The sequence below is a fragment of the Poecilia reticulata genome, chromosome 14 (genome assembly GCF_904066995.2).
Source record: "Poecilia reticulata chromosome 14, P_reticulata-male-v2, whole genome shotgun sequence".
Classification (NCBI taxonomy): Eukaryota; Metazoa; Chordata; class Actinopteri; order Cyprinodontiformes; family Poeciliidae; genus Poecilia; species Poecilia reticulata.
Window position 1 is genome coordinate 19,159,103 of NC_088843.1, and position 70,693 is coordinate 19,229,795.

General features: G+C 40.4%; 5 protein-coding genes across 8 annotated transcripts in view; 4 read left to right on the top strand and 1 right to left on the bottom strand.

Annotated features, from left to right (window-relative positions):
- The first annotated feature begins 2,719 nt into the window (after positions 1-2,719).
- On the top strand, positions 2,720-10,176 carry micu2 (mitochondrial calcium uptake 2). Its single transcript, XM_008428330.3, has 12 exons — positions 2,720-2,996; positions 3,410-3,545; positions 4,320-4,351; positions 4,450-4,525; positions 4,690-4,737; positions 5,589-5,671; positions 7,335-7,388; positions 7,473-7,570; positions 7,952-8,123; positions 8,198-8,306; positions 8,400-8,557; positions 9,352-10,176. Exons 1-12 carry the CDS (start codon positions 2,796-2,798, stop codon positions 9,451-9,453), a joined length of 1,269 nt encoding a protein of 422 aa, XP_008426552.1. The 5' UTR covers positions 2,720-2,795; the 3' UTR covers positions 9,454-10,176.
- A 49-nt stretch (positions 10,177-10,225) lies between these two features.
- On the bottom strand, positions 10,226-17,262 carry LOC103476184 (interferon regulatory factor 2-binding protein 1-like). 2 transcript variants are annotated; one of them, XM_008428327.3, is made up of 2 exons: positions 15,197-17,262; positions 10,226-11,067 (listed from the first exon to the last, which is right to left on the bottom strand). In XM_008428327.3, exon 1 carries the CDS (start codon positions 17,008-17,010, stop codon positions 15,241-15,243), a length of 1,770 nt encoding a protein of 589 aa, XP_008426549.1. In that variant the 5' UTR covers positions 17,011-17,262; the 3' UTR covers positions 10,226-11,067; positions 15,197-15,240. The 2 variants fall into 2 exon arrangements, with proteins under 2 accessions (XP_008426549.1, XP_008426551.1); XM_008428329.3 differs by lacking the exon at positions 10,226-11,067 and adding an exon at positions 12,431-12,655.
- A 9,053-nt stretch (positions 17,263-26,315) lies between these two features.
- On the top strand, positions 26,316-38,268 carry hnrnpl (heterogeneous nuclear ribonucleoprotein L). 2 transcript variants are annotated; one of them, XM_008428331.3, is made up of 14 exons: positions 26,316-26,439; positions 28,131-28,249; positions 28,622-28,859; positions 29,669-29,754; positions 29,885-29,981; positions 30,464-30,536; positions 35,440-35,475; positions 35,761-35,829; positions 35,926-36,176; positions 36,616-36,737; positions 36,832-37,033; positions 37,137-37,194; positions 37,764-37,859; positions 37,941-38,268. In XM_008428331.3, exons 1-14 carry the CDS (start codon positions 26,356-26,358, stop codon positions 37,997-37,999), a joined length of 1,590 nt encoding a protein of 529 aa, XP_008426553.1. In that variant the 5' UTR covers positions 26,316-26,355; the 3' UTR covers positions 38,000-38,268. The 2 variants fall into 2 exon arrangements, with proteins under 2 accessions (XP_008426553.1, XP_008426554.1); XM_008428332.3 differs by lacking the exon at positions 35,440-35,475.
- A 1,505-nt stretch (positions 38,269-39,773) lies between these two features.
- Positions 39,774-47,312, top strand: kptn (kaptin (actin binding protein)). The gene is made up of 12 exons (XM_008428333.3): positions 39,774-40,393; positions 40,476-40,558; positions 41,250-41,334; positions 41,416-41,470; positions 41,636-41,714; positions 42,128-42,201; positions 42,941-43,047; positions 44,148-44,252; positions 44,330-44,393; positions 44,478-44,613; positions 46,300-46,473; positions 46,865-47,312. Exons 1-12 carry the CDS (start codon positions 40,192-40,194, stop codon positions 47,021-47,023), a joined length of 1,323 nt encoding a protein of 440 aa, XP_008426555.2. The 5' UTR covers positions 39,774-40,191; the 3' UTR covers positions 47,024-47,312.
- A 2,579-nt stretch (positions 47,313-49,891) lies between these two features.
- The window catches only part of nova1 (NOVA alternative splicing regulator 1), a 32,718-nt gene continuing 11,916 nt past the window's right edge, over positions 49,892-70,693 (top strand). Inside the window, exons 1-2 of one of the 2 annotated variants that reach the window (XM_008428335.3) lie at positions 49,892-50,391; positions 58,832-58,975. In XM_008428335.3, coding sequence (XP_008426557.1) covers positions 50,199-50,391; positions 58,832-58,975 — 337 coding nt within the window. In that variant the 5' untranslated portion in view covers positions 49,892-50,198. Of the gene's footprint in view, positions 50,392-55,140; positions 56,384-58,831; positions 58,976-70,693 lie in introns of those variants that run through there. The other variant, XM_008428336.3, reaches the window with a different exon arrangement.

The following is a 70,693-nucleotide window of genomic DNA, read 5'->3' on the forward strand; positions in this document are numbered from 1 at the left end:
AGATCACCAATTCGGAATTCATGCTGTGCCGCAGAAACAAAACGCGAAGATCCATGTAAATAATTCATGTGAATAAAAATAAAGGTTCATGCTCTAAAGTGAGGCTCCACGAAGCAGCAGCAGTGATGCAGGGTCCTCCACTGAACAGAAACATGCATCTGCAGCCCAAATGCTCAACAATCTAAGCCGAGTCCTGGGAATGTGTATTTTACATTTTTTGAATGGATCTTTGGATTTAGACCCAAACATTTGTGTATGGAAGGAATAAAATCATTAAATAATGTTTTCCTCATTACAACCAGTTTGCAGTAAAACATCATTAAAACCGATTAGAGGCTGACAGATTTGAGACGGACCAGGAGGTTCACTACAGTAGACTGATTTAGATCAGAACATTAGTGTTAAAATGACCCAGTCAAACCCCAGACCTGAATCTAATTGGGTATCTGTGAAGATGCTCTCAAGCTTGAGCTACTTCGTAAAGAGGAATGGTTAAAATAAGAATTTACATCTGCAAAGCTGGAAGAGAGAAACGATAAAAGACTTTCAGCTGCAGCAGAAGGTGATTCTACGAAGTATCGTCTCATTGGGAATACAAATTCAAACCCAGCTTTTGTTTGTGTTTGTAAAATGTCTCCATGGTGAATTTTCTTTCCCTTTTACAATTCTACACTACTTTGAGTTGGGGGGGGGGGAAGAAAATACAGTGAGGTTTGCGGTTGTGATGCGACAAAACATGAAAAAAGGTTTTACGGGTGTGGGTAATTTTTCAAAGCACTGTCTCGGCCAATTCAATCTTCTTCGGTCTTCTGAACTGTAACGCGTAACAGCCTTGGTGGAGAATGACAGCTTTCTTTTCTCCACATGCATATCTCGGAGTCCACAGCCGATGCTGCCGGAGCAGAGTTTGACAGAGATCAGTCCCTTGGACACCATGTACCGAGAAGGAGCCTGCTGTGATATATGAGACAGGAGGATGACGCAGAACACAATGACAGATGCTGCAAGACAAGGTTTCATGTGTGTTGAAGTTCTGTTCCCTTCGCCATCTTTATTTTCCCAATGTAGTGGATCTGCTTCTGCTGACTCGTTTGGAAATCGAATCGTTTTGATCCACGGTTCCTATCAAAGAAATGTTTTTTTTTTTGTTTTTTTTTTTATCAACCAAACATTGAACAACTACCTGTAAAAGCAAGCAATTACAGCGACATCTCTGGAACCCTTTGACTGACATTGACTGGTGAGAACTGTGAACCCAACAAGAGCTGGGGAAAAAAAAAAAGCTGTAACATTTAGATGTTAAAATACCTCTGGTAAATGTAAAGTAAATACCCCTTTTCAGTGTCGACAGTAGTCATAAGTTCCATATAATTTCCAGTAATATAATTGATCCTACACACAAGTTTTGAATAGCTTTTGGAAAGGTTTTAGAGTTGCACCGATCATAATTTTGCAGCCATTGTCCTATCTCCGATTTTTCCAAAAACTTTGACGTGGTGTAACAAACTCTGATCAGTTACCTTTACAGTTTAGAAACCATAAAACTATATAAGAAAAATCGTTTTCAATGTGTGTGTTCCTGTTTTCCTGCTCTGACTCTGTGCTCTAAAACAGACTTTGACCATTGTAAAACCAAATTAAAACGATTAGCTGTTTTTAGCATTTCAGGTTAACATTTAGCATGGCTAGAGCCTTGCTAAAATGACAGTCTTTGTGTGTATAACATTAAGAATGAGAAACAGCCTGTGTAAAATCGTAAACGACACAAAACATCTCCAAACCAATCCTGTTCCATGACAGATATAAGTTGAAAGCTTACAACAAAAGCAGCAGCTTCAAGCCTTCTTGTTATCTCTTGAAGCAAGTCTCACTTTGATGCAGTTTGAAAGGCCAAATGTACGACAAAACATAGTTAGAGTTTGTTGTTGAAAATTAATTGTAACAATACCAAAGTGCTATGCAGACATCTAGGTAAAATTTTATAGATATTGGGGTTAGAAGTTCATCTAGAATTGATTTTAGACATTTAGACTGCCTTGTAGTCAGGTTGCATCTTAAATTCAGGTCACCTTCTGTAATGAGCAAATAAAAAAAAAGTTCAAGACTAACTATAGGTATTTTTCATGTGAAAACTATCATGTTCTTGTTGGCTTGTCTTTTTGCTATGGCGTGTCCTGTCCGTTGTTTCAGTCACCCCACGTAGAGAAGCTGGTTGCCTACAAGTTCCTTGGCAGTTCTGCTCTACGCAACCAAAACCTCAAAATCGTCTTTGAATTGTGAGAGTGAACTTTCAAAATAAGGACTACATGTGCTGTCAAAGCAGACAAGACACAACAATGACAGGGACAGGGGTCATTTTTCACACAGCAGTCATACTGGTAAAATGGTACACAGCATCATAATTAAGAGAAATAAAGACTTTCAAACATCCCTCTGTGTGTAATCACTCACTACATTCATGTAGTTATAAAGTTCCTGAATAAATAGATTTTTCAATAATATTCAGACTTTTTTTGGGACTGCACTAAACTTTTGTAACATTATAAAATTAGAGCTAATCGCCATAAACAAGCGCTGGAGCCTTATTTAGCTAAAAAAGAAACATTTCCTAAGTCATAAGCTACTTTGAGAACTATCCCTAAAAAAACAAAGAACTTAACTTTCTGGTATGCATCATGCAAGTTGTTTACTTTGGTGACGCCAAAATGGGCGTTCCGTGACTCGGTCGCTAACTCACAGAGCAGCTACGGAAGCCGTTGTGTTGCGCGAAAAGGCAGCCAGTGAGCTTCCTGAAAATGGCCAGCTGGGGAAAGTTCACCGCCGTCTTTAGGAATGTGGCCAGGAGCTCTCGGGTTTTAAAGAGTTCGACAACATTCCGTGCAGTTGGTTCCGGTGTTTTGGGCTCTGTCGTTGGAACCGGGGGTCTCTGTTATTACTACTATCACCAGCCTAACGTCAGGACTTTACCCTTCACTGTTCTTGCAGAGGAAGAAAAAGTGAGTACACACCCCGTGGAGATTTATTTTTTATTGAAGATCTTTCGCCTCTTTATTCGTTTTCCGGTCTGAACAATTACCGCAAACTGCGAAAAAGAAGTAGACATAACTTTTTAAGAAGGCGTAAACACTAACGTATGTTACCTGGCGCCCTCTAGTGGCGCATACAGGGCGTTTAGTACATAGAGAGTAAAAAAAAAAAGTCTTCATTTGTAGAGTTTATGGGCAGAATATCAGTGTAAGTTTGAAATGGAACATACTTTGGTAAAAGTTTATCTTAAATTTACTCATAGCTAGATGTTCCTTTATCGTTTAGGTAAAAACCGTGTGCCTGGTTGGTGCCACAGAGGAAATGTTTAGTGTTTAGATCAGTATGACAGAAATTTTCAGATCATTTTTGCCCCTTTGTACAGTTGCAGGAACCTGCAGCTCCTCAGCTGTCAGCCAGAAAGATCCGTTTCATCCAGTTTGCCTCCGTGATGTACGATATGGAGCCCTACATGACCCCGAGGGACTTCCTGTTCTCTGTCATGCTGGAACAAGTAGATCGTAAGCAGCACACACACACACACACACACACACACACACCTTGTAATATCCCTGCTCCCTATGTGCTCGCAAACAGCACTTCAAATCACTTAACCTGAGTAACAACAATCCTACCCTATTTAAATGATTGTCCTGTTTGCTCCAGTAAATAACATAAGAGTTACGTTCAGTTTTCTCCTCAATCCAAAACTCTGTTTAATCTGTTTGAATCTCTTTCAGGATAATTACTCTTTCAAAATGTAGTTTGCTGTTAGCGTTTCAAAAACAAACCGCATGTAATTGGAGAGCAGATGGGATTTCCACGCTGACAAATAAATTAGCTTCATAATCAGTGATCATAAATATTGTGTTACCATTGTTCAACTTGGATAAAAAAATAAAAAATAAAATTATTCTTAATCTATAGAGTATTATCGCATTATCATGTGTGTTTTCACACAACATTCTAATGATTATTTTAGCTATCTACTAATCTATCAATTATTCTGACGATTAATCTATTAATTGGATTTTTTTTTAATTAAACATTCTGCACAACTTTCATTTGCCCACTTTAGCCTTTTTACACGAAATTAGAAATATGCTAAAAGATGAAAAGCAGATCATAACATTTCTTTTTTAAAATAAGAAAATAAACATCATTTGTAGCAAAAGATGCACCTGTAGTGAAAGAAACACTTCTAACAGCAACATGTGAAAAGCAATTTTTTATTTTTTATTTTTTATTTTTTTGCTTAGCATCAATGCTCTGTTTGGTCTTTTTTTCTTTTTTAGGAAAGCTCCAAAAGAGAATCTTAACAACTCAGGTATGTTTACAGCTTCACTGTGTGAAAACTGTACATGCAGGGCACAGTGCCGGGGGTTTTGTGGTGACGGTATCTGTTTCCTGCTGCGCTCTTGGCAGGACGTGAACAAGATGTTGGCGGCTGCCGCTAAAGCTCGTCCCGGCAGCGATCTGTTCAGAAACCTAGGAGACAACGGTGAGCTCTCCGGCCGTCTGCCGCCTATCTGAATGTTTCTGCTGTGTGAGCCTGAGCTGTTCATATCCCCATTTCTATGGTGATGTTCACTTTCTTTTTTTTTCTGTCGGCTAGATTCTGTTTGACTAAAGGCTGTAAAGTGTATTTGTGTGTGTACCTTGCAGGTTTAATATCCTACACAGAGTATCTCTTCCTGCTGACCATCTTGACCAGTAAGTTGACTTTGCTGTGTTCATGATCTTGTGGTTTTATTTGAAGCTGGACAATCTCTCAGCAGCTTTGCTTCCATTGACCTTATAATTGTGCATATTGGACTTTGGGGACATAAATTATCTAATGGGAACACTCCAGTTAAAAATAATAATATTGTTTTTGCTAAAAAATGTTTTACACTTTGGATGAGGTGGTTTTCTCGACAGTATCAAAATTTATTTACTGTATTTCGCAAACCTGCTATTGAAACACATTTTTTTGCATCACATGAAATACAACGGGTCTACTGAGGGTCAGTAGACCCTCTGTCCTGTTGACAGAGTTTCAGAAAGAACAATAGTTTTTAAAGAGACAGAGGGACAATTTCAAACATTAAATTACAAAGTCACATTTCTTTAAAGTCATATTTGATATCTGTAGCATTTTTATAACAACTGAAGTTAGTCAAATAATGTCAATTTTCATCTGGAAAATAAAAATAAAAAACTCAGAAATTTTGAGATCGATCTCAGACATTTTCTAGAAAGAAATTTGGAAATGTCTGAGTTTCAAAAATCCAAAGTTTTTTTCCTAGAAAATATATCTTAAAATTTCCAAGTTTTCTCCAGCAAATTTTCTGACTTTTCATACTCTGAACTTTCCAGGTTTTTTCTATAAAATTTCTGAGCATCATTTCAAAATTTGTAATTTTTTTTCTGGCAAATCTTTTTTACATTTGGAGCTCAGAAATTTTTTTTTTTTTTTTTTTTCTTCAGAGGAACTTTACTCCTCTCTATTTTCCATCCACAGTGGACCCGATATGCTGTCGTAGGTAATAAATTCCTGAACGAGATGACTGTCTCTCTTGCAGAGCCGCGGACCGGGTTTCACATAGCTTTCCAAATGCTTGACGTGGACGGCAACGAGCAAGTGGACAAAAAAGAGTTTCTTACGGTAAGACTTTGCTTGGATAAAGAAAAGATCAAACATACGACTTCTTTTTTTTTTAGACGGCGAACTCTGTAATCACTTTACGTAACAATATCAGTATTTCAATATTTCAAATCTTTGTGTGCTCTCAAATGTGAAAATGTTGCCTCTTTAATGCTGCCGAGATCTCTGCCGAGGCTGCCGCAGCTGTAAGTATGAGCCGGGCTCCATGTGAAGGTGAGGCAGAGCTGCATTCCTGTCGCTCGACTGCCCTTCATCTGCCTTGTGTTTGACGCAGAAAGCTTTTCGGTTTTATTTGTTTGAAGCCACCTGACGTGTTTTTGGTTCCAAGCAGACTTCTCTCCCGTCTGCTGCTCAGCTTAGGCCTCAGCTACCTTTTGTCTCGTTGGAAGGCATGTTGGCCTGTGTTGCAACCCGTGTTTCATGTTCCGACGTGGCGCAGAAAGAACAAAACATCCAGCAAGAAGCAGCAGTGCATGGATTTTGACGTCGGTCTGCTTTGACCGCTACTTTTTGCTTTTGCTTTGACTTTTTTTTTTTTTTTAGTTAAATGCAGCGAATCTGTGTTTTGTTGATTCTGAGAGTGGAAAGAAGGATGTAGAGCTCATATTAGCTCCCTGAGGAGAGGGAGAAATCTAGTGCCTTACAAAAGCATTCTCATTCCATGAACTTTTTCACAATGTGGGTCTATAATACGACTATAAGTTTCAATATATTTTAGGGGGGGGTTTGCGATAGATTTTCTAAGTTGGAATTAGAAAATAAATTTGCTCAATAGAAACACGCTCATTTAAAGAAAAACAAACTAATGTTTTTCCCAAAAAAAAGTGTTTTTTGAGCTGTTTTAAAATTAGTGCCTTTGGCAAAACTGAGATGGAAACTGTTTCCCGTCACACAGCTCGTAGTGCGATTGCTACCGCTGGCAAAAAGATGAAGACGACAACTGAGAATAGTTGGAGGATGACAGCATTTATTAAGGACTCACCGCGTGAACAAACGTATTCACGTTTGTGATTTTTAATTGCGTTTCTCATTTAATGGAAACACCGCAATTGCGAAATTGTGTTTTCTTTTTGACTCAAGTGGACTATCGACAAAGTTTTTGCGCACATTTGTAATAGAAACACTGCTAATGTGGCATTTAACTCTGAAGTGGAAGAAAAACGACGCATGTTTTCAACATAGAGTCACAGTTCAAGAAACCTGAAGGAGGGAAATTTCGGTTAGAAACTTCATAATCCATTCTGTTTATGGTTCTGTGTGTGGTTTTTATTTGCTTTTTACTTATTGTTTTTGCTTGTGTTTTATTTTGGATATTCAACATAATTTCCAGTTCCAGTGTTACGTGTTCCTAAATAAAGTAAATGTTATTGGTATTTGAGAGAGCAAACTTGTATTATTATGCCAGTATCGATGTAACACATTGACGTTTGTGGCTTCTGTGTGGCAAAAGTGTTAAAATTCGGAGGGGTGTGAATACTTTTGCGAGAAAGTCTTGCTAGAGAGATTTAGCAAGTACAAAATTCTGTGTTCAGTGAATGTTGATAATGAGCTGGATGAAATGTGAGTGTGTGTGAACACATGAAGTTTCTATGGTTTCAAGGTCATGAAAAAACTGAATTGAATTGAATGAATGAAAAGACAATGTTTTCATTTTCTGCCAAAGCTCAAGAACATCATCGGCAAAAGTAAACTGAAACCTCAGAAGGACGTGGCAGAGGTGTGTGTGCACATCTTATTAGTTTTTTTTTTGTGCATCGTTATCGGTTTCTATAGTAACAGGATAATTCATGGGTGGTTCCAGAAAGCGTCAGAGGAAGGGGCGGCTGTAAACACGTCACTTCAGGCGTACTTCTTTGGAAAGAGAGGAGACAACAAGCTGAAGTACCAGGAGTTCCACAGGTAGGAGAACCAGGATCTCGTCAAGTCACCTGACATTTTGGATGGAGATGGTGGTGGCACAAAACTCCTTGCAGTTATTTCTAAAGTTGCGCCACAAAGTAAGTGATCTTGATTTCAAAAACTCACAAAACAATGGCAAAATCCCAGAGGGACGGTTTCTTGATTACATGAAGATCACTAGAAAATCTAGTGATCTTCATGTTGGTTGGTTGTTTGTTTTTTTTTTCACTATCACCAGCTCTATTCCTCTTACAAATCTAAAAATCCTTAACTTGCATAGCAGAACTCGCTGCATGTTTGGAGCTACGGTACGGTTCCCCTCCAGTTGGGCCTCGGGGTCTCGGCCCGTCGCAGCTCCTGTTAACGATCTCTGTTGTTCAGATTCATGGAGGACCTGCAGGCTGAGGTCCAGGAGATGGAGTTCCTGCAGTTCTCCAGAGGCATGGGCACCATGAGAAGGGAAGACTTTGCCGAGTGGCTGCTGCACTACACCAACGAAGAAGACAACGAGGTCTATTGGGAGAACATGAGGAGGAAGATCCCTGCCGGTCAGGTACGGAAACTTGTTCCTCCGTCAGGACGAGACTCGCGTGGATCAACAGTCAACAGGCACGTTTCCCCTTCCAGAGCATCACGTTCGAGGAGTTCAAAGCCTTCTGCCTGTTCACCAACAACCTGGAGGACTTCGCCTTCTCAATGAAGATGGTCACCGAGGCCAACCGTCCTGTGGGGATGGGTAAGGCCTCGCCGTTGGGTTGAGATGAGCAGGTGCGTCTGCTAAACGGTTCATCCAGCACATGAGAGCGTCCTCCTCGTTCTTTTGATACAGCCCAGTTTAAGCGAGCCGTGAAGATCGCCACGGGCCACGAGCTGTCGGAGAACGTTCTGGACACGGTGTTCAAACTCTTCGACATTGACGGAGACAACTGCCTGAGTCACAAGGAGTTCATGGGAGTAATGACGGACAGAGTGCTGCGGGGACTGAAGGTGAACTTCCACTTTCATTTCCATTTTTATTATACTACGTAGCTTTTTATCGGCGGTTCTGATTAGTGCGGTTTTCTGGTAGATCAACCAAACTTTAAAAAACCTCACCTTTTTTTCTGTAAAAGTCACTAAGTTAGCACCGTTGGATTCACTATTGGTAACCACACATGTCAAATCCTGCCAAGGTTATTCCACCAGAATACAGCCTCATAACGATCAATTTAACATTTTTATCCTCCCTCTTTGATAAGGAATTGATACAAACCTGTTAGTTCTCTGCCAGGTGTAGCATTTTGCATCTTGTACAGAAATATCACCACAACTTTATGTTCTACTGAGTCGGTTGGTTGCACTTGATTCTATTCATTGATATGATGGGTTACATGACTGAATATAAATACATCCCACACTTTTCAGATTTTTTCCCCTCACTTCACATCTATACACTATTTTGTGTGCGTCTGTCACCCAGTAAAATGAGGAATTCCATTATATTTGAGTTAACTGGTGATGTTTGATGCTTTATTATTTTGCTCTTGGATATTTGTGAAGTTTCTTGCTGTTAGAGGAATTACAAATAGGACTTTGACTGGAATGATGCCATTGTGAAACTGTGCCATAATCCAAATGAAATGTTTTTTGTATGTCTGCAACTTTTATGGTTTAAATGGTATTGGATTTTTATTCCAGGATATATCGGTACAGAATAATTAAAAATAAGTAGTTGAGAGGCTACACATTCAGCTTCACCTCCTCCCTCTGGCTCACGGTGAACTCTTGTCTCCTGACTGCAGGTGCAGCAACAGACCGGCATCTCTGGCTACTGGAAGTGTGTGAAGAGAGAGACCCTGAAAGGGGCCAAGGAGGCCCTGGGAGACGCCGGCTGCCCCATCTGACATGTTTACACGTCCACCACTGCATACGGTTATGCTTTATATTACTGAACAAATGGTGTGAGTGAGATTCTACATCTATGCACATAAAAATATAGGATAATACCACTGCCTTATCTGAATCTATGGAAGCTCATTTCTGTCATGAAATAGAAAAAAAATAAAAGCCCAAGAATAAAAAATCAATGACAAGAAGTCAGTTTTGACTTTCAAATTCATAATTATGAGGTATATAAACACAATTCTGAGTAGAGCAAGCCTCTGTAGAGAAACAGCATGACTAACGATATCATAATCTGAACGTCTTATTTTGAAAGTTGAAATTCTAACTTTGACTCAATTATGAAGTTGAAAGTCAAAATTCTGACTTCTCTTGACTTCCTGTTGGGCTTTTATATTTCTTTCACGGCAGGAATGAGTTTCCGTACAAAATGCATTCACACTCCAGCTAAGTGTAGGGTTTTGTCATTTACAAGCATTTTACATAGGAACTAGCTGATAATTTTTGCATCCAGGATACATACATATATATATTTGTACTTAATCAGGTTTAAAGTTTCCAATCACTTTGTTTTCCTTGTAACTCAGAATGTATTAAACACGGCTGAAATGTCTATATTTGAACTGAGTGCATGTTTACAGTGCCACTAGGAGCTTTTTAATGTCTGGTGTGGAGATTTTCATGTTTATTGTCAACATTTAAATAAAAGTTTCCCCACAAATCCACCTGGAGTCTTAATCCTTTGAAATCAGCAGCAAAGGAGTAAAGCAGCTGTGACTATTTAGTCCTTTATTGTAGAATTGACCTGTTCAGATCACATAAGTGTGGGTTAACCATTCGATGTGATGCTAATTATCTTACCATACATAGAATTCAAAAAGTAAATAAACAAAACAAGCATACATCTGTGATAGATGGACTAATTAGTGACTGATGCCAAAGGTTATCAGTGAATACAGCATACACAGCTACAATAAAATTACACTGAGCATGAAGCCATCTTTGGTCTTCTTATCACTATAAACAAATACATAGAAATTTGTATTGTATCAAAAATAGAAATTACATAGCCATATTGAAAGGAAGTTCACATTTGAAACATACAACAGAAGAATACCTACGAGACATAATGTGGGATTACATTTTGGGTTTTTTTGCACTCCTTGGCTTTAAGGACCAAATGGGGTTTTGTGTTCAACATTCGATTTTTTTTTCTCTCTCTAAAGAAGTGCATTACTTTAGCCAAGTCAATCAATAACGCTGTCCTGCATCGGCTTAATACACAATGCAACATTTAGAACAAACCAAGAAGGGGAAAAAAAAAAACTGAAAAAAACAAAACAAAACAAAAAAACACAAATCAGATTGTCAGACATATGTGTGTGCTTTCTGTCCTGGGCTGTTTGAGCCACATGGAGCGAGGAAGAACGGCTGATCTTAGCCTCCGCCTCTTCCTCACTTGTGACTTTTCTTGTCTTTGCTAACTGATCCCGGTGTAGTTTGTCCTCCTGGAGCTTTGGACTTTCTCTGCTTATGGAGGCACGCTTGATGAAATGCAGCCGAAGTGGACCTCTGCTTGAGATAAAAAGGGAAGTGCTTTCAAAGTGTTTGATCCCCTGGAGAGAAAAGAAGAACAGATGGAAAACTTAAAATGAAGAAAACAAAACAGGCTGTCTAGTTTCACACAGGTTGGTTTCAGTAGAGGCAGAGTTCTCCATGCTGCTATTGTACGAATACTTCATTTCACTATGAATTCCTGGCAGCCATTCTTATGATGAAACAAAGATAAATGAAAGCCAGCATAGATAGAGACAGCGGAAGAAGAAAGGTTATAGACAGATGAAGGAATGTATGGACAAATTTTTATGTTTTTGGTTTTCAACGTGTGGAGCTCTGTATTGTCCGAATGTGAAGGGGAGGCCCAACAGACTGACTTACACAAGTGGCGCGTTACAGCTTTTGCCATGACGCTCCACTTGATACATAAATATAAAACTTTTAGAATTTTTTCAAATGTAATGGACACAGAGAGGAAAAAGAAAAACGAGACGAAATGGTGGAAGTGGGAAGGTTTTAAAAGGAGATTGGAGTAGAGGAGAGAAACGAGTAAATTAAAAGTCAACAAGTCTGCCTCTAAACCTGCAAAAGGAGAAAAACAAAAACAAGAGAAACCACAACAACTAATAATTTGGTTTTTATTACGCATGCACACTATAAAGGCACTAATATTGATATCAGTCAATATTTGACTTTTTTTTTTTTTGACATATTGGTATCGATCAGATAAGTAAAAGTGAGCTGAAACTGACAGCTGACATTTCCATGTTTTTTTCTTGAGGGTGAGTGGATAATGTGACAATGATGCAGGATGTGGGTAGTTTAACTGAAGCAGTGAAGGCAGTAGACAAAGGTATTGATAGAATATTTAAATGATTGGACAAGAAACATCAGTAAATTAAAATGAACTCAATTTACATTCCAATTAATATTTTTTGAAGGGAATTTTGTTTACACTTTATAATCCATTTTGTTTATGGTTTTGTGTGCTTCTCATTTCTGTTTTATTTATTGTTTTTGTGTACAATATCTTCCAGTTCTAGTGTTACATGTTTTTTTTTATAGTTAAAAGTTATTGGTTTTTGTCTGGGCAAATTTGCATTATTATGTCATCAGTATATTTCTCGTCAATAATAATAAAACAATAATATCTCTTATCGGAATAATTACAGGGGCAATTTACCATCCAGCTAAATTTGCTATAGTGGCACATCTAACCCTGAATAAATGATCAAAGTAAAAACTAGTCATGAACCATCTTTATATTTGAATGGATGCATATTTCTCCAAGTGTCCAAACAAATCAGTGATACAATTTTAATTTGTGATGCTTAAAATCAAAACTAAATGCCACTAAAATCAATTAATTCATTGGTTCAAGCCATTTTTTTTTTTTAACGATTCCAGAAGTAAAAACTGGCGAAAGAGAATCCCATATCATTTATTTATTTATATTATTTATTTCCAGATAGCCGCTCTGTCTTTAAAGATGGAGCGACTGTTCAGCCGCTGGACTGCATGAGGCGCTTAGAAAGCCGTTTTCCACCTGGTCTTTGAATGCACCACAGCAAAGCTCTTCAGGATGTTCTCAATGCAGAAGTTTACACAAAGTCAGGAAGAGACGGCGGTATTCCTGATATCGGGATGCTGTTCAAAAATGGAAAAAAAAAAAAAAAAAAACTTCCAATGAAACAATCAGGGAAAAAAAAAAAATCAGTGCTGAAAGAAAACAGTCTTCCTCTACAACGCCATCTACTGGAATGTATTTTAATTTTTAAAACTGGAAAAATTTAAAATACTTAGTCTTTTTTTGACTAAATGTTTGGGCCATTTATATGTTCTGATAAATGCTCTGTTCAAAATTGTCAGAGTGTGAAATGTCTCATTTCAATATAATTCTCGTAATGACGAACAGTTTATTACTTTCAACTATTTTATTTTTGCATGTGTAATTATATGTTAAGCATTATCATTTATAGTAATAAATGTATAAATGATTTATCAATGTCATGATAAATTATTATTGATGTTTGAAGCCCCAAAACTGTCTATATTGTAAGGATTGTTAGTTTTACTACTTTCTCCATTTGTTCAATGAGTGTGTCAATAAATAATACATTAGAAAATATGATTAAAAGCGGTTACTGTGTGCAGTCGAGTACTTCAAATCACCCTTTTATGACGCTCTTGTCCAAAGAAAGCATATTACAAATGAATATGTTTTTCAAGAGCAGGATGCGAGTTTGTGTTGCTATGCAGGTTTTGTCACAGAGCAAACATGAACACTTTTTTATGTTTTGTTTTAAAGTTAAAAGCAAAAAAACCAACCATGTTTGCTGTTTATATTAGTATAATTCAAGGCAATGTGTTTTTTGTGTTTTAATGTGAAATAAAAAATTTTTTTCCTTGAATATGAACCGTATAATTCAGAGGGTCCACCAGACCCTGGAGCGGTGGCTGTGAAACCAAAATATGAACAACTTACAAGGGTTAAACCTTCCTGAATGTGAAAACTTGGGAAACTGAGAATATCTAGACATGTTTGGTTTGACACCACAAAGCATTTTCTTTCAAGCTTCTGCTCACAGTCTTTGATATTGGCTTCATGGGCATTTTCCCAGGGTGGCATCAGAAATGGGGGCGTGGGACCCAAAAACTAGAACATAAAATATATCTCATTAGGCCTGTCGCGATAAACGATAAATCAATTAATCGCACGATAAATAAAACCTATCGAGCTCATTTTAATTATCGGCTTTATTGTCTCTTCCTGCCGTTTTTTCTTTCTGTTGAGGACACTGAATGAAAAAGGCTCAACTCCACTGACCCTCCCTTCCTATTTCCTTAGTGTAATGCCCACCGCACATTACAAGAGTTGTCGGCCCATTTTCAAACCCTGAGACACCACCATTAGCCGACAGAAATCCTAGGTATAACGGTTCGATCGGGTTCGTTGTGCCGTGTGGTGTCCAGCCACATGGGCACAAAATAATGGCTACAAGTCCAGTTAATTAATTTTAATATCAGGCGTTAATCAATGCTTTACTAGAATCTACCTGTGACGCATGTGGCTAGAGTCAGCGTAAAGTCCTGACTGAATGAAAATCAATATAACTTATTTATGTCACGTTAACGAAGAACAGCTGAAAACCTACCAGGTTTATCAACTGAGGTAGTAATTTGGCTCCAACTCCTCCCCTTGTCATTTCTATATTCTTTGCACAAAAATCTTAAATCGGCTAACGATCTAAGATTATCTTAAGGGAAAAATAGGGGCAAAAAAATCGTGCAGTGTGAACTACTGCATTAGGTTGTCGGATGTGCCCGTCTTTATTTAGATCTAGTGATTACTGAAGGGAAATATAGTATACAGACTATTATCTGCAGTCTTTTGGTTGAATGCAGTATTTATTTCCACTTTGGCTTCATGTTTAGTTTTTATTAAAGTATGTTTTTTGTTAATGGAGACTGAGAATATATTTTATTTTTGTTTTTGGTTGTCAGTTCCAGTGTTATGTGTTCTTTTCAAAATAAAGTGCATCTATCTTTGGCAGGAAATCGCATGCATTATTACGTCATTTCCATTAAATCAGTGTCAAAAGGTCTTGAAACAATATTATAGTTTATCACAATAATTTTTTAGACAATCACTCAGCAAAATTTGTTATTGTGACAGGCCTATCTCATCTGTCAGTTTTCCCCATAATGTGTTTGCTACTACTTGTATTCATGTGTAGTGGAGTAAGTTTCCTTTAGTTGCTGTTGATTACTGAGAGAATACATAGCCTATTTCCTGCTGTGATATAATTTCTTGTATTTTAATTGATTGGAATGCAGCAGAAGGAGGCGGATGCCCAGGGCGCCATTCCTGCGGCCTCTCCACAACAGCTTGCACATTTATTTTTCAAGCTTACAAAGTTAAGCATAGTAATAAATCGTGATTAATCACCACTCTAAAGTATGATTAATCTGATTAAATTTAATTGACAGCACTGATATTTTTAAATAATAACCATAAAGTCATAATTTTTGCATTTCAGGCTAAAACAAAATCTAATTAGGTATGTTATATTTCATTTTTACTTTTTGTCTAAATATCTAAGCTTCCCATCCCTAACTGGCTTCAACCTCATAACTTAGTGGTTTGAGACCAGACTGATGTGACACAGGGTTCCCTGTCCATCTTACCATTCACCATGACAGGTCGGAGACGTCGGGAGGTCAGCAAGGGGTCACTCCTCCTTCTTTACAGTCACGTCTCCATCTCCGGCCAGGATGGTGGAGATCTCGCCCTGCATGAAGGCCCAAGGCACGTTGGATCCGGCCAGGGGGCAGCGCTCCCCGCTCGGGCAGTACACCTCCCCTCCCTGGCCCTGGCTGCGGATGAACGCTCGGGTGCAGGGGAAGCAGAACTTGTGGTGTGGGACGGAGGGACACTGGACAAAGTGTGTGTCCTCCAGGCGCTCTCTGCAGAGCGTGCAGCAGAGCAGGGTGCCCTGCGTGCTGCTCGTGCTCTCCCCGGTGTTGGCGTTGCCGCTTGGCCCCACCGAGCTCATGCCCTGGCCCATGGCTGCCTGGGAGGCCGAGGTGGAGGCGGTGGACGGGCTGCTGCTGGTGGAGCGACCGGCTGCCGAGGAGTGGGCTGTGGACATGCCTGGGCTGTCTCTGGGCATCTGGCTGGAGCTTAGGCTGTCTGTGACGCCCATCAGGGCCGAGATGGGCGACGGCTGGCTGTGGAGGCGCGGCGGCCCTTCTTGAGGGGCCGCCATGCCGGGCAGAGGCTCCGTGTAGGCACTCCGGACCCAGGACTCCCTGGCCGAGTGGTCGGGTCTCCCGTCGCTCTCTCCGTTTTCCGAGCCGGGAGAAGCTTTGCGGCGTCTGGTCGTGCTCTTCGCTGGACCCGGGCGGCCTGTCGCTGCCAACGACAGCACCGGGTCTGGCTGGGGCAGGACCTCTGGGATGGGCGGCTCCTTGAACATCCTCACGCTGTCGTTCAGGAGCTCGGACAGCCCACGCCAGTCCCCGGTACCCTGCCGCTTCTCGTACTCCACGTATCGCAGGCCGGAATTCACAGCTTTGCCTGCATCTTTCGCTGAATCCCGGAACATCTGCCGGACCAGGTCCGGGATCCCTGAGAAGATGATCCCGGAGCCCACGGGATACTCAACGAAGACCTTCAGCTCAAACTCTGGAGTTGTGCTGGCGTCGAAAGCCAGGACGCGGCCCTGGAGGTTGTGGTCTTTCCTGAAGCGGACGTTGAAGGGGATGGAATTGCTCAGGGCCACCAGCACGTCTCGCACCACTTTGGGTCGGTTCGGCCAGCCTTCCACCCGGTTTCTAGCCACTTCGTTCAGTTCGGCCATCACCTCATTGTTCCTCCACACTGCTGGATCTATACCCACAAGGGCAGAGGTGCTGGCGCCCACCCCCAGAGACACCGCCTGCCTTCTGACACCCTCACTCATGATGGGCCCGGCTGAGACTGCGATGGGTGTGCTGGCAGTTCGGGAGCCCGATAACGGGGCTAAAAGCCCGTGAGGAGCCGCCACCAACCCCTGAGCTATCAAGGCGTGAGAGATGGTGCTGTGGAGCCCGGGCACCGCACCGGTCACAACCCGGCGGGTGTTCGGGCTCTGGCGGCTTCCCTCCGATAAAGCCACGTCCTCAGCTCGGTGCAAGCCGTTAGGGAGCCGGGAAGACACCCCATATTCTCCCCTCCCCCTGTCTACGCGCTCACTATGCTGCCGCCCCGTTTCGACGGTCCCCACTGAGCCGGGTTTGCTCTGCTGGGGTCCGGGAGACCTGCCGTCTAACACCCCGTGCGTGCTCTTCAGCTGCCGCGCCGTTTCGATCAGGAGCTCAATCCGGTCCGCGCCGTCGTAGTTGACACATCCCCGGCACACCGCTTCGCTGAACTCCCACAGCATGGCCCACGGCATCTTGGGCAGATCGCAGAGGTAGCACCACTGCCGTCTGGAGGAAGGCTGCGAGGCGGAGGACATGTTGTTTACAGGCCCGACACTAAACTTTCTTCCCTCGGAGGCCTACACGATAGTCTGCGGTTCTCTGCTAATTCTCAGGCTTGGGACACCGAGGACCACATGCCACGTTTTACCCGACGAAAATACAACACAAATTAAGCTCGGAAGGCGGTTTTTGGCGACAATACTTAACGTTAGCGACGTCTTCTTTTTCGGTTTGTTCGTGTCGGTCTGTGTGGAAGGAAGTAAAATGTTACGAGACACCGGAAACACCTACGCGCATGGAGCGCGAAGCATTTTGGGAAGTGGTGTTTTTAGAGCGAAGCCACGGCTTCGCTGAACTCGTTGGTAGAAAAATTGAGAATATTCGCAACACGAAGATGAAAAAAGAACTTTTGTCACTTTAATTTTTTACATGATTAAATAGTCATTATTGTCTACGGGCTCCGGTGGCCACGACTTGTTATAATTAAGTTGTTCTCACGAAATAAGTCGTGGCCACAATATATAATAAGATGGGACTCGTACATAAATAAATGGAGGAAAACATATAAATACACAAAACCAACTTAAATTTCTAAAAAATAAAATAAAATAAAAAAAATACTAAAACCATTGCTATTGACTAAACCGTTGCGCAATGTCAGAAATTTTTTGATTCTTGAGAATAGGGGCAAAACTACGGAAGCGCATTGCTATCACGCAGGAAAAAAAAAATTCGAGTGCTATCACGTTATAACGTGATACGTATCTTGTTAAAACGTGATACATATCACGTTATAACGTGATACTATCTTGTTAAAACGTGATACATATCTTGTTAAAACGTGATAGTTATCTTGTTAAAACGTGATATGTATCTTGTTAAAACGTGATAAGTATCTTGTTAAAACGTGATACGTATCTTGTTAAAACGTGATATGTATCTTGTTATAACGTGATACTATCTTGTTAAAACGTGATACATATCTTGTTAAAACGTGATATGTATCTTGTTAAAACGTGATATGTATCTTGTTAAAACGTGATACGTATCTTGTATAAACGTGATAATTTTATGTCCAGGAAGTGGCGATATTATGCTAGGCTTTTACAGTGGCTAACATGAATTGGTCAGATTTCCCTTCATGTTTGGTCTACACGGATATGGATGCTGTGGTTAAAACCATTAACAGCTACTCTGAGCAGGATCCTAAATAGAACGGGGCTGCACAGAAGGAAACGTCAATTCGGTTCTCTAGCTGTGGCGGCGTTCCTGACTGTCTGGATCGAAGCTGGAGTTGGCTTTCGATTGTAGCTTCTGATTCGGGAAATGGCTAAAGAGCGATTAGAACGGAGTCTCAGATGTATTTGCTGAACATTTTCTGTTCAGATTTATTTTTTTTAACAGTACACTTGCTGAACAACAGCAACAGCTGTTCGTAACCAAGCAACCGAAATCAACAGAAGGCTAGATAGTGGCAAAAGACAAAACTAGATCCTGTTAAGCATTCTTCAAAATAAAAGACTTCCTTTCAAGTTAAAATGCATCCCTGTAAACCACAACAGCCAAACAGAAAGGCAGGTGCTCTAGGACAAAAAAATGAAAGAAAACAGAAGGCTAAAATAATAGCAAATATTGTAAATGTGATAGTTCATTTATAATGCATTCCAGATACGAAAAGGTTTTTAAATCTCTCATGTTTGAAGTTTCACAATTCAGATAAAGGTTTCACAAATCACAAACTAGGTTTGAAATATTCTGCCATTGGCGTAGAATAATCTACTCCAGATTTGAAGTGTCGATGTATGTTTGTTTTTAAAGCATATCAGGTGATTTCTTAACACTTGCATATTAAATCTAATTCCATGATTAGTTACTTATTTACAGGGCTGCACAGTGGTGTAGTTGGTAGAGCTGATGCCTTGCAGCAAGAAGGTTCTGGGTTCGATTCCTGGCACGGGTCTTTCTGTATGGAGTTTGCATGTTCTCCCTGTGCATGCGTGGGTTTTCTTCGGGTACTCCGGTTTCCTCCCACAGTCCAAAAACATGACTGTCAGGTTAAATGGCCTCTCCAAATTGTCCGTAGGTGTGTGTGTGTGTTGTTGTGTATCTCTTTGTTGCCCCGCGACAGACTGGCGACCTGTCCAGGGTGTACCTCGTCTCTCGCCCAGAATGTCAGCTGGAGATAGGCACCAACACCCCTCCCGAGCCCACTAACGTACAAGGGTGTAAAGAAAATGGACGGAGTTACTTAATTACAGTCATATGTTAAGTATAATTTAAATGCTTATTATTATTTACTGAATGTAACTTGATTGTACATAATTACAAAAAGGTAATGTGAAAAATAATTAAATTCAAAGCTTTATTTATGATTTATTTTGACAAAAGGGAAGAGAGAGGAAGTCTTTTATTTTGAAGAATGCTTAACAGGATCTAATTTTTTGTCTTTTGCCACTATCTACCCTTCTGTTTATTTTGGTTGCTTGGTTACGAACAGCCGTTGCCGTTATGCACCTATTGTACTGTTCAATAAAAATGTTTTACAGAAAATGTTCAGCAAATACATCTGAGCCTCCGTTCTAATCGCTCTTTAGCCATTTCCCGAATCAGAAGCTACAATCGGAAGCCAACTTCAGCTCCGATCCAGACAGTCAGGAACGCCGCCACAGCTAGAGAACCAAACTGACGTTTCCTTCTGTGCAGCCCCGTTCTATTTAGGATCCTGCCCAGAGTAGCATTCTCTTAATGGTTTTAACCACAGTGCAAAGCAGCATCCATATCCATGTAGACCAAACATGAAGGGAAACCTGACCAATTCATGTCAGCCACTACACTAGCCTAGCATAATACCGCCACTTCCTGGACATAGAATTATCACGTTTTAACAAGATACGTATCACGTTTTAACAAGATAACTATCACGTTTTAACAAGATACGTATCACGTTTTAACAAGATACGTATCACGTTTTAACAAGATAACTATCACGTTTTAACAAGATACATAACACGTTTTAACAAGATACGTAACACGTTTTAACAAGATACTTATCACGTTTTAACAAGATACTTATCACGTTTTAACAAGATACATATCACGTTTTAACAAGATAACTATCACGTTTTAACAAGATAACTATCACGTTTTAACAAGATATGTATCACGTTTTAACAAGATAGTATCACGTTATAACGTGATATGTATCACGTTTTAACAAGATAGTATCACGTTTTAACGTGATATGTATCACGTTTTAACAAGATACGTATCACGTTATAACGTGATAGCGCTTGAATTTTTTTTTTCTTGCGTGATAGCAATGCGCTTCCGTACAAAACAGGTCCTTTTTGTCAACACCTTCAGAAATGAAAAGAATGTAAAAAAATCAGGCATTATTGGGGGGCACCAGAACTTCTGAGGACCCCATGACCTCTTCCTTTCTCTTCCTTTCCTAAGAGTTAAGTTCTAAGAGGGCTAGTTAGCTCTGGTTAGCTTAAGTTATTCTTTAGTTTTTTTCTTCTTTTTATTCCTAAGTTGTTTGTCACAACCATGATGTGTCAACATCATAACTGACAATTTACAAAACTTTGATGAAATTTTGTTAAATAAAAGCTTAATTTTGTTAAAATGTAAAGGGTGTCATGGACCTGATGAGCTACAATATGGCCTCCTTCCGAATAACATTATATAAATTGAGGTAGTTTGGCTTTTTGTCAACTCCGTCAGATGTCGACTCCATCAGAGTTTTTCTGACTATTTCAGTGAAATTGTTGTCAAATCTCACTTAAATGTGCAATTTTAATGTACACTGCTCAAAAAAATAAAGGGAACACTTTAACATTTAAGTGAACACTGTAGTGTTCCCTTTATTTTTTGAGCAGTATATTTTACATAAATTGCATTACTTCACATGTACCAAGTTTTTCATTTTACTCACTAGTTTGTCATCACCTTCAGTTCTGTGTCAACTCCATCATGAAGTGTCAACTCCATCAGATGGATTTTTTGTTGTTTTTGGTTTTAAATAACATTTATTTTGTTTCATGAGAAGAATTTGTCTGTAAAATGAGTAAAAATATCACTAATAGGGTCATTAAAAACAATTTTATATTTATTTTTGTCAAATGGTGATGACAACATTCTAGGTCAGGTCGATTAAAAATTTCATTTTAAAAAAAAATGTTGCAACTAGGAGCCTGTACCTTAGCATCTTTACATTTCCAAAACATTATTTGTCATATTTGCATACATAAGGTTGAGAAATAACAAAAAAAATTTATGGGAAAATTAAAACCCATTTTGTCCCTATTCTCAAGAATCACTATCCATTTTCTTACACCTTTGTCTCTTATTGGGGACGGTCGGGTTGCTAGTGCCTATCTCGAGCTAACGTTCTGGGCGAGAGGCAGGGTCACCCTGGAAAGGTCGCAAGTCTGTCGCAGGTCAACACAGAGACACACAGGACAAACAACCATGCACACACACATACACAGTCGCACCTAGAGAGAATTTTAGAGAGACCAATTAGCCTGACAATCATGATTTTGGACTGTGGAAGGAAGCCGGAGGACCTGGAGAGAATCCACGCATGCACAGGGAGAGCATACGAACTCCATGCAGAAAGACCCCGGGCGGGAATCGAACCCAGAACCTTCTTGCTGCAAGGCAACAGCTTGTGTGTGTGTGTGTGTGTGTGTGTGTGTGTGTGTGTGTGTGTGTGTGTGTGTGTGTGTGTGTGTGTGTGTGTGTGTGTGTGTGTGTCCGATTTTTTTTTGCCGGGGCCGTTCACACTGCAGGTAAATGCGACCTGTATGCGTTCTGCAGTGTGAACAGGCAAACTACCTGAAAGTGTTGTACACGGGCTGTATGCGTCTGCCAAGTTTGGTGAGTTTTTGAATATGATAAAGCCCCCAAAAAGCCAATACATTTGGCACAAGAATCATAACAATAATAAACAGCACGATTTCAATAGGCCTTCGCCAGCGCTTTGCTGGTCGGTCCTAAATATGGTAGTTGTTGTTTAGCTATTGCCATACGGGTCGGAAAACTTAACTTGGAATGTTAAAGCCATTTTGTTCACAGTAACATCGTCAGCTCTCAATGATATGTGTCCACTCCCTCTAAGGTTTTCCTAAAACAAATGGCTGGTTGACAAATAACACTATTGTAAATGTTGATGTGTCACATTCTGTCACATATAATTTTGATCCAAACGTCAAAAATGTCATAAACATATCTGTCAAGTCTCCCGGCTTGCTCCCATATTAAAATTTCCCTTATTTGAGGAATTACGTCACAATCCAGCACCATTTTAGATTTAAAGACAGTAACCATAGGTTTAGATTTTAATCTAATGGGCTTTCATAAACACATCAATCAAGTAGCACCTGAGCCATTACATTTATCTGTTTAGGGACAGAACAGCAATGGAGTCACTAGAAGCACCACAAATTATGACTATAAAATACCATTTCGAGTTTTGCGAAATAGCTACTGTGGTGGGATGGTGTTTCACCCTCCCCCACGCTTTGCGTCGGGTGTGGCGAGAGGTGCGCCACTGATTGGTGGGCGGGGCAGATGCCTTTAAAGCTGGGTAAGTCGCTGCGAGGTGTGTGTGTGCCCTTGTTTCCTCCACTGTCTGCACAATTGGCGGCTACATGTTGGCGGTGTTTGATGAGCTCGTCTGATGTTGTAAGTGCCATTTTTCTGCTATCCGGGGCTGGGATCGTGGTTGGTTTTTGGGTGCTACACCTGTCGTGCGTTTCCGCAGTGCGGCTCTGCTGGCGTTGCCGGCCGCGGCTGGAGGTTGTGGTGGTGTGTGGCTTCTGTCTAGCCCTCGTCTGCTGATCTGCTCCCTCCTGGTGTAGGCTGTGTCTCCATCCCTGGGTAAGCTACCTGCCATTTAGTTCTGGATTATTTTATTTTGTATTTAGCATTAATGGGTTTTCTGTTTCAGGCAACTGAGTGTTGGGAGCTGCAGTGCTTTGGACGCTCTGCTGCTTTGTCTTATCACTGTTTGTTCTGGCCGCTCTCCGCTGAGCCTGTTGTGGATTGGGCAGGCTGGTGGGCGGGGCATTACTTCTCTGGCCCCCATAGAAGGGCACTTGGAGAGACGACAACTTGTTCCATCATTTGAAGTATTTTCTGTTACAGTTTGTTGAAGTATTCTTTTGTTTCGTTTGAGTGCTGTGTTATTTCTTTTGCGTGCATGTTCTTGTTTTCTTGTTTTACTTTGTTGCATGGTTTGCTTGTTTTGTTGGAACAACCCCACCTTGTTTGTCCCTTTTTCTTGTGTGTTCCCCTTTTCTTTGGTTCCGGCGACCAAGTAGTGAGCCCGATGCTTTGGATGTTAAAAGAAGTGTTTTAAAAGGATTTTTAGATAATTGTTTAATAAAGTATTGTACACTGTTAAATCTGTGTTCTGGTGTGTCTTGTTACTTTTTTAGAAATATCTCCACCTGCTGGTCACACTACATACACTTGAAGGCATTAGATTGTTTAAATCTATGTTTTTTGTATCTGTACCTATCAAATCAACAATACATTGAATTAAAGAGATAAGCTTTTCTTTTTGTTTTTCATTCAAAAAGCTATGACTCACATTAGCAATTGTGGACAATATTTTGTGTCTTATGGTGTGACATTATTTATATAAAAATTTAACATTTCTTAGATAATTTACTGATTAAGTCTTTGAAGTCATTACTGGTCGTGGCTAAATACAAGCTAACTGTATGCTAGCTGTTTTTAGTTGACCAATAAATTAGTTTAACTGATCAGAATGTCAGATGGTATGGCTGGACAACAAGTTGGATTGGACAAACAACTCCATGCAACTACATAAGAAGGTGCAGACATTTTTAATATGTGTGTACTCTTTGAGGAGGCTTTGGGAAGCTGATGGAGTTGCTTTATGAATCTGTTTACATTTACCGATTTACCTACGGAAAAGAACAGGAACCTTTTATTCAGAAATCTCCCCATTTTGTCTGAAACTTGTGTTTGTATTGAACCAGCAATCAGAAAACATTCATGACAGTTTACTGCTCTAAAGTAGTGGGTTTAAAAAAAAAATTTTCTCTGAAAAAACATACCAGCAATAAATTTCAGGCTCTGAAAGGAGAGAAGGGATTATTTAAAACCACAAGGGGGCGTCCTGAACTGTTTTACACTGACGACCGAGCATGAAAGAGAATTAAACCCAACCATAGTTATTGTTTTAGCATAATGTGGAAAATATGTGACATTAGTTACACATAGAAAATGTACATTTTAACACTATCTGTGGCTTATCATGGTATAAAAATATAATAAATAAGCTTTTTGCTTGCTTATATGTTGTATTGTTTAATGGACTGAGAGACTCCCCTCCATGTATGTGAAGCACTGTGCTGCCATGACGCTATGACATAATTCAGAATAACAGCTGACAGAAAGTTCTTCAGGGTTGTAGCCACCCTGAACTGTTGTCTTGCATGTTAATATACAATTTGATCACTATGTTGTTTTCTGCAAAGACTGCACATGATCAGTTCAGCTTTACTGCTATTTTAAGTTGATTCTTTTTTTTTCAAACACATTGGAGAAAATTGAAAAGTGGAGGAAAATTCAGTTTTTATTTTGTAATTTTACAATTCAAGTTCATAGTTAAGTAAGGGACTTGAAAGATAATAAATATGGTTCAAACCAAATGATTTTTTTGCAAGAAAAGTGGATCTGACTATTGGTTTTGCTGAAGGCCGAGCAGCTCTGTTTCTGAAGAGATCACAGATGAAGTTGGTAATGATCTGCATAGCTCTGTATTCTGACCAGTAAACAAAGTTTATTTAGTTCAGAAACATCAAAACGACAAGACTTTCATGATTTACATTTAAATTAAACCCAAGCAGTTAATATTAGTCAACTCTCTGTTGATTGACATTTGCAAAAAACTAATCAAAGATAAAGAAAATGTATTTTACAAAACTTTATTGTAAATTTCTAAATAAGCTATTTATGAATCAACTTATTTAAAGATGGATCAAAAGACACAGATCTATGGACAGTGAAATGTTTTTATAAATTAATGGCACACTTATAATTATTAGATAAGTTATTTATTGTCATTTGACGTTGTTCACTCTCCATAAGCATTAAGCTATGAAAATATAAAAGCAAATTTATTCCTCATATAGTTTTAGGGTTAAAAACTATGGAGATATATATTAACATTGGGGACAATGTTAAACTTTATAGATAAACATTGGGGACAACTTTATTTGCACATGATTCATTCATTTGATTTCAAGTCTGCAAATCTTGGAACCTTGAAGTGTTTTTCATTTTAAAAAATCTATTTAAGTTTAGTGACAAAGTTCTACATTTTTCCTTTAAATTAGTAATTCAATTATAGTAACGTATGCATTGTAGAAGTCCATACTAACTAGAGAAAATTGGCTGTTTATCCCAGAGTGTAATGGTTAAACACAAAAAATAATTTATCTGTACACATTGGCAAGGAGTTGGTAATTATTCTATGGCAGTATGTTCGATTGTTATTTAAATTGTCATTATTACTATTATGCTTGTCTTATGAGTTAGTTTGTAACCATTTTGTCTATGTAATATAGTTTATTTGTTGGCTCTTTAGCACAGTATGTCGAACAGCAACACGAATATTATAACATAGTTTTAATTACAATTTTTGATAATTAGGGCATTGTACGTAAGTCATCGCATCGAGAACATTGCAGAGACATCTGGCTACTGTGGAGATTGCCAGCCATCCTCTGGACACTGTCATTAAGAGCCAGGAAACCGGAGTAAGTGGGAGGCTGAGTAATGAGACAATAATGAGACAAAACTTGCCAGAGATGACCTGACTCATATTAAGCGGCTTTTTTCACTATAAAAGACATATTTGGCACCCAAAATGTATGTTTATGTCAGTAACGTACTTTATGAAAGTAACGTACTTTCTAAAGAAAGTACGTTACTCCTGTTAGTACATTTGAAGAAAACGTCACCCGGCTTTGAAAGCGTCCTGATTGCCTTCCCGGTTGACAAATGGTGCACACCCTTCTGGCTTCGCGTCCGCTCATTGACAGAACAAGGTAGCCAATAGGAATTCAGCGCTCAATGTAACATAGTTCTGTTGCGTTCACTGATCAGTATGAGCTTTTTAACTTGCACCTTTTAGAAGTGTCACATAATTTAAAATGCTGCTAAGATGAATACAAATATTCTTTGATAAAGGCGGAATCTAAACCCCATGAAAGCACATTGTCTAATTATTCCAGAATCAATTCTGATTGAAGAATAAAACCAAACGTTTGGTAGAACGTTTATTTTCTTAACACCACTGAAATGCAGCACCAGCCCGGTAAAGTGGACAGGACAACATGGCTGCTGCTGCGTCCCGATACTACGGCGAAGGCGGCAGAGCGACAAAAAGACAGAAAACTGAAGAAGGCGGAATGACAACGGTGGGTTTTCATCGTTGCCTTTGAAGCGAATGCATCAGTGAGCTGAACTATTATAGTTTTGCGTTGTCTTAGAAAGTAATTTAGCATTAAAAACGTTATAAAATCGGGCGCTAGCTAAAACGAAAATGATAGCAGGCGTTAGCTTGCTTAGCTACTTCACACATAGGAATGGAGTTTACATCGGCGCGTGCCCAAAAGCTGCTCAGCTGCTTCATTTAAACATCATGTTGAAGCAGGACAGCTAAATATTATATTCATGGACAAAGAAAGACTCGTCAAAGAAATGACTAACGTCAGTGCTCATGAAAATAAAAGCTTGTCAGATGTTGACAGATGTTGGCCAAATTAGGACAAGCTTCAGAACCAAATAAGTGGGAAATATTATCCCTCTGAGACAAAAACATCTCTATATCCAATGCATAATGAATGAATTAATTTACTATCTACTTAATTTCAATACAAAATACAGCATTAAAAATTTATAACATCCACTGGATGCATTTTTAATTGTTCTTTACATAGAATCAGTTGATGGTTGCAAAGGGATTTACGTCCTAAAGACATAATGTTGCATTGTGAATCTACATGTTTTAAACATGAATAGATTCCGCCAGTTCCTTGGAAAGTGAGTTTGCATCCAGAACTTAGTTCAAAATTATTTTTAAATCTAAATTGTTTGCTGAAAGTTACTTCGGATTTGAAAATACGATGCTGGTTCTTGTTCTCAGCTGACTGATTTGTCTCTGGTTCGACCATCTTTGGGTCTGTTGGACAAGCTTGTTCCTCTTCTATAATAAACAGTTACGACCAAAGAGGAATTTCTTGATGTTTTCACTGGAAAGAGCAATAAAATAGCTGCCAAATGACACCAAGTTAACGTGTGTGGGGGGAAATGAAGACTGTTAAAAAGTTGCCATTGTGGTGTAGTTTTATATACCTTGAATTTATAATAATAAATCCATAATTTCAAAATAAAATTTGAAATTAAATAAAATAGCTGCCAAATGACACCAAGTTAACGTGTGTGGGGGGAAATGAAGACTGTTAAAAAGTTGCCATTGTGGTGTAGTTTTATATACCTTGAATTTATAATAATAAATCCATAATTTCAAAATAAAAAAATATCTGGTATTGTCTTGAAATGTTAATTTTTTAAATAAAATTTTTACCTTTTAATTAGCTAGAGTAATGTTGCACATTGACTAGCTTTTATTCAATCTTATGCTCAGTTCTGTAACCTTGTTTTATATTTTCACAAATGGAAACGGCAACAGAGAACGTTCTCCTTATAAACAAAGATTTTCATTTTCAGCATAAACATTAGAGTTGAAATTTAATTAGCAGCTATTTCCTAGTTTTGTGTAAAAATCAAACTGTGTGGCTAAATAACCACGTGTTCACATATCAAATCATTTCATTTGAAAACTATTATTGACGTAAAAAAAAAATCAACTCCTTTTCACTTAAAGGCTTCAGCAGTATGTTAAGGCTTTGCTGTTGACATGAATGTGAGGGAAAAAACAGTTGATATTTTGCATCGGTTTACATTACAAAACTACATTGTTTTTGTGCCATGTAGTTAACTTTAATTTTCTAAATAAAATTGTCAAAACTGATTGCAGCTTTCTGACCTGCTGATACCATATTTTGGCTGCTGGATGATTTTCATCAGTACTACTTTCCCTTCCTAGGAAAATTATGAAGACCCTCACAAGCCGCTACCGTCTCCTGTGGTGCACATCAGGGGACTGGTGGATGGTGTGATGGAGGCTGACCTGGTGGAGGCGCTACAGGAGTTTGGGACAATTAGGTAACGATAGATGTTCTTACATGTTAACTGAAGCCACAGACGTTTACTTACTTAAGAAAAAAAAATAAAATAAACGTTGTAACATTTAGAAATTATTCTTAACCAGCACTGTTTTATGTGATTTCTTGTCCTAGAAACGGCTCCTATGTGGAGAGGAGAATAGATGTAGTCTATCAAAGACTTTCAAATTTATAATTTGCAGAGTTTGGACAGTAAAGTGGAGCTTTTAGATTTGACCCTGAGTTAACAAAGGAAGATCAGAAATGTCTTTATCTGTGCTTATCTTTACGGGATGTTTGAAGCTTTAACACGTTGATGAAGCAAAACTCTCACAGAGATTGTAAATGCCTTTTTATTTTATTTTTCTTTCAGCTATGTTGTGATGATGCCCAAGAAGCGTCAGGCGCTGGTGGAGTATGAGGACATGAACGGCTCCTGTAACGCTGTGACTTACGCAGCTGAAAACCAGGTGTACATCGCGGCCCACCCCGCCTTCATCAACTACTCCACCAGTCAGAAAATTTCTCGGCCGGGAGACTCAGACGACACCCGGAGCGTCAACAACGTGCTGCTGCTCACAATCTTGAACCCCATCTATCCCATCACCACGGTAACCTTCACCCAGATCAGTATCTCTAGTAGGTTTAGTAGTATTTAGCGCTGTGCGGCAAGTTACAACTTTATTTAACTTTACAAATTCAGTCAGTCACAAACTTGTTTTTACTTGTAATCCACAATTAAAACAGAATTAAAAGAATTATATTCTATTGTTCCTTTCTTGTTTAAAGCAGTTTGTTGTAGTTCCCACATCACTGCTACAGCTGGAGATATTTGTTTCCTAAAACTTTCTGAACTGGCAGAATGAAAGTGAATATCTGGATTTTTTTATATACATTTGAAATAGTTCAGTTTGACTTTTTACATTCCTTAATAGAGTTGAATTAAAGATCATTTGTATATACGTTTTGGTATTTAAACTGTAGAATCGTAATTCATGCGTGGATTTTATGTCCATGCATAAAATCAGAATTAAATGCCTTTGCATGAAAAATGCCTTTGCATGCAATAAATAAATACATTGCAGCTTTTCCCTTCAACAAACTGCAAATAGTTCATGTAGTAAATAACTTCACACAGGTGAGCTTTGTGATGGATTTCTATAACTTTTTACTACATGTTCCATTTCTACTAAATGTTTGATTTAATATCCAGGGATTGAAAAAAAAACTGTGTGTCAGAAAATGGCAAAGAAATCCTACAACTAAACCTAAAATTATTCCAAGTGTTTCAAACAAGAGGTTTGGTTCTGATGGGAAAATGAGACGATATCAAAACATGTTTCCATGCCAACAATGATTTCTCACTTAAGGTTTTTTATCATAAGAGCCTTACTACCTAAACATGTTTTGTGTCCTACAGGATGTCCTCTACACTATTTGTAACAACTGCGGGCCTGTACAGAGGATCGTGATCTTCAGAAAGAATGGTGTTCAGGCTATGGTTGAATATCCTTCACAAGCATCAACTTCCTTTTTTATTTGGTGACATTCTTTTATAAACTTTCCACAGCAGGGTAACATCGTGTTGTTACATCATATTTGAACGTCTCTTTAGGCCTTAACTTGAAGGTTCCACGTTTGATTCGGTCCAGAGTGCCCAGAGGGCCAAAGCCTCTTTGAATGGAGCCGACATCTATTCTGGCTGTTGCACTCTGAAAATTGAATATGCAAAGGTATGTGTGTGTTATGAGCTGCGTTTCCACTGACCATATAACTGCGCAGTTTGACATTTTGCAAATAAATTTGCTGAATGGAAACAGCAATTTTGAAAAGTGATCTTGTTTGTTGATAATAAATGTTGGCGAAAGGATATGGTGGTGTTTTGGCCGCATTGAAAATGGTTTACTGCGCAAAACTGCAATGGAAACTTTCTTTGTGTCGCGCGATTAGCAGCCGTGTGTTACTGCTGCCACAAACCACAAAGAAGAAGACAGGAAGTAGTAAGAGGATCATGTTTTTAACAACTTATCGCGTGAAGCAAACTTATTCACGTACGATTTTAATGGAAACACTGCAACTGCTACTTGTATTTTTTTCGACATTGGCAGCATTTTGCCAACGCAGTTGCTGCCCAACTGCCTCTTGCAACTGGTGAATAACCAGTCGCTAACCCAAAGTCTGATGTCCATGTTTGTTATTCCTTCCTGTCCAACAGCCCGCACGCCTTAACGTCTTCAAGAACGACCAGGACACATGGGATTACACCAACCCCAACCTGAGTGGCCAAGGTAACGTGTGTTCCCCAAACAGTCCCTCTCCATTATTTTCTTCCTCTTCTTCTCTCATGTCACTACACAGGACGGTTGGGGGTTCTCCGTCTCGGGGGGGTATTGCCTTCGTTCACAAAGGATTGTCTCACCATGTAGTACAGCTAGGTGCTCAAAGGCAGTATTACCACGATGCCGTCAGTCCTTATGTATTTTCTCACCACACAGCAGGTGCAAAGTAAGGGCATGAGGAGCTGCCTGGGGGCAGCGTGCTTTCTAGACTCATGCATGTGGAAAATATGGAGCACCCATTCTAGCAGTAGAAGAAGATGCACCACATGTCACACAGGATCACGGTCCCGTAGAGCATGTCACAGCTGCACTATCTCACGTCCTTGCTTACTTTAATCCAGGTACCATAATGCAGCGTCACACCTGGTAGCATTCTTTCAAGCATAGTGGAGATTTTGTAAAAAGTGAAAGTAAGACTTATTAATAAAGGCCCCATGAAATGCAGCTCTCAAGTTTTAGCAGAATCCGAAGGTTCATCTTGGTTTGATAAAATGTTGAATTAAAGTAAGATTTTCACTCAAATAACTCTTAGTAATTCTAATTACTAGAATCCACGGCCACACATTTCATGGGACCTTTAAAGGAAAATGTACAGTTTGTACAAGACATGAGAAAGGAAAACGTTTGTAGGAGATGGAGATCCGTTTTGTTGACCTATTGGCAGGCCTGTCATGAAAAATTGTATTGGATGATAAATTGTCCCAGAAATTATTGTAACAAATGATAATGTTGTTTTGAGACAATTTTTAAGTAATGTATTCATAATGGCTTAATGATGAAAGTTCTCCCTCTCAAAGACTAACAAAAGTTTAATTTTCTACAGAATACGTGGAAAGGAAAGATATTTTAAATATCCAAAAGAAAACAGACAACACAAACAGAAACCACAAATAAAATGGATTTAAAATTGCCCTTCAAAAAAATTTATGATCAAAATGAAAATTGATCGAGTTCCTTTTAATTTTTCATATGGTTAATTGCATATCTACCTTTTTTTAATTCTTAGGACAAAAAGATAAAAAAAAGTATCTGTTTTTCATAGTCAGCAGCTTTGACTCAAACAGGAACATAGCAAGGCTCATTCAGGTGTTTCTTACTGTGTCCTATTTTTGTGCTTCCTAACAACCCAGAGGTACTCCTTGTGTCCTTACTCCATAACCTCATACAGGCTTCCCTTGACTTTGCAAGCAGACACAGCGACCTTCACAGCTCCGACATATCAGCAACAACAGATATGCTCTATGGCACACATGGGGCACAGTGGGGCATCAAATACTGGAACACAACCTCAACTCAGTACTCCATCATCATCCACATCTCCACCAGCCGACCTGGGAGTCATGTCATGGTTTTTTTTTTTTGTGTGGTTCTTTTTTTTCCTTCAGTGGCGGAAAGTCGCCACACGTTCAATTTAGAGGGACAGAAATAACTCCCCAGGTCGCCAGACAAAACACCTCGCATATCCACCACAGTCCGACGCTGATAGATTGATAAGCACCTCCTGCAGCTCCGTTACCGGCACAGCACATTTCATCTCCAGAAACCCCCTGAGGAGTCACAACACATTGATGATGGGGGCAGGAGTCACACTCTTGGATTTTTTTTTTTTTGTTTGTTTCTTTGTGGCCAAAAACAAAACAAAAACAAACAAAAAAACACAAGCGCAGGGAGCAACAGAGGATTTCAGACACACTCAGTCCGGCCAGGGAACAGACGACTACACATACTGGGGCGGTTTGCTCTCTCAAATGACACTACACCTCATCTCTACCTCCCTCCGCCGAACACACGACCGCACATCAAGCTGAGTATCCAAGGCAACACGCAGCCGAGCCGCCACGACAGCACATCTTCACGCAGATATTCCAGACGACTGATTATCAAGCACTAAATGCTTTCACTTTGCAAGAGGTGACAGCTTTCAAAGCAGATAAATAAAGCAAGTACCCACTTTTACACGAGAAGAAATGCCCACAGTGGGGCCCTAACGAAGACACAACATCAGACACCTGTCAAGCATACAAGCACTGAGGCAAACAGATTCCAAATCCTTTTCCAAAGCTTTCCACAGTTATGGACTCTGGTGTTCTGTTTTCCCCTGTTCCTTATTCCCCTTTTTCCCCTCCTCTCTGTGCTGTTCTTGTGTTGTTTCTGCGTTTATTTTTTATTTTTTTACTTTTTTTTGCACTGGCCCATAGTGATGCCTCTAATGCCTCCCGTGTGATGCAGGTTTGGCTCAATGTGTCTGTGGACTGACAGCCTACTCTGAAAATGGTGCATTTGCCCTGCTTTGTGATCAGAGCACGGTAAGATGGAAATGAGCCTCTAATGGTAACTTTGAATACGCAGCGGCACCGATTGTAAAGTCAACACTGGAAGCCCGTGGATGCACTTTTTGGTCTGGAGGTGGGATGCAAGGATGGAAAGAAGCAACTAAAGACTGAGGAGGAGGATTGAGTTGAGGCTGGAGTCAGAGGTTGGAGGGTAGCATCCTTGCTGAAGACTGCCCCCTACCTGCCCACTGTGTCCTATGCTCCCTATGTGGTGCTGTAAGTACTTAATGAATGAATGAATGATCTAATGGTTCAATGTTTATGATGTACTACATGAATTCTGCTTCTACTCTATTTTACATTCGACTACATTCTCTGGTAGACATGAACCATCTGTTATTTCTCATGATGTTGCTTTGATAAAAGGAAGTGATGCATTTATTTCTGACATTTGAACTGAACTACTGTGTTTTAACTTTTCAGTCTGTTCAATGGAATCCTGGGATCTAGCAATAAGTTATTAGCTGCTGTGTAGTTGAAACGGTTGATACTGATTTAGAAGCATGCTATAACGGATGAAGCAGAACTTTATTTTCTACTTGGGGAATTTTGATTATGCCATTGCACTGCCACTAACATTTTAACCCTTATAATGTAATCTGTAAAATCTTTAATTTCAGTTATGTTCATCTTTATAAATTAGAATATTATTGAAAGCCAAATTTATTTCTATAACCGAATCCAAAAGGTGAAAAATAAAAAAAATTCATTACTCATAGTGACATATTTCAAGTGTTTATTTCTGTTTGTGTTGTGATTTCTAGCTAATGAAAATCCAACTCTCTGAAAAAGCCACAGAAGAAACTGGTTGTTTGGAGAGCTTCATTAAAGAGGGAAAGTGAGGTAGTAAAGGGTGAACAAGCAACAAGGATAACTTCAAGCTTGGGAGAATTGTGAAGCAAAGCCCATTGAAGAGGTTTGGGGAAATTCACTGGAGGCATTATTCAACATTCAACACAAGTCATAACATCAGAAGAGTTTATCAGGGCTAAGGAGCAGAAGAACAGAATCGTAGCTCAGTGGTCCAAAGTTCTCTGCAGATGAAAATACAATTTTTTTTTTATTTAGTTCAGAAATCATTGTCGCAGAGTGAAGAGGTACGGAAGGCAAGCTGCTTGAAGTTTCCACAGCCAGGGATGGTTTGAGGTTCCATGACATCTGTGGTAGTGGTCCACTGGGGTTTGTCAAGTCCACGGTCAACACAGTCATCTACCAGGAAATGCTGCCAACCAGCTTTACAGTGCTGCAATGTCATTTCCCAGCAGAACATGGCACTGGCCCACATATATCTATACCTGCCATAATGGTGTCACCTTTGCTGATTAGCCAGAAAACTGTCTGGACCTGAACTCCACAGGGACTCTGTTGAGTATTGACAAGTGGAAGATAAAAGACTAGAACCGAAAGTGAAGAAAGCAAACTGGGCTTCCTCAGCACCTCATCACAACCACATTCCGATAACCTCCACATTGAGGCAAAACAAGTACGGACCAAGTATAGATATAGACCATGAATGGATATAGTTTTCAGTAGGCCCACTTCTTTGTTGGTACCTTGTTATTGCAGGGGAAAACCCACTTTGGTCTTCAGAACTGCCTTTTTTCTAATTCCCTCTGAGATTGTGGTCCATATTGACATCATAGTTTTGTGTCAAATTTACTCCAGATTTGTGAACTCTCAGTAGCAAACACCCGTTATACGAGCTCCTTCTCAGTGCAGCGCTGGTAAAAAAAAAATCTTGATAAAGGGTTAATGGGTAAATTCTGAAGGTGGAAGAGTTGTTAAAGAGGCAGAGGCCCAATTTCAAATCTAGTGTAGTACCGTACGGTTAGCAGAAAGCATCCTGAGCCTTTGATGTAAGCAGCAATCTGTAATCTCTTCTGGTTTTGCAACCAAATCAGAACCTGACTTCCAAATTCTTTTTTTTTTTTTTTTTTTTTTTTTGTTTAAATCAATTTGTAATGATATATAGTTTTTTTTTCCTGTTAGTTTTTGGGATGAAAAGTTCTTCTTATAACGTGGCTTGAAAATTATGCAGCCAAATTAAAATGTGTGTCTAACTGACACACACAGATGCTCCTCTTAATACAAATGACTACAAATTTTTGTCATAGAAATTTTTGTGAACATAATGATGATTAAACTTAAAGCGGCAGGCATTCCTCCATTGTGCTAAATTTTCAAGTCAGAACTCAAGTCCAAATGAAGTCACAAGTTTTTAGTGATTTTTTATTTATTTATTTTACCAGACTAAATGTCAGGGTTTGATTTTGAAGAATGTGATGCTTTTTATTTTCTATTCTCGTGTGTTTTCCTTCTGTCTCATCCGGGTTGTAAAAGCTGTTTTAGTTTCTAATAAAATGGCAGGAGCCGCCTGTGGCACTGAGCCCTACGATCTCTTTCTGATCTGTCACGTTCACATGTCTGCGTTGCTTTGTTATAATTTTCTGGTGTTTTTAGTGTTACCAATTGAATACGCTGTGTATTTGGATTTGACATGTGTATGTGTACTTGCACAGATGCAGATGGTGAAGGCAATTGGAACATATCACAAGGTGTGTTTGTGTTTATATCGGGATGATTAAGGACTCCATTTAGTGAATGCTTTGAAAGCTATGGCCGCTTCTAAATAAAAGAAATCTCCATTATGTTCAGCCTAAATGGACAGATGAAGCCTGCCGAACCTGTTATTATATTTTATTTTATTTTTTTTAAGAGGGCGGCTTCCTCTGTTGCATGCACTTCACTAAGTCGTCTCATAGCATGCGATAGGCCAAGTGAAGCATCTGCGCTGCATGCAGCACAAGTTGTTTGATGGGAACATTTTTGACCATTTTCAGATCCTAACGCCAACCCCAACAAGCGCCAGAGGCAGCCCGCTCTCCTGGGAGACCACCCACCTGATTATGGTATTTGTCTCTCTGAGAAATTCATATGAAGTGTAGAATAATAGTTCCTGCTGTAAAACCTCACCTTTGGCGTTTTCTTTTTCGTCTGTACTACAGGAGGTCCACAAGGAGGATATCATAGCTACAACGACGACACGTACGGCCCCCCTCCTCCTCATCGCATGGGGATGGGCATGGGGGGCCGGGGCCGTGGGAGCCAGCGCTACGGCGCAGGATACGGGCCGCCTCCGCCCGAGTACGGCCCCCACGCCGACTCCCCGGTCCTGATGGTGTACGGCTTGGAGCCATCCAAGATCAATGCCGACAGAGTTTTTAACATCTTTTGTCTCTATGGCAACATCGAGAGGGTGAGTATAATGCTGCTTAGACCCTCCTGGGCTTTTATGGGGTTTTTAAACGTACCTGGAGTGTTGCCCTGATTGTTTCATGCGTTTTCAAGAAATTTTTTAATCTCCTGTGGCAACCATTCAGCTGTGCAAAACTCCTAGGTGAACTGAGTGCTGCCTTCGAGGCACAGCTCCTCCTCGGAGCTGCAGTTTCCAAGCTTCCCCCTCTCTGTGACTCCACCCACTCAGCTCCTTCAGACTAGCCAGCAGCAATTGGCAAACACCTGGTGGAACTGCGCATTTACTGAGTTTATTATAGAAGCCACTTCTCAGTGCAACATTGGTATAAACATTGATAGAGGGGCGATGTGATGACATCCTGAAGGTGGAGCGTCAGAAAGAGCAGGAGTATTTAAAGAGACAGAGGCCCAATTTTTGGTTTTATTCTCCCCATATTCAGGTAAAGTTCATGAAAAGTAAACCTGGAGCAGCGATGGTAGAGATGGGAGACTGCTACTCTGTGGACCGAGCCATCAGTCACCTCAACAACACCTTCCTGTTTGGACAGAAGCTCAATGTTTGGTAAAGGCTGCTGCCCAGACACATTTCCACACTGGAGCGCAGATTAAGAGCTTCAAAGAGTTGAAAGAGCCAATGCCTCTCTCTCTGCCTGCAGCGTGTCCAAGCAGCAGGCCATCGTACCAGGACAGAGCTACCAGTTGGAGGATAACACCAGCAGCTTTAAAGACTTCCACGGATCCCGGAACAACCGCTTCGCCTCCCCAGAGCAAGCAGCTAAAAACCGAATCCAGCACCCCAGCAACGTGCTGCACTTCTTCAACGCCCAGCCGGAGATCACAGAGGAGACATTCTTCCAAGTGAGAAAAACCTCAAAACAGAAGTTCTCCCTTTGCTGAATAAAACGAGGCTAACGTCACCGCTGCAGGTATCGCACTAACCGAGTCTGCTTTCTCTTCCCAGATATGCGAGGAACTGGGAATTAAAAGTCCTACGAGTATTAAGCTTTTTACTGGAAAGAGTGAGTATTGTTTCCATCTGTAGGTCTGGGTTAGATTTCAGTATTTAATCTCTTCCAGCCAGTGGTGTGTGCTGACAGGCCCTGCTGTGTGTGTTCCTTTTATATTGCTGTATTGGTTTTCATCATGATCCTTGAGAAAGGGTTTTTTGTTGTTATTTTGCTTCTAAATATTTTTGAGACATAAATATCCTTTTAGTAAAAAGTGTTTCTATTGCAGTTTTTGTGAAATAAACCAATTTCGATACGACCCAAAAACCCACCTCAACTTGGCACCAAAATTTTTCAGCAAAAATTGGGAATTTTTTCCCGAAATTACAATGTTTCCATTTTTATTAAGCAAATTTATTTTCAAAATATCATGTTGAACAGTTATATATATGGTTAATGGAAACGCAGCTACAGCTCCTTATTTTAACCTTGATTTTCTACAGAGACGAAATCAAAACACAGCGAAGCTCAGAGAGTAAAGACTTTTATCTATAAAATAATGTATTTGTAATGAAATTCAAACCCAGCCCTGGCTTTTGAAATTCTTCTCTGATTTCAAACCATCCACCTGTCATTTACAGGTGAGCGCAGTTCATCTGGGTTGCTGGAGTGGGAATCCATCAACGACGCCATGGAAGCACTAGCTTTGGTGAACCATTACCAGATGAAAAATCCCAGTAAGTTCTCTTTTCTCTTCATTCTCCAGTTCAGTTCTACTCTACAGAGAGCTTTAATGTTGTTTTCCTTCTGTCTCCTAGGTGGGCCTTATCCTTACACACTCAAGCTGTGTTTCTCAACCACACACCCTTCCAACTAATCCGCTCTCCTTCATTTCTATCGTTTTTTTTGCAATAGATGGCACACTTATTTCGTCATGTTCTGTTGGAGCACTGTTAATTAAAACTAGGATTTATGTGCTTTACAAAATCTATCTTAAATTATACCTTTTCCTGTTTGTATTCATTTTTACTTCAACTGTTTTTTTTGTTTTTTTTTCAATGAGTTGTTAATTTTGTATATTCACAGTACTAAACTTGACCCCCACCCCCATGTATCTGGTTTATAAATAAAGTGATGTTACCATGATGTAATGATTTCTGGTTTGTGTTTTAAATTGTCAGTTTACTGCAATAAACACTGCAGATTACTGCAGTGTTGATAGTATACAATAGGTAACAGTAAGATGCGTTCATCTTTCTTTTACAGTATATGTGTGTATGTGTGTATATATATATATATATATATATATATATATATATATATATATATATATATATAGATAGATAGATCAGGCAAGAAAAAATTCATATTCATGAAAGTTGTAAGCAATGTGTGTACATATACTGCAAAGTAACAAACGGTGATCATTTGACCAGTTTGCTGTTAAATATAATGGTCCTTTTTTTTTATATATAGGAATGGTTAGTTATTCATGGAATAATATAAATTCATATTGTATCATTATGCTGCAGTTGCTTGTAATTTACACAAGATGGCGCCAGATACCAGTTCATTTGCTGCTTGGTCAGCTGAAAACTATCTGCAGTCATAGACATTTCACTGAATCAGTTGCTTCCAATAAATGGAGAGTTGAAGGGCAAATAAGTTGCTAAATATAAAACATATTATGGATAAACAAGTGATGGTTTTGAGGGCAATTAAATACATCATTGCTGCAAACAAAGATTATTTGAGAAGAACCATGCAGAAATTTTAGAATAATTTAACTTTTTATTTCCATTTTATGTTTTATAAGTGGGTATCTAGTGACAGTCAGATTTTTACATGTAGAAATCCTAGGCATCATTATTATTCTGTGGTTTAATTTTTTATTTGTTTGTTTGCAGCGCCACATAGTTGCTGCGCGCAGCCGCGCAGAGATCATTAAGACCAGTTCCTTAAAGTTGTGCCAATCTAGTCTTTCTGGCGCTTCTTTAAAAAAATAAAGTCTACAGAAACAATTGTTGGATATGTTTAACCCAATAAAATACATTCTCAGGCTTAATCATTATGAAATATAAAAGAAATTGTCCTTGAGAGTCTTTTAAGCTATAAGTAAACAACAAAACAATATGTTCCCCTTACATAATATAAAACATATTCACGAAAAAGAATATGTAGTAACCTTAGCCATTCAGCATACACAGCTTTCCTTTTTCAACAAACCAACAACGTTGTACTGCTTCTTACATAAACAAATAACCTTTCTTATCACAAAACACTACTGCGCACATGTTCATTTTGCTTTCCAAGAGAGCTCTTAAAGATTTCCCTCTGGTTCTTTCAGGATCTTAAGGTGTCTCATCACAAGGGTTACTTTCAATGCCAGATAAAATATCAGGTAAATAGTGGTGGAATCAAAAAGAACTCTGTCTCAATTGTTTTGTGAAAGTACATGGAAAACAGCTAGGGATATCTGTTTTTCATCAGTTTGAACCTCTGAGCTCATTATCGTGTTCCTCTAGCAACTAAGAAAATCGAGTAAAAGTCATTTATTGACACTGCAATAATTATTCTTGACCAAATTAAATGATAACATATAGCACGCTAACTTTTACTCCGTGCACAAATTGTTGATATTGTGATTCTCTGAATGCGTTTTATTTGATCATTTTAGAGTCGAAAGAAAATGTCCACCTTGATAGACTAAATAGTTTCATTTTAAAATAAAAACGGGAGACATGGCTGCGGATAATATAGGAAATAGCGCCCCCTTCACTTCCGGAATGCAATGGTCCCATTTCCCAATAAGGTATGAATCTGACAGTGGTCCGCTCCCGTCCCTTTCTGTTGGCTGCAGCGAGGTATACTTGGCAGCGAGGTCCTTTTTGCTAGACCGGTGTTTCGGCTTTATTTTGAAATTACCCTCCGGAAGTGATGTGTCTTCCGTGACCTCACTTGACTCTCTGTGATTGTATTTGAGTATATGAGGAACAGCTGAAACATAAACCCCCAGGCTCCGTTAATCCCATGTTTTAGCATTTTAAGGGCTTGTTTTTGTCCTGTAGGATGCTCCGGGAGTCCTACCCCTTCGTGGAGGACAGCTTCAGCCGCTTCCCGTCGCAGAGCAACATTTACGGGCTGTGTCAGGCCGGGGAGCAGGAGCTGCTCGCGGCCACTCTCAAAGGGAAGGTGGTGTGTTTCAGGTACCAGGAGCTGCAGCATAAAGTCCGGCCGGTGGCTAAGGAGGTCCAGTTCACCTACATACCAGGTACTGGGATTACTAAAGAAGCATGTGTGTTCTGCTAATGGCTGCTTGATGTAGCAGACTGAGTCCTAACTTCTTTATGCAGTTGATGCAGAAATCGTATCAATTGATGCATTCAACAAGTCTTCACCCAAAAGAGGCCTGGTAGTGGGAATCACCTTCATCAAGGTATGAAATATTGGGATGCATCTTTCACCCCGAGCTGTCTGCTGTGTTCCTTTGTATTCAGAATACGGTTTGTTCTTTAACAAACATCTGAGGACTTACAAAACATCTGTGTGTATATATACTGAGATTCCGTATCACAATTCAGTTATATTTGCTATAAAGTGACTTCTGAAGACATTTTATCGATTTGTATTTTAATAATTGTATCCCAGTTAAAACGATTTTAATATTACTATGGCGTATATTAGGACCATTGTAATTTTCATCCAAAAAAAAAAAAAACTCAGAAATTTTGAGATTATTCTCAGAAATATTATAGTAAAAATAATGACATTAATGAGCTTTTTTTTTTTTTTTAATGTTCTACTTTGGAAGCTCAGAAATGTCCTTGTTACTAGAATATTTCTGATATTCTCAAAATTTCTGCTTGCTTGCTTGAAACTTACTACTCCTTTTTTTTCTATTTATAGTGGCCCTAAAATGGCATCATAGAATACCATGCCACACTTTCCAGATTTTCATCTGTAATTAAAAAAAAAATAGAAAGAAAAAAATCCTTTTCTCTCTACAATTATGCAACTATATGTTGGTTTATTACATCACATCCTAATAAAACCTTCTGAAGTTTGTAGTTGTCATGTCAGAAAATGCCCCAGTGGTTTGAACAGTTCCTGTATCTGACCTACCGCAGGACTCCGGCGACAAAGCCACGCCCTTCCTGAACATCTACTGCGACTATGAGCCTGGCTCTGAGTTCAACCTGGAGTCCATCGCGCGTGAGTGAAGCTGTGTCCGTATGAAAGCGACACTTTTCCTGGCAGTGACGTGAACTGATATGAACGTGTTCCTCTGAGCAGAAAGCTGTCTGAATCTGGAGCTGCAGTTCACCCCATTCCAGCTCTACCACACAGAGTGAGTTTATCCCTATAGGGGACAGGAGGTGATGAGTTCAATTACAATGATAACACATTTAGTTTTTTTTAAACTAAAGTCAGGATTCTGTATTTACACCTAAACACATTTTTCTGTCCATGAACTGGACTAAATAGAAATTTGCCATTACTTTCTCTCTGGCAGAGTGCAGTGTCCTGATGAAGGCCTGGAGACGGTTTTTCTACTCAGCGGTCATGACCAGAGGATCCACCTGTACAAGGAGGTTGGCACAGATTTCAGATCAAACTGGAAAGCTTTTGCTTAGTGGTCCAATTTGACCCATTTCTTGAAAAAGGATGCATCTTTGCATTTTAGAAAGCAATTTACAAATAGTTTTGTTTTGTTTTCTTATGGAGCATTGTAGCGAAAGCTGCAATACTCCCACTTGTGACAGTAAAACTGTTGAGCTTCTCCTTGGCGCTCGGACAACAGTTCAGTTGCCAAGGAGAATATTACATCAGACCAATTATAAAAACGGTTTTAATACAGATGTGTAGCCTTAATGAAAAGTATGTTTGATACCTACTTTTAGGATGTTATTTTCTGACTAACATGCCTCATCTGAACACATGTTCTAATGCAGTTATTGAGTTATTGGCTGTACGTGTTGAAGCCTGAGTCCTGGTCTCTCCACAGAACGCCTCCCTGCACCAGTTTGAAGAGCAATCAGTAGAGAAACTGTTCCCTGAACTACAGCAGCTGCCCAGCAAGTTGGTTATTCTGAGCCTCTCGCCTCCATTTCTACCTATATGTCATGTTGCTTATTGTGTATATAATGCACTCTTTACTACTGATCTGTTCAGCTTTTCTGATATCTAGTTTATTTCATTCACTATTTGATAATTAGATGCAGCATTAGGATTTTGTGGAACAAAATTTTTGACCTGTGGTTTTTGTCAAATCTGTAATTGATTACATTTTAGTCAATTCTGATTGGTCTTCAGGAACCATAGCATGAAAAGACAGAAAGACCCTGTTCATTTCTTTTCTAGCCTTCCTCTTATTAGATGTCACTAATTATTTATATTGGGAGATACTTCTTGTATGTGAGAAGGCAGTTGGTAGAGGAAAAAGTTTTGCTGTTTTAAAACAAAGACGGCATGATTACAGTCGACACATTTTAATATTTCTTCAGCATTTTATTTTAGAAGTTAGCATGCCTAGCAATGCTAACAAAACATCCATCTTAGTGTGTTTTGAGTGGAAAATAGAGATTGTTACAGTAAATCAGGTTTCCATAAAAGCTGTGAGAATGTTAAATCAGATTATCCTTACTATACTGCCTTCCTGTTTTCTCCTGAAAGTCTTGCTCTCTCCTACAATTTTGCAGCCTTAACAACCGAGCTAAAAACAAGCTGAATCCGGTCACCGAGGGATTTCTACACGCATCTCTTTCAGTGTTTGTGTTCACAATTTTTTTTTTTTTCCTTGCTCTCTCCCTCTGCACAGTGTGTTGTGGTTGGACATGGCGAGTGTAGCTGGTGGAAAGCGGCTCTCGGCATATGGCTGTCAGAACGGCTGCATTGGACTGGCTTTGGTCAACCAGAACGGACCAGGTGAGAAGAAATGAGCCGTAAATGCATATCAGAGACATGCAGCTCTGAATCACTTAAGCGCAAAAAGATCCTAACCCCGAAGGATTACTCTGTTATCTGGATCTACAGCAGAACAAGCTCCTGCTTAATGTGCTTCTTTAGGCACTTTGCAAATAGCGCTCTGCCGTGAAGACACAGGGACACATCCACTATCCACATGTTGTGTCTCTGCTATAATCTGTGAGGTATCTGATTTACAAAGCAAATAGAACTAATGATATGCTGGTGGAAACATGCCCAAGTCTAAAACGGCAATATGAACGGTGTGCACTTGTATTTTTCTTCTTCTTCTTCACATTTACATGACTCTCTACTAGAAATGACAAAAGGAGAGAAATATTTTTCTGGCAGACCCAAATATGTTGCTAATTGCTAATCGTTGCTAATTTGTAATGAAGTGTTAGCTTTTTTCAATTATTCTTTGCGTTATTATTAATAAATGTTTTCACTTTTACATTTACACCTGACAATAGTGTTCGCTGTGTACTCTCTCCTTGCATTGAAAAATTTATTTTGATTACCATGTGGAAGTAAAGCTCAATGTTCTAAGTTTTGATTTCTACTGCTGAAACTACGGCAACTGGTAAAGAACGATAATTAAAATGGTATTTCAAACCCCGTTTTCAGCATAAGGCATGTTCAACTGAAAGTTTGTCCTGTGTGAATTGCTTTATTATTATTTTTTTAAGTTACACTGTTCATCTTCCAGGTATTTTTCTTTATCCTTCATTTGTCCCCTTTGCTCAGATTATTAAAAGACGCACATGAGCTAATATAAACTTTAGGCAGCTCTACATAAACTTCAGTGTATATTTATACAGTTAGGTTGCTCATTCCAAGGCATTCACAGTTTGATTCAGTCTGGCTGCACTTGCCATAATTATCGCTACTTTGCAGCATTACAAAGTAGCGATAATTATGCTACTTTGTAATGTAGCATAATTACAAAGTAGCAATGTAGCTACATTGCATAATTACAAAGTAGCAATGTAGCATAATTACAAAGTAGTTGTAATCACCTGAAGCTGGTTGCTCATGAGTATTTTGTGTGTTTCAATAAGAGGTCCTGCAGAAATGGCGGGTGCAGTTTGACAGCCCGATTTCCACCGTGCTTCTGTTTCCACTCAGCTGCCAAGCCAAGTCCAGTGATGCCAGCGGCGAGAGAAGTATGGACTTAGTCTTGCTAAATCCACAGCGTTTCTCAGGGTTGTTGCTGTTTATTTTATTTTATTTTTTCTCCCAGGTGAAGAACTTGGTGGCTACAACCTTCTGATAACCAGCACCATAGAGATGGCAGTGGTCTACAGGTTTGTGTCAGGAAGGTTGGGATGTTGTTTTTTTTTCCTGAGCTCATCAGTTTTACTGAGACAATCTGGTATGTGTTTCCTCAGAGACGTCCAGGAGTGTGGTTTGTCGCGCTCCACATGTCTCTCAGGGAGCGACCAGTGGGATGCCGTCCTCTGTGCTCTGGTCATTGACCTGGACTTTGATGGGCAGAAGGAAGTGTTGTTGGGAACATACGGGCAGGTCAGAACCACTGACGACCGAGAGATGATCTTCTGCTGGCCATTAAGTCCAGTCATTGCAGAACCATGATTATTTTTGCTCCTTTCTCTTTATTTCCAACATTTTCCAACTGCTTAGTGCCGACTCCTACTTTATGTCTTTAGGCAAACAGCTTGACTGAATTATGAATTATAGTTCTTGTAGTTATGAAGAACCATTTCGAACACTGCAACGGTTAATCAGCAATATGTAATTCTAGAACAGTGCCGCACATGGTGGCAGCTTATTGGAGTGGCTCTTGTACAGTCCTCGTAATTTGCTCATTTAAAAATGTTCCTCTCAATTTTCTGGTTGATTCATTGAGTCTTCAAAATATATATATTATTTTACTTGGGATACTCGGCGACTGGAAATTTTTTATTTATTTTTTTTCCTACTACTTTTTATTTTGGACAGTTGTTGTGATGTGTAACGCCATGAAACAAAGGGGAAGAGGTACAATGAAGCCACTGCAGACAGTGGAGATCCCACGTTCCTATTAATCCATAATTGGGAATGTGAGACCTCCAGTATGAAAATGGATTAACTTCAAACGCTGACAAACATCCAGACGGCGTATCAGGAGGATGTTTCACTGAGATGTGGCTACAGGATGATATTACAAACTCCAACGTTGCTGAAGTTTGGTTTTCCAACCATACAAGAAAAATATCTAAAGCAGTAACAAAAGAAAACAAGGTGGATTATTGTCGCTTGTGATGTCAGGCGATTTTAATCACACCTTACTCTCTCCCATACTTTGTGTTTCAATAGTTTCTCAGCTACTATACCAGAAATTATGTGTTTTTATTTGTTTTATACAATGTCAGGGATGCATACACTTCTGTTGCCAGGCCTTCTGCTGGCAAATTAGATCACAAATTTGTTTTCTCAAATTATTTTAGAGGCAAAATGTAGTAAAAAAAAAAAAAGAACTATGAGAAAAGGTCACAGGAAGCTGAAGAAGCTCTGCGGGGATGTTTTTACGCTACAGATCGGATCGCTCTGTGCCAGCCACATGTAGAGAGGCCTGAGTGTGTGACCCACCATATTAACTTCTGTGTAGACAACACCATCCCACCACAACAGTGAGAGGCTTTAATAACAAACCCTGTATCACCAGTGATTTAAAAAGAACTGTTGAGAAGGAAAAAAAAAAAACTTCAGGGAAGGAGACAATGAATTACTGAAGTGCATTCAGCTCAAAGTTCAGCAAGCTCTGCATCCTCCTTTCCTCCTCCCAGCCAAACTGACATCCCCCCTCCCCTTGACCCACTGCGTTCCTGTCGCGCTTAAATCATGGCTGTAACTCAGTCTGAAGAGTAGTTATCTTATACATGAGACCATTTCACTGCAAAATGATCCTACCTGTACACTTTTCTCTAAACTAGAAATACAAACAAGTGAATTAAACAAATTTCTTGAAGACCTACGACGATTGAATTTACATCTGATCACACTGCACTGCAGACACTTGTGTCGAAAGCTTGAGCCAGGAGATCAAAGAGCTCTTTTGTTTTTGGGTGATGTTTTGACATTAAGAATTCAAAGTCATAGCTGATTAATCCGAACAGTACGAAATAAAACAGGACATGTTATTGTCTCTTGTATACACCAGATAAGAACGGTGAGCTCCTAATTATAAAGATCTTTGTCTCTATCTTGCAGGAACTTCTTTGTTACAAATTCCAGCCAGCAGGCAGCGGACAAGACGGAGAGTTCCAGCTGCAGTGGAGGCGGAGCTTCAAGAGTCCCTTGCTGTCCGTCATCTACCTCGACCTGACTGGGGACGGGTTGAGAGAGCTGGCTGTCCTCACTCTGAAAGGACTGCACATCCTACAGGTAGCACACTGTTGTCAAGGACACCGTCTCTCTGCTGTCAGGCTCCACGTGACCGTAGAGCTGAGTGTCAAATATCTTGTTGCACAAGTGATAATTGCTGACCTCTACTGTCTGGAAAGAGGAATTGCAGCGTAGTTGGATTTTATTTATTTATTTTTTTTCTGTTTGACCATATTTCTGCTAAAATACACATCTGCTTTTTGCTTATTAGAATATTTCTCAAGGATGAAGGAAGTCCTTGTGTTCCCCCTTTGAATTGATCACCTTGACAGACTTTACACCGCAAACGCTTTCTCACCCTTCCTTATTTAACCCCAGCAAAGCTACATGAGTGAAAACAGTTGTCTCCTACGTTATGTTTCTGACCTGTTCTTGTTGCTCATCTCTTCAGCACAGCCTCACCTGCACTGCTGATTTGGTTCTGGAGAGGCTCACACAGAGGGTATCGGCGCTGGCTGCCAGCCCTGAGCCAGATGAAGCGGCAGACGCTGAGGACAGCAGTGCTCCCGCTCAGAGCCAGGAAGGTGGCGATCAGACGTCTACATGTTAAAGATCCAGCATTTATTTACCCGTTGGTCCCAGTGGACCGCACTAGAACGCTTCATCCAAATTAAAGTGCAGTTTAAAGGATTATCTCAGGGTTGTACTGCTTTTAGGACTGATTAGATCATTGAACATCACATTGGTATTCAGTAGGCAAAACTTAAATAAGTTGGTTTCTGTTGCTGCAGGTAGACTGAAAAACAAACAAGGGAGCGCTGCTCAAGTTGAATAAAGTAATGTGATCTAGAGATCGTTAAAGTGTACAGTTTTTACAGAAAATAAATGACTTACTTGGATTTGTGGATGTCTGGTCTTGGTTTTTTGTGTGTTTTCTGTAAGAATGCTGATTGTTGTTGGAGATGGAAAAATACCAACACTTAAACAACTGTCGGTATGAGATTCCAAAGCAATGGGTTTCTGTCTTCATTTGGTTTGGTTCTTCACTAAAAGCATAAGGTCAGACACTGATGTTGGAACAGGAAGCGTTCATCCCCAGACTGTTCCCACAAAGTCTGCAGCACATTATTGTCTGGGATCTCTTGGTATGCTGAAGGTCTAAGGATTCATTTCACTGGAACTAAGGAGCTGAAACCAACTCCTGAAAAGCAACCCGACACCATGTTCTTATCTGTGCCAAACTTTACTCTGACACAATAATTAATGATGGGTGTTGTGCATGGAATTAGATACATAACTCTATAGTTGATCATAAATCTATAGTTATGACTAACAACCAAGCTACTGGGGAATTAAATGCGTTTATGGGTGTGACTTCTTTTTTAGAGTTTCTGGTTTGTATTAACCATTATTATTAACCATTTCTTGCTATGTATTTCTTGTAATTCAGAGCACATAATCTGCTATGAATTAATATGTTCTGGTGTTTGTACGTTTGTGTCGATTGTTTTTCTTCATTCTGCCATTGGGGATTACCAGTGGTGGGCTGTCAGGGCCATCAGGGTCTTCACTGCTAGCCCTAGAAAATTGAAAAGAAAAAGTGTAAATGTTTTAATCATATTTAATTACATTTTTATTCTACAAACCAGTTGCTAATTGGTATTATGGAACTTTCACTTTAATTTCCTACTTTTAAAAAGTGCCTTAAACGCATCTGGCGAGCTGCTCCGCCCCAGGACATGCTGTACAAATTCAGCTACTTTTTTGTCAAAAATGCCGCGCAACAGGCCATAATTGGTAGGACTGATAGAATTATCGGTTGAGGTTCCGTCAGTCAGAATTACGGAACTACCTGTCGTCCCACAGGCCCTGCTGTAAGGCAAGAACTTCCCCTGTATTCATCACTGTAATGAACTTGGTATTTACAAAATGGCGGCCGCATCCGCTTCAGGTACCTTTGACCTAGTTACAGACTTATCAAAATTACCTTTTTCAAGACGCTCTTTAACGGATAAAAAAGAAATGACTAAAAATTGAAAATCCATACCAAACCTGGATTCACTAACACGGACGAGTAAAAACGTTGTAATGTAGTTTTAGCTATGAGTGGCTAACAGCTGGCACTAAACGCAACAACCTGTGGATTATATTTACAAGTAATGGGTGAGTGTTACTTTTTTGTTGCGTTCTCATACAAACTTTGCTTAATATTGTTTTATTTTAATTGTTCACATGTGCTGTTTGAGCAGTTCGAAGTGATGTTGAGCTTAACTGGGAAACAAAAGTTAAGCTAAATTGCTGGCTGTTCAGTTATGTTGCCTGTGTATTTTGTTAAAATACACATTGATACATTGCTAGATATATGCATTGTTGCTTTACTTGGTGTATTTTTATTTATTTGCATGTTATTGGATGCCTGTTGCTTGGTGTGGTGCTTAATTTTTTTTTTTGCATTGTCCTGCAAAATGTGCGTATTATTCAGATATAGTTGACTTCTTTAGAAGGCATATCTACATGGTTGTTTCAGTGTACTCATGTTGATTATTAATATGGACTCTCCTTTATGAAACAAATTCAAATATAGTTGGATAAGATGGAGGTAGTGAACCCTGTTTCACAAACACTAAAAGGTGTTTGCACTGTGACTTATTTTTCTTCAGTTGTTATAAAAATGCTTTATATATCAAATATGACTTAATATAAATTTTTAATTCATAATTTAACACCTTGAAATTGGGCTTCTGTCTCTTTAAAACCCCCAGCTCTTTCTGAAACGCCACCTTGGTTACAAGCTCTTCTGTCAACACTTTGGCAGCATTTTTACCAGAGTTCCACTAAGCAGTCGCTCATGTAACGAGCTCAGCAAGATGCCTGCTAATTGCTCCTGGCTAGTCTGAAGGAGATGAATGAGGGCGTGGTCTGTGAGGCGGAAGCTTGGAAACTTCAGCTCTCTGACTTTTTTGCAAAGCTGAATGGTTTGCCAGCAGGAGATTGAAGGATTTCTCAAACACGCACGAAAGAGTCAAAGCAACACTCCAGGTACGTTTTTGATGACGAAATAACTTTAGAACTTTTTTTTTTAAAGTAATTTTTACATCGAGTTCCCCTTTTAAACTTAAAAAATAAACCGAAATAATTTATAACGGCTGATGGAAAAAATAAAACATATTGAATCAGTTTGTGTAGTTGGATGCAGAGTTACAGCAGCTAATGGAGAACCAAAACCTCTTGTTTTGGTTCTGTGGATAGTTCGGCCGGTCAGCGGAACTGTAGTATCTCTGGAGCCCCCCCTCCCAAAACTATTTTCTCCCCTCTCCTCTCGCACTACAAAGGCAACAATAATAGCAGCTGCGCTCATCACACCCGACTTAAAAGAGAAATGTGTCGTGAAGAAGAGTTTAAAAAGCTGTCCCCCCCCCCCTCCCCTCCTCTCCTCTCTGCGTGGATCTCTTTCCCACTCCGCGCTTTCTGCTTTATTTCACGTGAAGGCGCAACAATACGGGATCAGCGAGCGGCGCCTTGAACTCAATTGGCTTTTATATTTAGCCCCCGTGAGGGGAGCAGCAGCAGCGTGGCGGGGAGAGGATACCCTGATCCCGGTGTTGTTTAACATCCGAACCCCCACAGAGACCTAGCGCCGGGGCCGCGGTGCAGCGGCCGGGGGGATGTGGTGGTGAGAGCGCTGCGTGTTCCGTCTGTGTCAGAGAGAGAGAGAGAGAGAAGGAGAGGAAGAGAGCGAGAGGGGAGAGGGAGAGAGGCAGGGGGAACAGTTTATCGGTGGAAACATGATGATGGCCGGTGGTGGAGATGGTGGTGGAGCAGCAGCTATGGACCACAACGGGATATACACGAACCCGAACCTCCACAGCCTGCAGCAGCAGCAGAGTCAAATGGAGGCGGATAACCCGGACTCCCGCAAGCGGCCGCTGGAAACTCCGGCTGAAGAGGCCGGCTGTACCAAGCGCACCAACACCGGAGGTAAGAGCGCCGCAACACGAAATCAGCTAGTCCTCCGCGTCTCCTCCACATGAAGCCGCAGGTTGGTGTCGGAATATGAGCCAAGAAACAAAAAAAAAAAAAAAACCAAAACATAAGCGGTCTGTAAGTATCAGCCGTCTGCGTGCAGCCAGAGCGCATGGAAGCCCAGAGAACAGGCTGAGGCTGACTGTTGGCGTTTCCAGCGCAGCACCTGTGCGCTTTGGAAGGCTCCCCAGTGTTTATGGCTGTTACTTCATATCCCAACAGGGAGGGCAGGCTGCCTGACTCACTGAGCGGCCTCCTCAGCTCAAGTCGGCTTTGAATGTGAATCCAAAAAAGGCTCTCTGCTCCACATCTGGAGCTGGAGATATGCAGAGAAGCAGAGAGCTGATTGGTTTAATGTTGTAGCTTTGTTCATTAGTCTGCTCTCTGTTATAGGCTCGGATTTATTAGACTCACAAAAATCTTTGTTGAACTTCGGGGTTTTATTTTTCTTTTCTTTTCTTTCAACCCTCAAAGCAAGAAACATAAACGGTGTTTATGGCAGGGATAATTGGAACTGTAGAGAAAACAGATCACAGCCGCTGCAGGTACTTAGAAAGAGGCGGTTCTTGCATGGGAGTCCTCCACACAAATAAAAACACATCCAAGGAAGTGGCTAAAAACAAAATATAGTCTCATTATGAAACGTAGAACTAAAATAAAATTAACTAATCAGCATGGACATTTGTTTCAGGTCATTATTTAGCCATTTAATGTTACTATTAGAGGCAGTAAGGCATATTTTGATATTGATCCGGTACCAAGTAATACAGCACCAGTATTGGTGATGCCGATACCGATTCAGAACTTTTTTTATTCAGGTTTGATGTATCATGAGGCTTCTGACCTTTAGGTGTTTTGGGTTTTTTGTTAAAACCTAAAACAGAATTTGGCAAAGTTTGTAGGTTTATGCTTTAATAGAAAAACAAAAATATATTTGTGTGAATCTTTTCCTGCATAAACAAAACAGACAAAAAAAAACATAATTTGTTAACAAATCAAAAGAAAGCCTTTTTCTGAGGTGTAGTCGAGATTCTCCATTGCAAAATTAAAATACAATTTTAGGAGAGATTCTTAAACTAAAGCAACGATCACACCACTGATACCAACTTATTGGTATTATTGAACTTATCAATACTTTGGGTTAATCCGTCCACCTGTTCTTACTATACAAAACCCTAACGAAGTCTCTGTGTTGTGATCAATTATTTATAGGTGTCCTTGTCATTCTGGGTGCAGGATTTTACTAAAATTTCTATACAAAGACTAAATGATTACAGAATTAACTTTTTGAACTGGTTTCAGTATTTTATTTTAGCAATCAGCATTATTAGCATTACTAATTAGCTACCTTGGAGACAAGATCCATTCCTTAACTGAGCGCTTTCCAAAGCACATCCAGCATGTTTTATGACGGAAATAATTCAACTCTTAAAAAGGATGAACACAGTAACTGTAATATATTAATCTTTGTTTTATCTGCTGATGTCTGACTCCTCTTTGCAGCCGTTTGAAGAAACCGTAGAAAATACAGCTTCCTTTACTAAACCTTCATACAGTTTTTGTGCTTTCACTGACCATGTGGATGCTGGAAGCGTCTGAGTCAATCGCTCGGTGATAGCTTCCACACCAAAGAGTGTTATTATCGGGCGTAAAGAGTGAGAGCTCACATGGTGTGTTCACTGATTGGAAAAGGAAAAAAAGATTCTGGTAACCTAGACCACTTGTAGGAGCATCTCTACTCCTGTCAGCATCTGTCCTGGTTGTTGTTCTTTTACTCTATGAATATAATTGCTAAACAACTGCATTCATCCATCACCAAACAAGCTTCCTTTTGAATGTTTTTCTATGAAGAGTGATGAGGAACGGCGGAGGTCTGGTGGATCCTTGTTTTTGTGAGTTTCAGAGTCGCTCTCGGTGTGTGGTTGACACTTAAATCATAAGCTCAGCTAAGCAGGAAAACCAATAGGTAAAATTTATACAAGCCTCCAGGGTGAACACTCATCGCCGGTCGTAGTGCAGATCTCTATCTAACCACGGTTATTTATAGGTTTCCTGATGAGGCCAATCGGGCTGGAGGGTAAAATATGTGAGAGAAGACTTGTGTTGCAACATAAACATAGGATACTAAAAACGGGGAATTATTTGCTGCACTGTCACGGTAATGGTTGGGTTTAGTGGTGACGAAGAACCACTGCATGAGTCCTAATTTTTCTGCAAGATGTTTAGAGAGCCGCATTCAGAGGATGACGGCCGATTCCAGCTACTGTACGTCTTATTCCAGCATAGGGCTGTTATGCTCTGCAGCTCACAGCGAACACTTACTCAACAACTTAATGTTAATTAGTTGTCTGCAGAGAAACACTGTTTTTTTTCTCACCATATGTTACTAGGATTTCTCCCTTTGTGCACCAGCAGCACCTCATTCGGTGACAGCAGCATTATATCATATTTTCTGACAGCGTGAGCGCATCCTTTCTGCACTTCACTGCTCCTCAGAAATTAAATTTCAGCAAGGCACGAAGGGAGCCCTGATGGCACCAGGCAGTATTTTAGAACATTTCCAAACCCCACATGTCATCCATTAACACCTCAAAAAAACAGCTGCAGAAGAAGAGCTAACGTGCATGGCGCTCCTGCTTCTCGGAGGGAGTTTTTCACCGTTTACCTGCAAGCACTCATTCAATTACCGGCTGATGTGAGTGTTGGAGGAGTGTTGACAAACATTTTAATTCGCACATATGTTATTGGCTTTTTAGTACTGCCACTTCCATAATTTCGCAACCTGATGTTGGATAATTGTAATGTAGTGACTCTGGGGAAAGAGCAGCTTTAAGAGCAGGGATTTATATCTTCAGTAATACAGGATCAGTCAAGGAACCTCGCAGCTGTCCCAGGGGACGCTAAAGGACAACAGGTGCACTCTGGAAGGTTTGCTAGTCCATCAGAAGACCATCCATTTTTATTTACGTATGGTCAGAGATGTTCTGAGTCAAAACTCTGGTTATTGACGTTTCCTACCAGCTTAGCTTCACCTATTACCCCGCTCTGTGTGTCTCTGAAGTGTATGTAGGGGAAGAGGCATGGCTTAGTTACCCGCATATTAATACTTTATGAAGCTACTGTTTCAAAACTGCCATTGTGACGCTGGGTGGTTGTCAGTAGAGCAGAGGCTGTAGTCCTCGATGCGGTTGTCCTGGGTTCCCCTTCTCTCTGCTTCCTGTTTTCTGTCCAATTATTGTTAAATACAGGACACTTGTGCCTAATAGGTATTAAAAGAAAAACAAAACTAAAACAATGTGTTCCACCTTATAGTGGCCTCTGTTTGAGAGGTAGTTGACAGGAAAGTGGACTGAGAGAGGGGAAGACATGCGGCAAAGGTCAAGGGGCCTGGACTCGAACCTGTGACGAATGTGTCGTTCCGAGGCCTTCGTACATGGACTGCACGCTTTACCCCTGTGCCACGGCCATGCCTATACAGAAAGTGCATTGCAAAATCAGAATAGCAATAAATCACAACTGCAGCTGACACTAAAACTGGGGGGCGTGGGGGACGTAATTTGATATTCAACCTACAGAAGAAATTTGGTGTTTATAGGTTTTCCCCAGGTACTCCAGTTTCCTTCTGTTATCCAAAAACATGCATGTTGTGTTAGATTAGTCAGTCTAAGTTGCCCCTAGGTGTGAATGGTTGTCTTGTATGTCCCTGCATTGCGCTGTGACAGACTGAAACCCTGTCTAGAGCCAGCTCCCCCACCCCATTCCCACTATCTGCTGCAGCCCCTCTGAAAAGCCAGTCTGGACGATGGGTGGACATTAGTCTGGAATATAAATTTGGAATAGTTCCAAATTTCTAAAAACTGTTTAAATTGACATCGATGAGTATTTATTTTACTCCAACTTGCTATTTATTGGTCAGGAAATATATTTCTGGTGCTCAAGTGCCAGAAATTGATGAAACTTTATTCTGCTCTCTTTTAACATCTAAGCTAATTCATGTTTCGGGTGGCTGCCTAAATGTATGATTTGCATATAGTCTAAGTTTAACAATACAGTATGCAGAACAGCCTCAAGGCCTTTCTGAAATGCCTAATTATTTACTGGAATTTTATATGGAGGGAAAAATTAAAACAAAAGCAGAAAAGCAAATCATTTCCATCCAGTGATCTTTGTATTGTCTCTTCTGCAGCCTGTCTGACAACAGTGTTAGACAGGCTGCTAATCCTCAGCCACCCCTGTAATCACCAGCCCCAAGACTACGTCTGATATTGATCACGTTATTCCAACCCAACTGATCATTAACATGACTGGCAGTTACAACAAAGAGAAGAAAGCCTTGGCTCTTTCAAAGCCGAGAGCCCCCCCTCGCTGTGCATTAGGAGCCGTGGACACTGAATGAGGGAAATGACTACTCTTTTATCAGCTACGCCCTTCTCTCCTCAAAATGAACCATCTTTCATTCACTCTTTTTCTTTCTAAATTATCCGTATTGTGAGCCCACGTTGTTGGCAAGCAGACGCCTTCCAAAAGGTTGTTTGTTTTTGGGGGGGGTTCTATGATCTCGTTATGTTGCTAATGGAAAGGCTGGCACAGGAATGTGAGCCGTGTTTTTATTTGTTTATTTATTTATTTGATTTTTTTTTTTTTTTTTGGAGGGAAGGACACAGGTGCCCTTGCAGAGCGATGTGACGTGAGCGGACTGTGAATTTGCCAGGTGGCAGCGAAACAGAGAATAGGAGGAAGCGAAAGTAATGAGGAGACGGAGAGAAAAGAGGAGCCAGATAGACCCTGAGAGAAAGTGCAGTCTACAGGGAAGCTGAGGCAATATAGTGGAGCATCTCTCTGCTAGAATCTTCTGGAAGGTGCTTGTTTCAACAGCCAAAAAAAAAAAAGGAAAAATGTTAGGGTTTGATCAAACTGATCAACATCCAGGAGGGAGAGAGTTCATTGTGTGCAGGTTTCCTGGAATGCGCCGTTAAATGAAGCTGGACCCCCGTGTCCACTAACAGGTACTTGCACACAAGCACACTGCAGTTTTTTACACTCATTCGGTCACTTAAGATACCTCTCGGTGTAAGATTTATAGGCGTAGTGATTGGCTTCATCACCCCCCTCCACCATTCTGCGGCACTGCCATTTGCAATGGTTGATGAGCCCCTCCGCCCTCTCAAACATGGCCGTCTCAGGGATTGGGGGTGGGGGAAAAGAGGAAAGGAGGGTGGGTGGCGTAAAGCGCGCCGTCTCCGATCACCACTCCTCCACCTCCTCCATCATCTGGCTATGTTCTCCATGCACCTCTCCAGTTTCTACTGAAGGTCATTGTGCGAAGCTCCTCGTCCGGCGCTGTCGTCCGCTCCTTCAGCCACTTCACCTTTGTCACTTTTCTCTGAAAAGAGTGAGTGAATGGACTGCCGTACTTTATAGTGCTGCGTCAAAAGAGGCGGAGTAGAGGAGAAAATTCAATTTTTTGGGGACCGGCGTCGGGGGGGGTGGGAACGTGACGTCCTGAGGAGAGGAGGCCGGCCATTGGCTGCGCCGGCTGCCAGTCCTGCGTGCTGCTGCAGACGGACAGGCCACTCGATGAATATGGATGAGAGCAGTGAAAAGGGTGATGCGGCAGGGAAGACCCCCCCCCCTTCAAACCGATGCAGGCTTGAACAATGCGTGCCGTCTTTCACTGAAAACACTCAGAGCCTGCATTAGCATTTTCTCAGACAATTGAGGCTCGGGCCAGCTGCAGGCATGGCTCGGATGCTGCGGTGAAATCTCTTTTTCTGCACCCCACTGATGAATAAGACCTCGGTGGAAAAAAAAAGGTCGGCTGGCCGCATTCCTCAACACTACCGTTGCACCTATGCCTAGGCTAATGTCAGGAGCCCCTTTAGAGATTGCGCCCCGGCATTGATGGCGATCTGACAGAGGACTTGAGAAGCAGCAGATCTCAGAATGGGTAAGCTTCAAACTCTGATTGTCTGACTTGTTGAATTTATCCATCACGCTGCACCATGAGTACTTTCATACATCTTAAGGCGGATTTGTTCATTGCGGCTCATTTTTGTTCCATCGTCCTTGCTCCCCCGTCAGGAGCAGGTTGGTCCATTGAAATGCAGAATGGGTACTTGGAAGGGTTGTGAGAAGGAGGGGAGGACGGTCACAAGGCATTTCCTCCTGACCCACCCCCCTTGAGTGACTTAACTAAACGCATTTGGCTCAGAGACCATGTCTCTCCTCCAAGCCATCCTTCCAGTACTGGAAGCAAGGGTTTGAACTAACACCCCACTGGCTCAACCTCCCAATGTGCCCCACTGCTCCCGTTCCCTGGCGACAGATTGCCATGTTTACTCTACCACATGACGCCATTAAAACCTGTTACTGTGATCTCAGACACTGGGACGGAATTAATTATTGACTAATGACACCAAACGTGGCTGTGAAGGCGACAAGAGGGGAATCTTAGCGGCTTCCTCCCCTGCTGGGTTCACTCCCGGCTGAAGATGAGCAGAAAGTTACGCAGTGGGTTTGGGCTCGTCTGGCAACAACAGGTCTCGGAATATTGGGATCCAGTAAAAAGAAATCATTCCGTGAAATGTTTTCCTACTGGCACGCAGTCGGTTATCAGGCGGTAGGTAGTTTAAGGGGCTCGGGAGGTTTTTGGCGACGGCGTTATTTTATTTTTCCCATCAAGGTCATTTTGTGTTTCACGTTAAGAAAAAAGCAGAGAGCTGACTGCAACCCTGCACAAGATTGAGATATCCAAAGAGGAAATGCAGGAGGATAAAGAGCATTGAATCTGATTAAACGCATCCGTTTTTCTTTTTCTACTTAAAAGATACGTCAGCTTTTATCCTCACTTGAAATGTTCCGAAAATGTGGTGTTTTTTTATTAATTGTCAAAGTGAGTTTTAATAGATCCAAACAAAAAATTTTGCCACTAATAATGGCACTAAATATGTGGATGTTTGTCAGAGCCATTGGTTACGACTGATGTTGAGCAAACCGAGCCTACGTCTGAATGGAACATGAGGGGCATATTCATGCAACAAGAGGAAGAGCTACCATGTGGGCTGTGAAATTCCCCTATGTCACAGTGTCATGTTCATTCACATCTCAATCTAATGAGTGTATTATCGAGGCAACAGGTTGGTCTCAGTCCACCTGCATCCCCCCCTCCTCCCCACCGCCCCGTCCTCCATGTCTTCAGCACGCATGTCGCGCCTCTACGTTCCATGTCCTCAACAAAGTACAAAACACGGTGACGGGCTGCGACGGCTGACAGTCCGACGGCACGCTTTAGAGAAAGGTAGCAGAACCGTGGCCAGAAAGGTTTTACGGCGCTTCGTAACACCCCTGCCCTGCTGTACTGACGTCACCCCTATTGGCAGTTGAGAGGGATCGAACATGACGTCATTGCATCCGTATCAGCATGCAGAGGGGATTGTTTGTGCCCATGCTTAAGTTCAAGTGTGCACCTGTGTCAAATGTTCACCGTGTCATCATCGCAACGTTGTCAGGTCAATCAATAACGCATGGGCACAAGCACCAAATGTGGCTGATTGCACCGTTGCAGTTTGCACTGAGTGGCACGAGGGCTTTCTTGGTTTTGACTGATTTCTAAGTAGAACTGCAGAAAATGGAGCTCTACCAAGCTAAGAGGAGAAACACATTCTGCTGCACAGTGACACTCTGTCAATCAGCGACTGCTAAAAGCCACTTTAAACCACAAAAGCCCCTCCAAAATGAAGGAGATTTAAACCATTTTGGCTCTATACCCTTTGAACAAATCTGCAGGATTGCTTCCCATATGTTCCCCACACGTCGGTTAATTACGACGGATAATTTTTTGTGGCTATTCACGAGCTGCTTGAATGAAGAGTTGGATGTGATTGTGTTCTGTCCTGATAGTTTGCGTCTTGGGGTGCCTTTTTTTTTTTTTTCTTACATTCTGACTTGTTTTGATTTCCGCCGTTTGGTTCCAGCGTGAAACAGGATTACTTGACACCGAGCATTGACGGGTATTTATTCAGAGTGTTGCTAAAACTCCTTGAAAATGGTTAAAATTAGACCTCTGCAAACTGGAAAGGAGGTCATCATTTACTCTACATGAAAATCTGGGCCAGGACACAGAACATGCCTCCAATCGCTAATAGAACGTGAAAGCTACAAATATTCCTACCCAAAATACCTGAAAATGTTTCCCCTTCAGAAAAATATCAGCAAAAATATATTACCAACCTTTCTCCTTGCTCTATCTAAAACACATATTAATGATTTTATGTTTTTTAAAATTATTTATTTCTTTAATATTTTGCTTTTTGAGGTCATTCAGTGCATATATGTGATGCGTAGAGCTGCTGTACATGATGTGGCCTTTTTCCCACTTTGTGTGTCTTTCCCCCAGAGGAGGGTGAGTACTTCCTGAAGGTGCTGATCCCCAGCTATGCAGCCGGCTCTATAATTGGCAAGGGTGGCCAAACCATCGTACAACTGCAGAAAGAGACGGGTGCCACCATTAAGCTGTCCAAATCCAAAGACTTCTACCCCGGTAAGAAGGAACACTCACTCACTCAATCAGACTGACAAATCAGAACGGCTCATAAGCATGTCAGGAGTCCTCCAACTCATCAGATGCTTTGGCACAAAAAAAATCTTTTTTATCCGCACCGTGAACTCAAGCATCTTCGAACCGGATCTGGGTGCGTTGCTTGTCCAGAGCACGTCTGCTCTCTAGTAATCTGGTGTCAACTCGACGTGTTGGTGTCATTCCAAGCATTTGCAATTGCGATCTGACCTGATAGAACCTTGAAGCAAGTATGTGTCGCTTTCAAAATGGCGGCTCTCTGAGCTGCTGCTGTAACATTACCGGACCCGCAGCAGAGGTTGGTTAATTTGACTTCTAATCAGCTGCTCTGGGGGAATCTGACAGGCCTCTTCACCCCGCTCTCCTTGCTTTCACTGGTGACAGTTCGTTGCGGCGCCGGGGCGTTTTTCTAGCATCTGAGCTAAATGAAGGAGAGGAAACTGATTGAAAGTCTGGAGCTGAGCTTCACTTCTCTCTCATTACATATTGATGTTTCAAACTTCTTCCAGCCACCGCTGTGTTGCGAAATCCTTCTGAGCTTTAACAGACATTATAGGGTAACAAAAACAGGCTTTAATACAGCAAGCTGTCATTCTGAAAGGTCTGACAGAGTTTGACTTGGTTGCCATTTGGGGGTGACAGAGGAGATGTGCATATGTTGCCCTCAGGTGAAATAACAGATACACCGATGCTATTTTGGTGTCGTTTAGTCATCTGTTCTGGAAGAATAGGTGGAGAGGTGATTATTTCAGCTGAGCCAGTTGTTCAAACCTTCAGAAAAATTACAGCTTACATGTAATTGCCGTATTTGGAAAGGAGGGACGCGAATTCTTTGGCTAATGTTGTGAAAATGACATCTGAACTTTGTATGGTAAAGGATTCTCCAAGTATGATTACTTCAGATAAGGGCTGTCAGTCATTTTTATTTTGAGCCAAATCAAATATCTGAATGTTCTTAAAGGGCCGGTTGTGCCACAATACATTGTTAAAACCAATTCAATTGTTGAAATAACAATAAATTGCTGTCCCTTCAGGAGTTTGTGATTTTTTTTGTGTGTTTTTTTTGCAATCAAAATCACAAATTCTGTGGTGCCAATTTACAAATGTTTGTAGTGAATTTTTTTTTATATTTGCGCTAATGTATGATGATGAATGTGACTTTTTATTACAGACAACATTTATGTTTTTGAACATTCAGAGCAGAGAACCCACAAACTCCATGCAGGCTGGGATTTGAACCATGATAAATATCACAACTATTTCACTTTTTCTTCTTATTACTGCTGTTTATGAGGTAAAACAAAAATAACAAGCTAATATTGTTAGCTGGTTATTTAGCTGAGTTATCTATTTGTTTAACCAGTCAGCAGATATAAAATAGCATTGTCTCAGTAATAGTGATAGGTGGCAATTCTTTACTTTGCACACTCTGACTGCGCATGTTTTTGTCCATGTCTACAAATATTTTTAAGCTGCCATCTTTTTTTTTATTCTCTATGTCAGGAAAAAATGTGGACACCTTCCTTGGCATTGTGCAGCAAGAGGTGGGGGAGGGGCATTACTAGGTGCTCCATGCAGCCAGAGAAAACTCAGTCTGGAGCATTATAAACCTTGGTCTGCCATCGGTTTGATTAATGGACCTGATTTTATTAAGTGAATCTGGAAGTTAGACAGTCATATTACCTGCCTCATCGTTAGCCGTTGGATATTTTACAGACAGACTCTGTGTTTGTCGCTAGCTTGTGTTCAAGAACGTTTTACAAGATGGAGTCTTGTCAGAAGTTGAAATGTCAGCCAACCTGATTTTTCTTTAAACGAGGTAAAGCTTTGGACATACGAGCTGACAGCTCACCGCAACAAGTGGGGGAGGGGGCCCATGCCCCACTGATGCATTCAACCAAAAACACTCATATGTTGTACTCAAACAAAAGCAAAATGTAAAACATAGTTTTTATTTAAAACAGGAAAACAACAATTGTTCGTTAGGTGGTTTTACCATTTTGATTATTCCTGATAACGGTGATCTCTATAACATGTTGTTTAGGTGTTGATACATTGACTACTGAAGCTGAAAGCTATAGTTAAGACCCGCTAAAATTAGACACACACACACACAAAAAAAAAACATTTTTCCATAGAGTGACAAAAGCATAACAAGCTGATGTTAGTTAGATAATTAATTGGGCTTCTCAGTCAGGTAGACAGCCTGCAGTCGGCAGCCTCATTCATGTGCCTCTGGTACCTCGCCAGGATTGTTTGTGGACCAGAAATATCTCTGAACTGTGTTTGCTGTTAGGAAGGGAGAAGTTCAGGAGCCGTCCTCCGGCCTATTGACTGGCAGTGAGCAGCAACTATATTTAAATAACAAATATGACTTAAAACCTTTGACTTTGTAATTTAATGCCTTGAAATTGGGCCTTTGCCTCTTTAAAAACTCCTGCTCTGTCTGAAACTCTGCCTTCAAGGAGCCATCCCAACATTGCTCCTCTATAAACCTTTAAAAAACTTTTTTACCAGCTTTTCCCTGAGATGTAGCAAAGAGCTCAGCAGATGCACATTTCCAGCAGGTGTTTGCTATTTGCTGCTGGCTAGTCTGAAGGAGCTGAGTGTGAAAGTCACAGGAGAAGGGATGCTCTGTGAGGCGAAAGATTGGAAGCTTGGAAACTGCAACTCTGAGGAGGAGCTGCATCTTGAAAGTGGCGCTCGCTCGGTCCAAGCAGGGGTTTTGCTATTGGAGATTAAAAGACTTCTCAAACATGCATGAACGAATCAAAGCAACACTCCAAGTATGTTTTTGATGAGGGAATAACATTATAACATGATTTAAAGCTCAAAGAAGTTGATTTTATATAATCAACTTTAATCATTTCCCCAAAAGGTTGCAGATTTTATTTCAAAAGCTGCCTGATGATCCCCACAAAAGTCTATACCTGGCTGCTGTTGTGTCTTCTCCCCTAAAATAATAGTTTGGATATGCAGAGGTTTACGTCCTAAGCATTCATTCTACCAAAGAGTATCGCTCAAATATGGCAACAGGAGAACGTTGCACATGCAGCTCAGTGACCCCTGTCAGCGTGGAGGTCAGCGCCGATACATCTTGCCGTCCAAACACCAAACGCTTGATTCATGGAGGAGCCTGCTGCTTTGTCCTTCATGCTTCAGAGGGGGTTTGCGAGCCGGCTGCAAATAACAGGTGCCAAGCGTCTCGCTGCTTATTAGGTCCAGATGTTCTCCGTAGAACCAATGCGAGCAAATAATCCTTATGTTGTTGTAGACATTTTATTAACTATAGGTACATTTAGAAAGCAAGATTGGTGCTTCAAGTAAGAAACAAGCAGTTGTAATTTGTTAGCATGCTCACAAATGAACTATTTATTCAGGTGATTATCCAGATGTTTTCATATTTTGAATTCGCTACTGCTGTTGGGTGACAAAGGCAGAAAAACACAGTTTCCCAGAATGCAATCTGAGTGATAAATGACTGCACTTAGCCTCTGTAGTAGGAATGAGATTCTTATGGTATGATAAAACAGGAAAGCAGCAATTATTTCCATTAAAAACAAGTGGCACATTAATTATTACATAAAAAATAAGATTATGCTCTAAATTTAATAAACATTCTGGATCCTTAGTAAATATGTTGTTGCGATAGAGAGACCTGTTCAATAAATTAGAATATTATTGAAAAGTCTATTTATTTTAGGAGCTTTATCACTCAGTGAAACACATTATATAGATTAATTTTGACAGCCCTTATTTTTGTTTGTAATAATGATTTTTTGATTACGGTTAATAAAAACATGAGTTTGAAATTTTAATATTACATCGGACCAATAAAAAAAACATTTTTAATAGAAATGTGGAGTTAATAAAAAGTATGTTTAATGGCTGCTGGAAGGATATTATTTTCAAAAGGTACTTTTAATCTGACAAATCAGTCTCATCAGAATGTTGAATCTAATTTACTGAATATGACTCACTTAATTTCCACTATCTGTGTTATTTGTGACCATAATAATTCACAAACAAAATAATTTGTCTGGTTCGGAAGCAAGGGAAAACTGCAGCTGCCTCCTTCCAGAGAGCTGACTGGCAGTGTGCAGCATCAGGAGTTTAGCTGTGGCACTTTCTCTTTCATTTCTCTAAAATTACTGTCACACCAATAGGAAATTATATGCATTGGCCCGTCCCAACTGCATAGGAACATTTACAGGAAAAGAATATAACAGTACGAGTTGGATAAAATAAAAAAAACCCACAGAACATAATTTAGATCTGGCCTGTTCTTTCAGAAATGTGTGTTATCTGTTCAAGTGAACTGCAGCAAGAAATCACTGAGGGGAGGACAGGAAGGGCATGTGCTTGCAAATATTTTTCTAAAAATTTATCTTCCACCCTGTTTCTGCTCGCCATGATGAAGGGTGCTGCGCGCACGGGAGGACAGCTACGTTTGAGGGAATGCTCCGCGGATACCGAACACATAAAACGAGTCATATGTATCTTTATTTCTCACTTTAAGCCATGAATGTGTTCATAGGCCACCACCTGCTCGCCACCATCCCACCCCCCGACTCATTATTGTGATGAGTGAGAAGAGGAGTTCAGGGAGAGGGTGCTGGCAGGAATTTGATTGGGTGGTTACTCTGGCCCACACAAGTAAAACGAAGCAGCTGCTGTTGTACAGTAAAGCCCCGCTTTGTGGAAGTCGGTGCAGCCGAAACTTTGTTGCCTCAAGTGTCGACAGATTGAAAGGTCTGTCACGACAAAGCAACACAAATTTAGGAGTTTAAGGGATAGTTCTGGGTTTTTGAAATGAGTTTCTGTTGAAGTCTTACTCACAGCCGATAGCTCTCTTTGTTTTGTATAAATACAGATTACTTGGAGGCTAAAGCTAAAGGCTAATCAAAGAGTGACCAAGACCATGAGAGACCATCAGTCAGTTTACATCAGTATGCAGCATTTAAGAAAAATACATAGTTCAAGTGATTTTGAATGCAACAGAATATTAACTAACACAAGAGAATCCCACAAAAACACATTTCCTTCGCCTTTATCCGAGTTTTTTTAAAATTAAACTTTAAAAAGTGCATCAAAATACATGCATTTATTTGGTGTCTTAACAGACTGGACAGTGTGAGAGTTCTGTCTTTATCAGTGCGCCACCTCAGTGCATTCATTTCAATTTATTAGTCTTAATGATTTAGTCGTAATATGCAAAAGTTCATGCCAGAACCTTTGTATTCGTGCGTTTCAGGTACATGCTGTTAATGTGACGCACAAGCGACATCCGCAAACGACAGCAACGCACAACGAAGTAGCGATGTGCAAGTTGTGTTAAAACCAGTGATCCCACCAGCGAAGCTGTTCAAACCTAAAATAAAATAGCATCTCGGTGCTAAACGTGTTGCAGCAGCACAGACGTCTCCAACGCTAATGTCAGCGTTCATGTTTCTAAATAAGGTTTTTTTCTTTTTTATAAGAATTTGTCGATGAATTAGCAGATTCCAGGAAAACCTGATTGCTGAGTGATTATAGTAGCACTTTGCACCAATCTGATAGTTGAATAACCTAAGTAACTGATCAAGAACATTTAATATCTTTGTGTGTATTAACTCAATAATTTAGCAGCAAAAAGGGTTTTTGAATCGAAAATGTTGCTTATTTTGTTGATATAGTTTTTTATTAAAAATGTGATTAATTGAGTTAATTACAGACCCTGTAATTAACTCAATTAAAATTTTTAACTGAGTACCACCACTAATTAAAAGAAGTTGAATATTTATATGTCAACATTCTGCTGATTAACGATTATCAAGGGAACACCTTCCAATCGGAGCGGTGCATCTCCGGCCTTAAAACAAAACGTTCTAACAATGTTCCACCGAGTTCATACCGCTGACCAATCACGCTCACAATGGCAGACCAAACCAATCAAGGGTCAATAAGCATTGCAGCCATTTTGTCCTGAAATCTCTCCGTGACGGCTCACAGTTGGCCTCCCACCCTCCATGCATCGCTCAGCCGCCCGGCAGAAGAAATCAAACCTGAATTAAATGTCATATTGGGGAAGTGTACAACTGGGTCCTGCAGTTACCGAGATGGATGAGTGGACAGAGTGAAGGGAGTGGATGATGCATGATTGCAGGAGGGTAAGGGGACAAGGGGCAGGCCCAGAAATAGCCTCTCTCAGCTGTACTCAAGCTGCACGAACACACGCCAAGTTTCCTCTTCTCTCCTTGCCGATCATTGTTGTGCTTAGATTTGTTTCCTGGTAGTTAGGAGAGTTTTAGGCCAAGTGCGATGATGTCATGCTTCATTTTTATCTATTTCTTTTTTTTTTTTTCGTTTGTTTTTCTGCATGGTTTCACCCTGCACCTAGCTGCTGATTTTGATTTCTTCTCATTCTCTGGCTTGAGCCCATGTTCTCTGGTGCATTGTTGAGTTGCTAGAGATACGATAAACATGACACACTACGCATTCACCCACTTGCACTTTGCGTTCCGCTCATGCAGGCGGCCTACGCACACCTACTAACACACATCCGCATATTTAAGCAGCTGCAAAAAAGGTCTGTGGAAGTTCTCCGTTTGGACTTAAACTTAGAAACAAAACTTCGGCCTCTTGCCTTCTGCAGCTTGCCACCAGCCAAATACGTGCACACACTGTTTCCAGCATAACACTCTGTTGTTGGAATGTCATCAAAAACACTCAATTAAACAGTGAGGTTGTGTGAAAGAAAACAGAGTAAAAGGAAAGGTATTTAGAAATGTCAGCAAGCGCAGAGACGAGGGTTTTTCCCAAACGCCTCGTGTCTCGATGCTGATTTCATCTCTTCTACGATGACGTCATGGGTGGGATTGTAAACGGACTGAAACTGGAACTTTTACTTCCCCACATTTGTCTGGGCCTCTCTGGTGAATCACGGCTCAACTTTGATCTGAAACAGTTGTTATGTTGCTGCGTCGTTCTATTGTCCATCTGATATACGCTAACATCTTGTTCAGAGATTTTACTATCGACTGTCTGCTGACCTGGCGGACGAGCCTGATGCTGCACTCAGCACGGCGACAACTGCTGGGATTTCTTTAGTTCTTGATATTTATAAAAAGGTCTGCTGATTAGAGCAATGTTTTTGAAATAATGATTGGCAGAATATTGATACCGCATATTAACTCATGTCTTTGCATAGCAACAGGCTGGTTAAATAACCAGAAATTGACTACTTCTATATTTTGCCTTTTCAATGACTTCATCTTGTAGTACTTTTTTTTCTACCCTACAAAGTCTCAAAGGCAAGAAATATGATATATATATATATTTTAAATGATGCAGCTATTTCCCATAAGTGTGAAGTAAATCAATAAATTATGAGTTGGCTTTTACTATAACAGTGACTTCCAAGAAAGATAATTGAATCTTTAATTGCAATAATTTGCACGGCAATTAATTGTCTCCTAAAATGATATGATTGTGACAGCCTTAAGCAGAGGCAGCTGTAATCCCCCTGGGAAATTATTCAGCTCCGACCTGAAGACGTTGTAACATAACGTTTCTAAAAAGATCTGGAATGGCGGAGGTAGAAACAGACATCAACTTAAACCTGAAGTTCGGACATCTTTTGCTGCTTTCGTCCTGTTTTCCATTAAGACGTTCAGAAAGGCTCGTTTACGATTAGCTGCTGTGTTGAAGGAGGAAGAAAAGATGTGGGGAAGTGGTCATTTAGTTAGGAATACGGCTTTATTTACCGGGTTTTTACTATGTTAGCTTTGCAGAAGAAGTTGGAACCCGGGTCGCAGAGTGACGTCATACTCAGCTTAACCGTGTCAGGAAGCCTGTGGGATTCGCTAGCATTTGTAATCGGTGAGCCGGCTGTTAGCAACACAAACCCAAAACAAGATATTCCTCAACACTTTGGACCAACTAAGGCTCGGCCAATATATTTACCCATAAAGGCAGCACAATCCTCTTCGGGTAAAAGTAAGAGCTACACGTAAACGGATAATTACTAAATCTGTGTTTTATACGCCCTGCAGCCGTATCGTACTGAGGAACTTCTTGCTTCTCGTGTTGGAATTAAATCATCAGGTTTAATTCCAGTTTGGTGTTGTGAGAGAATTTCAATCACACTCACTAAATTATACGTTGACTCTTGTTCTGAGTTCCAAGTCAAAAACATTTTACTCACGTAGCATTCAGAAGTAGTTCAGGCAAACACAAAAACACTTATATACTTGCAGTGGAGATGCATCAGAGATCTGTGGCCGATTTCTGATCCCTGTTTCTGTCAAGCTTTGACCTGCTGGTGTCTATTTAACTCATTTCTGTTTGTTCTGGGAAACTAATTAACAGCATTTATTCTATCCCTCCTGCGACAAGAGGTCACTGATTATTTATACAAGGAGCAGAGGTGATGTTCCACTGTGTGTGGGGGAGGAGTCACTGTTAGATTGTGCTTAATTCATTTAAAACAATGACATTATGATTTGAAGTTTTTAAATGTTAGTATGTTGTAATAGCAGTTAGCGCAGTGGGCATCTTCTGCTGTCACTAACGTCAGGCTCTTTGTGCATCTCCAAGGGAATCTACATTCCTACCTTAACTCTGAGTTTCCCAGAAGGCTGACAGAACTCCCTCCATGTTTCACGCCATAAAAAAAAGCAGCTCTGCTCCAAGATGCTCAGCCTTTCTGGGATCTCCTCCAGGCTAACTAATCTTTTGCAAATTCAATGGAATCTCCAAAAACTGGAACGATTTGAGGACTTAACATCATGTGGAAGACAGCTCTCTTCTGTACCTCAAAAAGTCAGGTTCAAAATGACCAAAACTACAAAGGTATAAAATGGCAAAGGGATGAGAGGCCGTCAAAGTCTGGCAGTCTATTGTAGCAGCTGACAAGCGTCGGTAGGAAGAACAGCTTCATTTAAGTGAGTTTGCATAACTGAATGAGCAGTTTGCTGCACTGTATGGCTTGCTGAGGAAATGTTTTAATTCCTATATGCTTAGACGAAACGTTTAGAAAGTTTTGCACGGTGATAACTGAGCGACAGATGAGCTGCATGGAGCTTCAGCAGACAACCAGAAGCTTATCTGGATTACAGGAAGTTGCTTTTGCTTTTGTGCTTTCCTCTGTCTGTCATGGAATATGCAGGATCTGGAAATATTAGTTTTGTTTATAAGACAAAAAGGTCTTGAAAGGGAAAAATTCAAGACCTGGAGAGAAGAGACTGCTGCTACTAGTGATGCTAGCCTCCCTAATAGCGCTAATCACTAATAAAGTTATCTTAAACAATTAAAAATATATATATGTCTTTGGTTTTGTTGTTGGAGTCTTACACCTCTGTGGTTTTCTGAAGTTTGTTGTGCCTGAACGAAGTAAAGTGTAGAACAGGAGGCTAGTTTTTACCAGACTGGTGCACCTCTTGACCAGACGTCATTATTATCCGTCCTGGTGGATAAAAGTCCCCCAAAGTGAAACTTTGATCATTTCCTCACCATTTATGGAGGAAAACATTGGACATAAAGCAAATCCATCTGTGCTTTGGAGACCTATTTCACTAGACTACATGACAGCAAATGTTTGCGATGAGCATGCTGTGCTATCCTTGATTTTCATACAAAGTCACACGGATTGTGCGAACCTCTGGCTGGGATGTGATGTAATCCACAACTGTTTCTGGTTAGCTTGGTGAAAATGGAAGATTACAAAAAGGTCTCGCATTTTGAAGTGACTGGTTACATTTTACAGACATCCCATATGGCAACAATGTGACGCGATGAATATATTCAGCTTTGACATTTGCAATAAAAGTGTTTCAGCTCGGTTTGTAGCGGGGATAATATCATCGGAAAGCTGCTGATGTGTTGACAGTAATTATGGGGGTATTCTACTTGTGGCAGTGTGAGCAGTCCTAATAAATCAAACAAAGCTCATTCTGTGCTAGATTTTCATCTTGGAAACCGTCTGCCAGCTGCCTGAGAAGTGCTGGAACTTTTGCACTTTGTTATCAAGATGGAGAACGTGAGAGGCTTTGGTCCTGTGGGGAAAGCTGGAGCCAGAGATGTGTGCTCTCCGGGGCCCTGACACATTTTTTTTTTCTCCCCCTCATGACAGCAGTAGGACGAGCAAACTCCGAGCTGGACTCGATGCGCGCACACCTATCACCGCGAAACGCCTCACTCTTGCAGACAAAAGCAAGGCGAAAGCTGATGCAAACGTTTCAGGAAGTGGAATAAAAAACGGACAGAGGTTATTGTGAGATCCAGAGAGTTTCATGTCCTCTTTGTGTGTCTCATCAACAGCAAGAGGTCTCTGCTTCAGTATTTAAGCACCTTTGCTGTCTGGGGAGATGTAATGTCAGTCTTTGAAAACCTTTGAGTTGCATAGATGTGTAACTCAAAATTACTGTTCCAAGCAGAGCAACTTCCTCACTCAGCATTTAGTGTTGGGAAAACCGAAGAAAAAGCAATAAGTAAGATCACTCAGGGCTATTCTAAGTGTGTTCTGCTTAGCTGAAGATGACCCAATTCATATTCTTTTGCATCTAAGGCGGCATGGAGAGAGACCGCCCGGTGTGAGAAAATTACTTAAAAATAAGTCACATATATATATATATTTTTTATATATATTTTTTATACTTCATGGAAATTTTCCTGTACACATATGCTGGTTCTTTCTTCTATTCTGGTTATGATATCTTTATGCAGTTTGTTTTTGCCTACAATACTGGAGGCTATAAAAGGGATTGTTAAACAAGAAAATATCTTGTTTTACCATTTTCTGCAGTAATTCCTGCATGGTGGACCACTTTATTAGCACTGGTGCCTTGCAGCAAGTAGGTCCTGGGTTCAAATCCTAACCTGGGGTTTTTCTGCATGGAGTTTGCGTGTTCTCTCTGTGCGTTTGTGATTTCTTTCCTGGTACTCTGGCTGCGCCCCATTGTCCAAAAACATCCCAGGCTAATTGGTTTGTGTAAACTGCCCTTGTATATGAGAGTACAAGCACAGTCCTGTCTCAAGGGTGTACCTCTCGAACAATCACCAATGAGAATAGACGCATCCTGCTCAACCCAACAATGACAAGCGTGTACAGACAACGGATTGAACTCCATAAATTTTCCGAAAATATAACATCCACATTTTCCTTTAGCACTTTAAAACCTAGAACCCTTACCATGTTTAACAGGATGATGTTAAAGAAAAGGCCAGATTTAAAGAGTTTCTTCCTGTGTAGTAATTTATAGGATGAACATGAAAGTCCCCAATTTCTACTTGTGACATAGAGATATGTCAAAGTGTGCAAGTCCGCTTGTTTCATAAAGTTCTAAAAGAACGCTAGAACACAAACAGAAAAAAGTATTGTGGCAGTCGGTAAGTATTCTGGATTTATTTTAACCCGCTTGTGTTTGCTTCTGGATATAGAAGCTGCGCTTAACGGAAACTCTACACTTAAATAAAACAGCAGCGAGGAACACTGCAGTTATATCCAGATATTTACTTTGCCTGGAGGTGCCGTATCCACCCGTATTACACAGAAGTACAGCGGAAAGATCATGGGATTGTCAAACTGTTTAGGAAGGAGACGGGTTCTCTCCTTGAGCAGTGTTTTTTTGAACACTGCTCAAAAAAATAAAGGGAACACTTTAACATTTAAGTGAACACTGAAGTGTTCCCTTTATTTTTTTG

Coding starts and splice junctions, on each gene's coding strand:
- LOC103476184 (XM_008428327.3), bottom strand. CDS start 17,010: ATGTCCTCCGCCTCGCAGCCTTCCTCCAGACGGCAGTGGTGCTACCTC.
- micu2 (XM_008428330.3), top strand. CDS start 2,796: ATGGCCAGCTGGGGAAAGTTCACCGCCGTCTTTAGGAATGTGGCCAGG. Junction 4,526..4,689: donor CAGAAACCTAGGAGACAACG/GTGAGCTCTCCG, acceptor TGTACCTTGCAG/GTTTAATATCCTACACAGAG. Junction 8,558..9,351: donor GAGTGCTGCGGGGACTGAAG/GTGAACTTCCAC, acceptor TCCTGACTGCAG/GTGCAGCAACAGACCGGCAT.
- hnrnpl (XM_008428331.3), top strand. CDS start 26,356: ATGGCTGCTGCTGCGTCCCGATACTACGGCGAAGGCGGCAGAGCGACA. Junction 26,440..28,130: donor AAGAAGGCGGAATGACAACG/GTGGGTTTTCAT, acceptor TTCCCTTCCTAG/GAAAATTATGAAGACCCTCA. Junction 36,738..36,831: donor GGACAGAAGCTCAATGTTTG/GTAAAGGCTGCT, acceptor CTCTGCCTGCAG/CGTGTCCAAGCAGCAGGCCA.
- kptn (XM_008428333.3), top strand. CDS start 40,192: ATGCTCCGGGAGTCCTACCCCTTCGTGGAGGACAGCTTCAGCCGCTTC. Junction 41,335..41,415: donor CAACCTGGAGTCCATCGCGC/GTGAGTGAAGCT, acceptor TCCTCTGAGCAG/AAAGCTGTCTGAATCTGGAG. Junction 44,394..44,477: donor GAGATGGCAGTGGTCTACAG/GTTTGTGTCAGG, acceptor GTGTTTCCTCAG/AGACGTCCAGGAGTGTGGTT.